Source organism: Bubalus bubalis, chromosome 2, assembly GCF_019923935.1.
Source record: "Bubalus bubalis isolate 160015118507 breed Murrah chromosome 2, NDDB_SH_1, whole genome shotgun sequence".
Taxonomy (NCBI): domain Eukaryota; kingdom Metazoa; phylum Chordata; class Mammalia; order Artiodactyla; family Bovidae; genus Bubalus; species Bubalus bubalis.
Window position 1 is genome coordinate 131,081,423 of NC_059158.1, and position 72,089 is coordinate 131,153,511.

Below are 72,089 nucleotides of genomic sequence, written 5' to 3' on the forward strand. Positions count from 1 at the left end.
TGGAGAATCCCAGGGACAGAGGAGCCTGGTGGGCTGCGGTCTATGGGGTCACACAGAGTCGGACACAACTGAAGTGACTTAGCACACTTAGCACACCCATCACTTCATGGGAAATAGATGGCAAAACAGTGGAAACAGTGTCAGACTTTATTTTTTGGGGCTCCAAAATCACTGCAGATGGTGATTGCAGCCATGAAATTAAAAGACGCTTACTCCTTGGAAGGAAAGTTATGACCAACCTAGATAGCATATTCAAAAGCAGAGACATTACTTTGCCAACAAAGGTCTGTCTAGTCAAGGCTATGGTTTTTCCAGTGGTCATGTATGTATGGTTGTGAGAGTTGGACTGTGAAGAAGGCTGAGCGCCGAAGAATTGATGCTTTTGAACTGTGGTGTTGGAGAAGACTCTTGAGAGTCCCTTGGATGGCATGGAGATCCAACTAGTCCATTCTAAAGGAGATCAGCCCTGGGATTTCTTTGGAAGGAATGATGCTAAAGCTGAAACTCCAGTACTTTGGCCACCTCATGCGAAGAGTTGACTCATTGGAAAAGTCTCTGATGCTGGGAGGGATTGGGGGCAGGAGAAGGGGACGACAGAGGATGAGATGGCTGGATGGCATCACTGACTCGATGGACATGAGTCTGAGTGAACTCCGGGAGTTGGTGATGGACAGGGAGGCCTGGCGTGCTGTGATTCATGGGGTCGCAAAGAGTCAGACATGACTGAGCGACTGAACTGAACTGACTGAACTGAACACAGGCAATGCTATTATCCAACATGAACCTACATGTATTACAAAATAAAATATTAAACCTTTACAGTAATCACTGCCAGCTTTTATTAAATGCCTTTTTTGTCCCACTGTCATTATGTAGACATTGCCTCTTTAAAACTCTGGAATGTAATTGTTCTTGTATACATTTTACAGATAGGGAAACTGAGACTAAAATTTTCCACACCTGGCCAAAGACATTCTGTGAAGAGTTCACTTCTCGTCAGCATAAGACATGTTGAGTGTGGAATTTTGATTAAAGCTCTATAACCAATGAGCAACCCACTCCAGTACTCTTGCCTAGAAAATCCCATGGACAGAGGAACCTGGTGGGCTGCAGTCCATGGGGTTGCGAAGAGTCTGACGTGACTGAGCGACCTCACTTTCACTTTTCACTTTCCTGCATTGGAGAAGGAAATGGCAACCCACTCCAGTGTTCTTGCCTGGAGAATCCCAGGGACGGGGGAGCCTGGTGGGCTGCCATCTATGGCGTCGCACAGAGTGGGACATGACTGAAGCAACTTAGTAGCAGCTATAAACATTATCTAAATAAAGAGAATTAGAAATACTTTCCACTGTGTCAAACAGGCAGCTCTAGTAAAGACACCAGAAGTGGTTTAGGCTGGGAGAAACGGGGCAGAGCATCTGCATTGCACACCTCCAGGGGGCAGTCTTGAGTTGTGTTCAATCTGGATGGTAATCCCAACTGCACACACATTGCACGGACTGCTGGAAAGGTGCCCTGAGATTGCAGCAGAGATGAGGACTGTCAGATAAACAGCAGTGAAAACCCCACAGAAAAGACAGGAGAAGGCCAGGGTGTTTCCTTGGACAGGGATTTAAAATAAAGGTGACGTGTTCTTAAGCTCCCTACCTTTCTCTCTGAGAGGTGAAGAGAATATAATGCTATATATCATACAACATTCTTTTTGGTTGAGATGGGTAGAGTTCATTTAACCAGTGTCAAAATCCCTGTCGAGTTTTTAATTGCCTAATAAAGTGAATTCTCCAAACACTCCACTCTGTCTGAAAGCCTCAGACAAAGGTGATTCAAACAAGTCACAGGGTCTTTACCCAGCACCCTTTTTTCTAAGAATCTTTCCCAAACATAAGCCCACGGATTGGGGCAGTTGCCCTAAGGCAGGAGGAGGCCAGCAACTCTCCCCAGGCCACAAAGGCTCCGTGGCTCTGAGAGGCCTCATAGGATCCGCCAAGACTCCAAGGTAAGTCTGGCTCTATTTGGTCACCGTCCCGAACTGGGAAGCCCATCTTGTCACTCCTGGGCGCTTTTCAGCCCACACACAGGGTAATTCTCAAACACAACCTCTATCTCTTAGCTGAAGATAGAAACAGAAACTAGTTAGAAAAATGTGATTCTCACACAGGAAAGTCAGAGCACAGAAGAGTTCAGAAGTGGGCGGTGTATGTGTTTAAAAAAAAAAAAAAATGGGTGGGAACCCCATCAGCCAAGTCTGCAGAAAAAACTAAATGAAGTCTGCCTATCTCTGGCCGGAGCCCCTCCCCTCGGTCCGCGCCGAGGAGTGTGACACAGGTGCCGCTTCCTCCGGCTGCTGAGGGTCAGGAGCGGCCGATCGCGACCCTTGCCACGGTCCCCCTGGCCGTGCCCCGCACCGGTCAGCGATGAGCACTACGCTGCCGCTGACCACGACCCAGCAAGGTGAGTACCCGCCGGGGGAGGGGCGAGGGGGGGACGGGTACCGAGGGGGCGGGGGGGGGGCGAGCCCGAACTGTGGCCAAGGAACCCAGGGACTCTGGCTGCCGCCCGGCCTCCTGGTGGGCGAGGGACCCACACGACCGCGTCACCGAACATCGCGGGAACTCGGGCGTCGCAGCGCCCTGGGCATCGCGGGGTCGTTGTCCCCCGAGCCTGGTGCGCGGGCTCAGCGCGCCCCGGGCCTAGAGAGGCCACCTTCGTCCCCGCGGCCACCCGCTGGCTTTCTGTTTCTTTGTGTGGTGGTGGGGAAGTGCCTGTGGCCAGAACTTTTCCCCTGAGAGAATGAAGAGGGAGAGACAGATCGGTAAGCAGCGCAGAATGAAGAGGGAGAGACAGATCGGTAAGCAGCGCAGAGAGAAAGCACAAGTTGTTTTTGGGACTGCGCTGGCAGGAAGGTGGAGGCGAGTTCTGAGAAACTCGGAGTTAACTCTGCTAACTCCCGACTCCTCTCTTCTCCCAGGCGGGCGGGAACCAGCCACACGCAGATGTTGCAGGGATCGGCTCGGCTCGCCTTGACCGTTTGGGCGGTTGCAATTCTTTAGAGCCTGTTTTCTTTCTTTTTAAAACCGGCACATGTTTTCTTAAGGACAGGAAATCCCGCAGGGATTCTTTGTGATTTTCAAAAGCAATGTTCTGAAATGTTACTGGGCCTCCCCCAACATCACCCCCTCCCCCGCCATTGGGCTTTTGCAATAAACATTAAATTTTCATTTAAAAAACAAACAAGCAAACAGACCAAAAAAAAAAAAAAAAAACCAGCGTTGATCACTCCTCCCTACCCTGGCTAGGTCTGATTCTTAGAAACTGTCAGAGAGGAGACTGAGTCTATAAAGTAATACATTTAGTAGTTAACAGGGTCATGATTATGGGTACTGGAGACACACTCCATTTGTTTGTCTTTTTGAAAAAAAATGGTTGTGTGGCCTTAGGCAGCAAACTTGAGCCTGGGCGAGAGCCACTGGGTCTGTCTTTGTGCACCATGCGCCTCTCTGTGTACATGGCCATGTGTGTGCCCATGAGGTGCTCCGAGTTCCTCCCTGCTGGCTTTTGGACCATGTGTGCAACTTATTACAGGAACCTGAGGCCAACCAACCTCCCTTAGCTGCAGTTTCATCATCCTTTGTGGGAATAATAGGATAGTATGCCTGTTTGGATTGTGAGATTTGACACACGTCAGTGGCTCAGCATAGAGATGAACACATGTTAAGCGCTTAATAAATGTCCAGCATCTGTATCATACTGAGGATCCATGAGCTCCTGTGAGTTAGTGTTTACCTTTGTGTATGTGTCTGTGAGTGTGAGTCAGACACTAGTGAGTGTGTGTTTGTGTGAATCAGATACTATTTAGTGTGTATGTGTGTCTCGGGGCCAGTGTTGAGGGGACAGGGCACTGTGATTTTTCCAATTCAGGTACCAAGGAAGTGCGGGCCTACAATCCTTCCAGTCTGGAGAAGATGGGCATGCTCAGGGAGCCTTGCCCTCCCCCAACCCATCCACTCACCCTGCCCCTCTACAGTGGTTCTCCAGGATTCAGGTTTCAGACCTTGACCCTTGACCAATGACTGCAAACACTTCTCTTCCAGAACTGATGGAGATGCAGCCCTTACTTGCATACCATTCCAGATTACCCTTAGGATTTACTTTCTGGCAGGATCTCTGCCGTGGGAGAACCATGGAGCTCTATTTCTCACCACCGCTGCTAACTCAGGCAGGATGTGTCTATATCCTTCCTGTCTCAGTTTACATCACTACCCCACCCCCAGAGCCAGATATTACAACCGAGAGGACCTGCTGCTCCCTCCCAGCCAGGCCCCCCCTACCCAACTGGGTGCATAAACCCAAAGGCCACAATTATTGCGGAGGAGTTATGTGCAGAAATCAATCGCCTTGCCCTTGATGGAGAGGATCAGGCTCAGTGAGGAGATGGCCAGGTCTGGCAGCTTTATATAGAATGCGCTACCTCTGGCAAAAGCAGGGAGGATTGTGTTCAGTGCCAAATGACATTCCATCAGAGCTGTTGCTCAACCCCTCCAGATATCCGTGGCTTTTGGAGTCACATGGCTTTGGCACAGCCAGCAACTGGACCTTCCAAGGGTGCCAAGAGTTGGCCAGTTATTTCTGGGGACTTGCAGTGCCTCCAGGGAAATAGGAATGTGGGGTAAGAGGTGTCCTGTGCTTGCAGTGGGAGCTCACCAGCCCATCTACCATGGGGAGAGAGAGGCCCTTCACCAGCAAGGAGAAGCTGGCAACTCAAGTCAGTTTGCCTCTTTGAGTGGCAGGTATATAGTCCATCAAATACCCTTCTGAGACCCCAACCTAAACACCTTCCAAAGGGTGAGCAAACACAACACCTAAGCACAAGCCCTTAGGCACTCTTAAGCACAAGCTACAAACAAAACAAGAAAATTTAAACAATGTTTGAAGAGTTTATAATAGAAAAGGATAGTTTCTTCCCACCTCCAGGGCAGGGACTTTATAGATTTATGAGAAACTTTCTAGAAGTATTGTATGTCTCTACAATTGCTTTTTCATTTACAAAATGAAACATGTATTCTACTTCATCTTTTTTTTTTTCTTCATAAGACCATATTTTGCAGAGTATACTTTATCACCATATACAGATCCATCCTTCTTGGGGCTGCATAGTATGAATATGAATGGGTTATTTAACCAATTCCTCCAAAAATGGACATTTGGGTTGTGTACAGTCTTGATTTCTTTTTTTAACCAGACACAGTGCTGCCATGACAACCCTTGTAAGTAGGGTTTCATTTGCATATGTTTATGTACATTTAGGATACTTTCCCTCAGAATTTAATTTGGACAAAAAGTATATACATGTGAAATATTTTTAGATACTGAAAAATGCCCTTCAAAAGGTCACATGAATTTCTAACACTTTCCGACAGCCAATGAAAATGGTGTTTCCCCACATCCTCACTCACACTGTGTGGTTTTTATCTTGGCCAATCTGATGTGTAACCCATGTTGTCACTTTTAAATGTGCCTCTGTAATTACACGTGCTTTTGCACTTCTGTAAGGTACTGTGTTTCTTTTGCTGAGAAGTACCTTGTATGGCCTTTGCCCACTTCCTAGCAGGTTCCCTACCCACAGTGAGGAAATATGCCCCAGAAGTTAAATGAAGTGCGCTGTCTCTCATGGTGAGTGAGAGGGTGGACCTGAGCCCCACAAGTGCTGTGCTGGGGAGTCAGACTTGATTGGATACCATCCCCAACACTTACTGACTTTGAGGAGATATAGGAGACCTCGGAGCTTCAGTTTTCTCATCTGTCACTGGGAATCACAACAGCTACTTCTTGGGAATCGTGTGATGAACGAGAGAATAAGGGCCTGGCGCTGTGCCCAGTGATGTGGTATTGGCAGATGTTGTTGTTAACAGAATTTAGCAAACCTGGCCTGCAGGTGCTAATCATCTCCAGTCTCCCTAGCAGAGAGCAGCTGAGTTTGCTTTTGATAATGTAACAGAAGCAATGTCAGTACCTATATGCCTAGGCCCATGGTCCAGCCTTGCCTGGGTCATTCCTCCACTGCCTGGCCTCACAGGCATATTCTTCCCTGCTTTGCAGATGAAACACTGGAGGCTGGAGAATGATGATCCTCAGGGCTTCCTGGTCCCCAGGGTACAGCCAGGCTGTGGACACAGGCTAGGAGACCCCATAGCCAACAGAGGCTAACCTGAGTGCAGCATTAGGTGCATGGGGGCCTGCTGCCCATGTGTGCCAGGCAGGGCCTTTTGCCTCCCACAGGCAATGAGAACCGTGCCCAGGAAACCAGGGCTGTGCCTTTGCACAGATGCTTAAAACCTGCCAACCACACCATAGCTTTTCATCCAGGCCTGTGGTCCAACCTCAGTCCACCACTGCTTACCATCACCCCTTCTGTGTGGTCAGGCCTGACCCACACTGGGCCAGCTGCTGCCCTCCACAGCCAGCGTGGGACATTCCCTAGTGTCCTTCCTCCTGCCTGGACCGCCCTGTCCCTCCAGCTACACCCTTACACCTGCCTGCTTCAGGCCTCCAGGCTCTCTGGGTACTGCCCCCGATACACACACCTATACCTGCTGGTCAGTTAAGGCCTCCCTGGGAACCTCCTGACATTAGAAAACCACTCACTGGGGCCCTGAGGACACTTTGCAGCCTGAGGAATTTCTGGGTCTGTCACATTTCCAGGAATTCTGACTTCTAAGAAGCTCTGTGACCCCAACTGCCCCCTACCACTTGGTGCCTAGCTCAGGAAAGTGCTCAGCCAGCAACTCAGACACGAACAGGTGACTACACAGACCACCCAGGGGCCAACACGCCTGGGCCCATGTCCATTCAAAGGTCCAAAAACACCTTTTAAAATCATCTGCTCAATAGGTCCTAATCTAAAACTTGGGCATCAGTAAATAATACATTGCAGCGGACAGAAAGTCAAACCCAAACCAATTCTAAGAACATGCTAATGGGCCCCGGGCATCACCACAAAACTCTTCTACTCTGCATTCACTGATTGGTATTTCATTTTCGCTTCCTCTGCTCCCCCACCTGCCCTCCCCATCTTTGCTCAGGGTTTCCTTCAGAGCATTACATAATCTGAACTTCTGTGGAAACACCACTTCCTGCCCTTAGTCGTTATAAACTTTAATTTGGGTACATCCTTCCAGAACAAATGTTAGTGTGCAAAATCTTAGCCGAGGGCAGATATTGTCAAGTGTCGGTTCTTTCTCTCAGGCCAGCGGGAGCATGAGCTCAAGACGCTGGGCTCCTTCACAGCTGAACCTTGCACAACTCCCCTCACCCTCTCTCCGGCCACTGGAGAGCCTGTGTGCTGGTTCCCTGTGGTCAAAGACAGCCACTGGCCTGTCTCGCCTTGTGATCTGTATCAGAGCATCACTGGCTGCCCACCTTCCTGCTCTGAAGTCCTGCCCATCCTCTTGGCCCAACATCTTTTCCAGCTCTCATTCATGACTCTTTAGGATTGATAAATTGCTCAAGACTCAAGTGTGGAGAAGGAAATGGCAACCTACTCCAATATTCTTGCCTGGAGAATCCCACGGACAGAGGAGCCTGACAGGCTACAGTCCATGGGGTCACAAGAGTCAGACATGACCTAGCAGCTAAACCAGTGTGGATAACTCTGTGAGTTAAAAACCCTAAGGGTAGAGGCCCAGTCATTGAGAGCCCCACCCCACCCCCGCACACACAATATGGTGAGATCCACTATCTGGAGTTTGACCAGGTGACCGCAGTAAATATCAGAGAAAAGTCATCTTGAGTTTCCAGCAGGAAGGAGGGGATAAGTGCACTTGTTCTTAACAAGGTCTGGCCTCAGGGAAACTTAACCAGAGCCTGATCTGATGTGATACTGTCAGAGTCTAACTTACCTGTTGCTGCTGCTAAGTCGCTTCAGTCGTGTCCGACTCTGTGCGACCCCATAGACGGCAGCCCACCAGGCTCCTCCATCCCTGAGGTTCTCCAGGCAAGAACACTGGAGTGGGTTGCCATTTCCTTCTCCAATGCATGAAAGTGAAAAGTGAAAGTGAAGTCCCTCAGTCGTGTCCAACTCCTAGTGACCCCATGGAGTGCAGCCTACCAGGCTCCTCCGCCCATGGGATTTTTCAGGCAAGAGTACTGGAGTGGGGTGCCATTGCCTTCTCCCTAACTGACCTAGAGGAAGGGAAATTCCCACCTCCAGCCCATGCTAGCCTTCCGTGCCCACCTGCAAGGAGAGAAAAACACTGAGGGACACTTGTGAAATTCACAGTCCAGAGAGACAGGCTCACTAAAGGATAGACCTCATTAGACCATAGGGTGCTCCCCTTTCCCTACCCTTCACCACCCCATCCCAATAGGTCATTTTACCCAATATATCACATCTGGCTGCCAAGAAAAATTACAAGACATACAAGAAGACAAAACACACAATTTGAAGATACAGAGCCAGCACCAGAACCAGACGTGAGAGATGTGGGAATTACCACACTGGAAATTTAAAATGACTGTGATGAGTAACTCTGTATGACACTTTTATTATAGTCTGTCTTGTATCTGCCACACCTCCCTTCTCTTATTGCCAAAGCATTGTGGCTGGTATACTCTCTGCTGCTCAGTGGACGCACCTGTGACCCTTGCTGGGTCCCTGAGGAAAGGAGCCTTGAATTGGAGGCCTTTGGGAGGAACATCAGAGAAGGCAATGGAACCCCACTCCAGTACTTTTGCCTAGACAATCCCATGGACAGAGGAGCCTGGTGGGCTGCAGTCCATGGGGTTGAGAAGAGTCGGACATGATTGAGCGACTTCACTTTCACTTTTCACTTTCATGCATTGGAGAAGGAAATGGCAACCCACTCCAGTGTTCTTGCCTCGAGAATCCCAGGGACGGGGAAGCCTGGTGGGCTGCTGTCTATGGGGTCACACAGAGTCGGACACGACTGAAGCGACTTAGCAGCAGCAGCAGCAGGGAGGAACATGCTCTGGACAAGGATGCCCCATCATCTCACTGCACACATAATGTAGGTATTTTATCTCCACTGTAATGGACTGACTGGCACGTCACTTGCAGGGAGCACAGGCTGGGACCCCCACCCCCCTTCTCCTTCATACAATGCACACTTTTATGAGAGTTCAAGTATGCACCTACCAGCTGACCCTGGGCCCCGGCACATCCCCCTTGAACCCTGGAATGGAGAGTCTTCTTGTTTTATTTGTAGCTGTGGATACGTATTTCAGCCATGTCTTACAGTGAAGGGGATTGTGGTTTGCCAGATCAAAACTAGATAAATCGTCCTGCTTATCTGCCTTTTGTGCTGGGTTCCTATCTGTGACCTCTGTGTTCACTGGACACCAAAGTCTCCGGCTGTGGAAAGTCCTTTCTCTTGGGATGCTCACCATACACACAGCCTTTAGCAAGTAGGGAGTTCAAGCTCAGGTCCCTCTATTATACCTTGTGAAGCCATTTAGTGCAAATACACTTGGCTTCAATTGTCTAGTGACAAGGAGGTTAGAAGACCAGCTTTAGAGTTCAGGCTTTGGGTTTGAATGTGGATCGGCTCTGACTTGACCGTGGCCTTGAACATAGTGCTGGCCCCTTTGTTCTCAGCTCGTGGGTAAAAGTCCTGATATAAAGCCTGGTCTGCATTTATCACTGTCCCTGCCTGAGTGCTTTATGGTGTCCTCAGTGAGTTCTGGCTCACTCTCCACTGTATGGCTCCTCTCCCTGTTTGCTCATTGGCCACTGAAAATAATACCAAAGACAGGAGGCAAAGTCTACCCTGGTCCTAGGGCTCCAGATGAAGCCCTCGGACCTAGCACAGAAGTCAATTTTGCAATAGCTCTGAGATACTGTGCCCTTCTGTGCTAGGACAGCTTCCTCCAAGGGGTCTGTTCTTTCAGTATTTATCACAGAGTGGGTGAGGTAGGGCAGACAGCATGTGTTCTCTCCCACCAGCTGTGTGACTTTGAACCAACCTTTTACCCTCTGCAGCTTAGTCTTCTTAGCTAGCATCTGAGGAGAACAACCCTTGCTCCCTCAGCTTCACTGCCTGCTTAACAATAAGAGTCTTGGCTGTCTTGAGGAAGAGTAGGCTCCTTAAAATCATACATGAACGAATGGATAGAGGGATGGATGGAAGAGATGGGTGGGTGTATGGAGGGAGAGGGATGGATGGATGGGTGGGTGGAGGGATGGGGAGATGTGAAGGGCCAACCAGTGTAAACAAGTCTGATCTGCACAGAGAGTGCTGTTGGTCCCATATTCACTTGCATCTTCCCTGTCCTGTGTTAGCCCTGCCCCTCACTGGCCCACAATGGCCTCTAGCTCAGCCCGATGCCTTGCCCCTCCCAGCCCTCCTTGTGCACCCCAACCTGCGTGCACATGGGGCTCCTTCCCTCCCACCTTGGGCGGGTGCAGAGCTGGTGTCCCCTCTCTCCTGGGTGGGCCCCCTTCTCACCACTTCCGGCCTCCAACCCACACTTGAACTCCTGCGAGGAAGCTGGGCCCCTGGGAGTGACTTGTCATTTGAATAACTTTCCTTCAGCTTCTGCCAAAGTTCTCAATTTAGTGAATTCAGTTCTGCTTTGGCTGAAAATCCCGAGTTGTCTTTTTTTTTTTTTTTAATTTGTACAATTTCTTTTTTCCCTCTTTTCCACAAATTCTATAAACTGTCCTGACCAACTGTCTCCCTGAGTCAGAGCATAAAAAATTGGCTGCACTCTGCTTAAGTTATCTCATTTCACCCTCTAGCAGCCCTACGGTGATTATTTTATCTCCATTTTGCATGTGATGATATAGAAACTCAAGAGGCAACGTGAGTTGCCGAGAGCCACCAACCACTCGCTCATGCACAGCAGGTGTTTCTACGAGGGACTCAGCCAGGGCTGCCTCACACATTAGGCACAGCACTTTGAGCTTTTAGAGAACCACAGAAAAAGGTGTTTCTTTTGCAATCAAAAGGGGAAAATGAACTTTTAAGACTAAACCTTGTATTTGTCTTTATATCAATGTCCCTCTAAAATATGATTGTTAATATGGAGGGTGGGGAGAAAGGACCCAGGAAGACAGAGCACCTAGGCCCACACAGGCCACCTGGTTCAGCCCATCCAGGCCCCAGGGCCTGGCGCCCACTGGTCCCTGCCCAGTGCCCACAGCCCTGACCCTCCTCTGCAGGGCTTCCATGTCAAATCCTCCCACTCTCCCACTCTCCAGCAGTCCTGCCCACCCCAACAAAGGCAGAGCTCCTGGGCTGCTGCCGTGGCTCCCCCATGCCTGCTCTTTGCCTCTACCCTGGGAGATTGCCAGAATCAAAAGCAAATGCTTGAGGATACCCAGAATACTCCATTTAAAAAAAAAAAAAAAACTTTGACGGCGCAAAAAAATTTATTTCCTCAATCACGGATCGAACCCGTGCCCCCTGCAGTGAAAACCCGGCGTCTTAACCACTGGACTGTCAGGGAAGTCCTATCTCTGTATCTCCATCTCTGTATTTCTCTTATCCTCTTGCCTTTTTCAGCCATGAAATTAGGCTGTTGTTCTTCATGTCAAAGTTTAAAAGTTTTGTCCTGTTTCACTGTGAAAAGAAGCAATTCGTGGTCATTGTAAAATTATACATAAAAAATCAAGAAGGGTGTGGGAAGAGTCTCTCTAAGCAGAGGTGACTTTCAGATACCTATGGGATAGCCAGGTGACAGGAGGAAGGCAGTTCATAAAGAGACCGGGCAGAGATACAGATGGAGGACCTCAGTGTAAGGAGTCCACCCAGTGAGGGGCCAAGGGGTGCAGCCACGAAAAGCCTGCTGGACCCATACTGATCACTGTGGATGGTGGATCTCAGCACAGGTGCAGAGGCAGGGTGGGGAGTGCAGTTGGTCACGCCCAGGGGGGATACACAGTGTACCCTGTTCAACCGGAAGATGTTACCCAGATGTTGTTTTTCAGTTGCTCAGTCGTGTCCGACTCTTTGTGACCCCATAGACTACAGCATGTCAGGCTTCCCTGTCCTTCACCATCTCCCCAGATGTAGATTTTATTAATTCCAGCTTAGAAACATGGAAACTGAGGTTCAAACAGGGCCTCACTGGGAATCACTGGAGCTGTCTGGCCGCCAGCCTGGTGTATCCATCTGCCTCCGGGATGTGGCAGATGGCATTCTGGGAGGGGCTGCCCATGACCCTGGCAGTCCAGTGGTCTGCTCGTCTCCATATGTCCCTGAGTTTACTCTCCTGCCTTGGAAGGAAAGGCCTTTCTTTATCCACCCCACATGGGGCCAGTTGTGCTGGTTTTGCCCTCCTCAGTGAGCCCCCACCTGGCAGCCGAGCAGCTGCTGATGAAATGTTCCTTGTGCCCTGTGAGGGCTGGGCTGTGATGGTTGTACCAGCTGAGGCCAACCCACACACAGGTCCTACTCTTCCTCAGGGAGGCAGTGGGCAGCTGCCTCTCAGGGTCACTGCAAGGGCACCCAGAGAGAATAATGCCCCCACCAATTCCTGGCCAATTCCTGGAATGCCTCCACCACAGACCCACCCCTGCGTTGGCAGAGTTGTCTTTTGTTGAAATATCACCAGCCGTGGGACCATTCCAGCACTACATATTCTTCTTTGCTGCTACTGCTCTAGGTACTCTCAAATCTATTTCCTTTCTTCATTCAGGAGTCACTACTTTTTGTTTATCCATTCTGTATATAGAAGCCTACATATGCTTACCTCAACTTCCCACTCCTGAACTATTGATATTGAACTATATTCAATATCTTATGGTAAACTAGAATGAAAAAGAATATTTTAAAAGGGATGCATATATAACTTTGCTATACCAGCTGTAATTAACACAACATTTTAATCAACTATACTTCAATTTAAAAAAATAAAGAAAAAAAAGGAGGCACTACTTGCCTTCCCTGGTAGGTGAATAAAGTGAAGCTCAGAAATGTTAGGAGGGTTACACAAGCAGATGTAGTATGTGGAGCAAGGTGGTGTGTGTGTGTGTGTGTGTGTGTGTGTGTGTGTGTGTGTCTCTGATTCCCTTGGGAATACACTGTTTTTGCCACAGAAATTCACTCATCAGGTTCTTAAGTGGGGACAGGATGATGTAATGACTTTGAGGAGCTGATGCTGGGACTATAGAGTCACCAAAAGGAATGAAGGCCATCCATCCCTGAATCTCCAAAAGCAATGGCTTCCCACCTAGGGTCCCCAACCCCCCAAAATACACACATTAAAAAATAATGTCACAGCTACAAATCTCCATTGCAATTATTTTCAGGAGAAATGACATTTCTACAAAATAAATGGTGAGATGAAGTCTGGAAATATGAAAGAGATAAAAAGCCCATCTGTGTAGTGGAGCTGGGTGGCCTGGCAACTCCACTCCAGGACCCCCTTGTGATTGTCACTCTCAAGTCATGGCTGGACACCAGGGGCTTCAGTAACCCAGTTTTCAGTCTCCTGGCTGCTGCATCAGAATGGCCACCTGAGGTCTCATTACTATTTGTCGTCATTGATGAAGTTTGGGGGCTTTTGGAGGGTCCTTCCATATTAGACATTTTCATCACATAAAATACTCTCACTGTGGTTAAATTGAGGAGGGCATGGCAACTCACTCCAGTAAACTTGCCTGGAGAATCCCATGGACAGAGGAGCCTGGCAGGCTGCAGTCTGGGGTCACAAAGAATCGGACACGACTGAAGCGACTTGGCATGCATGAACATACATGGTTAAATTATTTGCCTACAGCCAGACTGCAGCATACACCCAGCTGTCCATCACTTTGCCAATTAATCCACAAGAAAGGTTCTTCGAGTCTCTGTGAAGAAATCTTAAAAGTTAGAAACTATTGGGTCGGCCAAAAATTTCATTCAGGTTTTTAAACCCAAATGAACTTTTTGGCCAATGCAATAGATAGATGATTCCATTAGGGAAGCAATTTATCCACAAATGTTTACTAACGACCATGTAAGCCCCTGGTTCATCAACAGAAACTCGAAGACTTCTGTGTATCCACCCTGCCCTAGGGATGCAGGAGGAGATAAAAAAAAGTCTAGACAAGATCCCTGTCCTCAGAGCATTGTTGGACTTCTTGGTGCAGCAGAACACACATCATGACAGGAATAAAAAGCATCCAAACCCCTTACTGAGAAATTTCTTAGCAACTGAATTCAGGTTCCAGATTGAATTGCCTGTGTCTTCTTCTGATTCTTCATAGCTAAATAGATATCTAGCAATTTAAAGACCAACTTAACTTCTCAAATATAAATTGCTATCTAAAATTAGTTAACATTGATAGCTAATATTAAATTATGATGTATTTCTCCTTAACTTGGCTTAGGTTTATCTTGTTGGATTAAGCCTTTGTCCTTGAAGAACTTGTCAACGCACAGCCTAAAAGTTGAGAATTATGTTTTATTTGGTGGATAAATCTGAGGACTTAAACCCAAGATGCAACCTCTTAGATAGCTCTGAAAGACTGCTCCAAAGAGGCAAAGGAAAAGCCAGGATATATAGAAGTTTTTGCAACGAAAGACCAAGTAGTTGGAACATCAAATAATCAAAAGATTACTGTTTGTCAAAGAAAACTAGACATCTTAAGTTAATGAATTCAGTACTTTTCTGTGTCTGGGAAGATGCAATAATCTAGGTTCACTGAATTAATTTCTTTGATATGCACCTTAGCTATGTGGGGCCAGTAGCCTGTGCTTTCTCATCTGGGTCTCAGAGGGGTGGCTGCAGAGCAGAGAGCTGAATGGCAGATATCCTGCTTCCATCCTAAGTTCCCTCGGGGCTTACTATCTGAGTGACTCTGATGAGATGGCTTGATGGCTGCAACATCCTTTGCTTACTGATGTGGCAGGCAATATTTTAGTTCACAGACCAATGTTCATTGTTGAGAATATTCTAACTCAGGGAATGACTGAAGTTAAGTTGAAAGAATGTTAAAATACAGAAAATAGTGCAAGTGTGTGGGGTACCTGCTGTGAGCGTGGATGATCTGATGTGTCACACGAGCTGAGCAAATGTTGGTTCAAAGTATTCTTTTCTTGTCACCGTCCTTCTCTGTGAGATGGGTCTGTGGATGGTGCCTCCTTCCTCTGGATGAAGGACAGGCTGGGAGCAGCAGGGCTGTGATTTGAACCCAGGTGCTCCAACCCCAAGGCCATCTTTTCAGCCCTGCTCAGTATCACCATTTGTATGTGTAGACACTGGAGAGTTTCAAAAGAGAACAAAATTCTCTTTCACAGGAGTGAAAGAAGGTTGGTTCCAATGGGCTTTTTAACTACGCTTATTTATATCAGGCATTGGTCGCTACTCCTAGGTCATTTCCTATTTAAGATTCTTGGAGCTTCTGAAAAGATCTTCTGGAACATGCTATTTTTAAAGAACTCATTCGAGTGAAATGACATTTGTCACTCACTGAAAAGGCACATAATGCTACAGAAAGTCAGAATACAGCTTTGAAGACATTGCAGTCAAAGACATGAAATCTATGGTTTTCCTCCAAAGTTCAGACACCCTGTGAGACTGTGTTTCTGGGCTGTTTATTTCCTTAGGCTTTAGTCTCTGGCCAACTTTTCACTGTCCTCTGTTCCTTTGGTAAAAGCCACAGGGTCACACCGCCCAGAGGCACAATTATCTGGGTTCCTGCCCTCATTGCCCTGGGGCTCTAGAAACAGAGGCCTGACTGTCTACGCAGATAAACGCAGATAAAAGGTTGACCGCTCACTGCCCTGCTTTCTGCCTGGGGTCTCCAAGGTTCTCCTTTGAGCTCCCTTGAGTGGGGCCCTCCTCTAAGAAGAAATGAACAGAGGACGGTCATTCTCCTCTGCCTTGGTTCCTGACATCTCCTGAGCCAACCAGCTCCACTCAGGAAGCCTTGTACAAATGCTTCCCAGACCTCCTCAGGCCTCCCTGGAGCAAGCCCTTGGTGTAGCCAGGCTGTGACCACTTGAATAAGCAATTTGTTCTGGTCTGGAAACTGACATCTCAGGACTCAAGATTCCCGGGAAGGTCCCTCTGTGATGAGGCCTCTCTAATCAGTGCAATTGGCCAGGGGAGCTGCACAGACTCCAGTCAGAGAGGGCAGGCCATAGCCTTCACTGCAGAGATGGCCTTGAACCTGTGCAAGGTTTAAATCAGAGGTGGGACCTGCCACTCTCATACCATGTCATCAGCCCGTTTTAACCCCACCAATAACCAGTGTAGGTGAACTTGAGTTGGTGACTCACCCTCTCTGGCCTCCAGGGCCCCGGTGCCTGCATCCTGTCATACTCATGGAGTGTTCAGGGCACAGTGAGCCATGGGTGCAGCCAAACTCTGCAATCTGTGCAAAGTGGCCACAGCAGTGGATGGTGTCCTGTGTTCTTATAGCTGATGATCTTTCAGCTTGCACCTCTCACTGCCCTGCTTTCTGCCTGGGGCCTCTCTATGGTTCTCCTTGCTCCTTTGAGCAGGGCCCTCCCCAAGAAAAAATGAGCAGAGGGTGGCCATTTGAAAGGCTGCAAACATGTCAGACCTGGGTTCAAGATGCAGCTTAGCCACTCAAGGCTCCATCCTCTTGGGCACCTTAAATGAGATGTAGGAAAGGCCCAGGCCTACCACTGAGCTACCACAATGCAAATATTAGCATGAGGGGGAAGAGAGAGGCTCAGTGACACAGAGACTTAAGCCAAGGGTTTGCAGACTAAGGCCCATAGGATGCCTCTTTTTACAAATAAAGTTTTATTGGAATGGGCTTCTTTGGTAGCTCAGCTGGTAAAGAATCTGCCTGCAATGCAGGAGACCCCGTTTCAATTCCTGGATTGGGAAGATCCCCTGGAGAAGGGAAAGGCTACCCACTCTAGTATTCTGTCCTGGAGAATTCCATGGACTGTATAGTTCATGGGTCACAAAGAGTTGGACACAACTGAGCGACTTTCACTTTCACTTTATTGGAATACAGCTGCACCCATTCGTTTGTATAAACAAACTTCCTTCAAGGGACAACAGCAGAGTTGTAGCAGAGACCACATGGTGTACAGACTATTTAGTGTGTGGCCCTTCGTCAAAAAAAGTTTCCCAATTGCTGTCTTAAACCAACAAGAGCATCTCCAGTGGCTCGAATTCTAACCCTGGAGCCCACCTGGCCCCACTGCACTTCTCTCTGGGGGAAGCCGTAGCCTCATGGATGGATGAAAAGCCACAGAAGAAAGACGGGCAGCCGAGGCTAGGGACCAGGTAGCAGCCAGGGAGGCCCATCAGGCCAGGCCTGGATTACTGGGTGAAGATTGAATGACTCATTCCCGTGACCTGATCCACCCAAGCTGCCAAGGGAAGCTTGTCCATCTTGTGGCTTTTACCTTCTTTTGCCTTCTTGTCACCTGTCCACCCCTGCCCCCATAAACATAGGCAGCTGGGGCTCTCCTATTGCCTTGCACAAAATCCTCACCCCAATTGGGCAGGTATAGGAAAAAGAGCGAAACATCAGACAAGCTGTGCCTGAACCAGCCAGCTCTCCCATCTCGTTCAGAAAACAGGGCTTCTCAGAAGGGCCCAAGCAGGCATTGGGCTAGGAGCATTGTCCTGAACCTGGTTTTGTTTTTCTTTTTTTAACTTTTTATTTTATATTGGCATATGGTTAATTAGCAATGATATGTTAGTTTCAGGTGTACAGCAGAGTGATTCAGTTATACACCTATCTGTTCTTTTTCAAATTCTTTTCCCATTTAGGTTGTTACATAATATTGACCAGAGTTCCTGTGCTATATAGTAGGTCCCTGTTGGTTGTCCATTTTAAATGAAACAATGTGTACATGTCAATTCCACACTTCTAGTCTATCCCTCCTGCTAACCCTTCCCCTCTGATAACCATAAGTTGGTTCTCAAAGTCTGTGAGTCTGTTTCTGCTTTGTAAATAAGTTCCTTTGTATCATTTTTTTTTAATTCCACATTTAAGCAATATCATATGCTAGTTCTCTTTCTCTTACTTCAGTATGGCGCTCTCTAGATCCATCCATGTTGCTACAAATGGCATCATTTCATTCTTTTAATGGCTGATTAATATTCCATTGTACATAAGTACCACATTTTCTTTACCCAACTTAGTGACATCTTTCTCCATCTCAGGAGGTTATTATCCCTCTTTTCAGATTGGATATGTTGACTCAGAGGAAAAAGTATGTCCACATTTCACCAGTTATGAGATAGTGGACCCTGAGATCAACAACAGATTCCCTGAGTCTACGCTCCTACTCTGCCTCTGCCACCGGCATCAGCAAGCTTTTTAGCCCAGCCCATGAGTGTGTTTTGAGCACCCACTGTGTGTCAGGCCCTGGGGATTTGACAGTGCACAAACCAACAGTCATCCAAAAAGAGAGCTTACATTTCAGTGGTGATGGACACAAGACCCGCAGGTAGAGTACTCAATAAGTCAGACGACGCTAAGTGTGGGGAGGAAGATCAAGCCAGAAAAGGAGAGAGGCCCAAGGGATAAGAGGTGGTGCCATTCTAAAGAGAGTGGGCAGAGAATCTTCACTGGGGAAGTTGATATTTGAGAAAGACCTAAAGGAAGCCAGGGAGCCAAACATGGGATTGAATATCTGAGAGGAGACACAAGAGGCAGAGCACAGCACATGCAGAGGTCCTGCAGTAGGACCAGGCTTGGCCTGATCGAGGAACCGATAGGAGGCAGTGCAGCGGGGAGAGGAGTGGGAAGCCGTGACTAGATGAAGTCAGACAGGTAAGGCAGCAGAGGGCCAATGGGACTGTCTCCCAGCACCCGTTGTAGCAGCTGGAATTCTACCACCTTCCTGAATTTTCCCTGCCAGAAGTTTTCTCATCCCGAGTGAGGAGCCCCTCAGCATCTCTGCTAAGGCTCTAGCAAGGTTCTGAGTCAGCCGTTACACGTACTGGGGGCTGAGAAGGAGAGAAGAGGATGGCAGAGAACTCCTAAGTGATGCCTGAGATGCAGTGGTGACGGAGGCCTTCACCAGGCACCCCATTTGTGTTTATGTGTGTGTGCTCAGTCATGTCTGATTCTTTTGAGACCCCACGGACTATACCCCACCAGGTTCCTCTGTCCATGGGATTTCCCAGGCAAGAGTACTGGAGTTGGTTGCCATTTGTTCTCAGATGTCCTGGAAGATGCCTTAGTTGCAGGCCCACATGTATGCGTGAGCGCATGCACACACACACACACACACACACACACACACATATGCACAGAGGTTGGCTTTCAGAGCCTCTCTGAAATTACTAGTTGCATCTTCTGGGTGGAGTTTTTCTTCAGGGCCATGCTGAGCTCTACAGGAAATGAATATGGGTATGAGGTTCCTGGCACCTGCCCTCACAGGCACTCAGGACTCTCGGGGACCAGCTAGGAGTGTTACAATGTGGGACAGAACCCCATGCAGGGCCAGAGAGGGGGACATTGCCATCTCCCTCCCAGCTCTGGGTCCACGTAAGCCCTGGGGGAAGAGTCCAGCAGAAGGCACAGAGCAGTCCCCAGGGCTGCAGGGTCTGGCCCAGCAGGGGTGGAGAAGAGAATCAGGAAAGGATGTGGACAAGGGTGCTCTCAGGCCCAAGACTCCTGGGGTCCAAGCTGCCACCTGCCTGGAAAAGGTGGTCCCCACAACACCCTCAGCCTAACCCAGAAGCTTCACACAGAAGACACAACCATCAATTCCAGCGAGGCTTCTGAAACCTGACCTCTGCCTGTGTGCACATGTGTGCTTGAGTCCCTGGTGTAGTGAAAGAGCAGCCTAGAAACACAGGCTCCATCTCGCTGATATCAGAAGGGTGATGAGACCAGTGTGGGCACCTGCAGCTCAGCTTAGAAGCCAGGATTCTACCACTTGAGTCTCTCTGCACCCCCATGTGAGAGGCACAAATTAATGCAACTGCTCACGGAGGCAAGTCCCACTAGCAGCCAGGTTCATTAGGCGGGGACAGAGGTTGAGGTTTCATCTGCTTTTTGTTTACACACTGTTGTGTTTAATCTGCTAAGCTGCCCCGGAAACCATCCGGTTAAGTGATGGGGGCCAATTAAATATGGCTCAGGAGCTCATCCTGGCTGCCTTCTGCCCTCAGATAATATCATCCCTGCACGCAAATCCAGGTGCTCTTCAAGTGACTGGCTTCTCATCTCCACGGGGACAGGCATGCTAGGCTTCGGGTCACCTGAGCACCCTTTGTACTTGGAACCTCTCGCATATACCAATGCATGGACATGTTTCTCATCTTGCCTGGTCCTCCCTGCAGCCTGGGACAGGCCAGAGGGTGTGAAGGGAGGGTCAGCCTCCCCTGAGATCTCTCTAAGCCAAGGGGCCAGGCAGGCTGTCCATGTGCCCACCAGGGAGGGGAGTGCTCTTAGACACCACTTAAATGAAGGGTCTGGGGTCCTCACAAAACTCAGTACCCTGAGTGTTCCTGGAAAAGGGACAAATGACTGTACCAAGGCCACACCAATAGCAAATAGAAGAGCCAACCCCACAGTCCAGCTGCCACTCAATTCCATAATGTCTGCACACCACAGGCTCACCTACTGGCAGGCGGTATCCTCCTCCACGCTGCTGAGTGCTTTTTGTGCTATGAACCTAGGGGACATTTTTCACTCAGCCATTAACAGTATAAAATAATACCATTTGCAGCAACATGGATGGACCGAGAGATTATCACACTAACTGAAGTAAGACAAAGACAATTACCATATGATATTGCTTATATGTGGAATCTAAAAAAAAAGATATAAATGAATTTATTTACAAAACAAAAATAGACCCACAGACAGAAAACAAACATATGGTTACCAAATGGGAAAAGAAGGAGGGATAAATTAGAAGTTGGGGATTAATATAAGATTAATATATACACACTGCTTACGTGTATGCTAAGTCACTTCAGTCATGTCTGATTCTTTGCGACTGTTCCCCACAGGCTCCTCTGTCCATGGAATTCTCCAGGCACAAATACTGGAGTGGGCTGCCATGCCCTCCTCCAGGGGATCTTCCCAAACCACGGAACGAACTGATGTGTCTTATGTCGCCTGCATTGGCAGGCAAGTTCTTTACCGCTAGTGCCACCTAGGAAGCTCGTATATGCGTGTGTGTGTGTGTGTGTGTGTGTACACACATACACACATTTATATATGTAACTGAATCACTGTTCATATACCTGAAACTAACACAGCATTGTAAATCAACTAGTCCTCAATAAAAAATTAAAATCTAAGAGGATGAATGCTTCACGCTTGAACCTGGTTTGCATCCCCAACACTTGGAGAAGGAAATGGCAACCCACTCCCGTATTCTTGCCTGGAGAATCCCATGGACAGAGGAGCCTAGCAGGTTACAGTCCATGGGGTCACAAGGGTTGGACATGACTTAGTGACTAAGCCACCAAACCACCACCACTGAGACACACACACACACACACACACACCACAGGAGACATCGCCGGCAGCACTATCAGGGAGCCATCCTCTTTGCTTTCAGCTTAGGTCCCGCTGGCTTCTGAGTGGGGTTGCCTGTGCCTGTGAATCTGCCTTGCACCAGCATCTGGCGTATAGCCTGACTGTGTCTGCATGCAAAGGCGTTCTATTTCCCCCGGGTTTTTTTTCTTCCCTTCCTTTATTCACGCGAATCTGCCTTGCACCAGCATCAGGCATACAGCCTGACTGTGTCTGCATGCAAAGGCGTTCTATTTCTCCCGGGTTTTTTTTCTTCCCTTCCTTTATTCACGCTGATGGAAATGGCTCCTTCACCCAGGTCTGCCTCTGATAAGCTCCAGACGGTTTCAAGAAAGCAGAGCGGAGCCTCTTATCAGACAGCAGCAGTGGATCTGGTGCCAGCACTGGGCGGGCCTGGTGCTGATAAAATGGGCCAGGGCCCAGCTCACCAGCTGCTTTCTCAACCTGCCCTCAGGGCCTGCCTGACCCATCAGAAGTGGGGGTTGCCAGACCCAGGAAGCTTCTTTACTTTCTTAGGCACTAGAGCTGACTCCCGGTGACCACAGGCAACAGGACCTGATAGGAAGCCACTGGGGACAGAGGTTTGGCCATGAGGCTGATGGGACAAAGGACCCCAGGAGGCTCTGACAGGACAGTGGGAGCTGGCTCCTCCCAGGGGCATATCGGGATCAAGTATGTGGTTTGAGCCCTTCCCTGCTAGGCCCTACTGTTCCTAGTCCTGGATAAGACACCCCAAGGCTGGGGAAGGGGAGGTGTTAAGGCGTTTGGTCTAATGTGGCGTGATCACATTTGAAGTAGGTTTGCCAGACCCAAAAGCTCAGGCTGTCTGCCCCATTCCTGGGAGCTCTGGTTTGAAGGAGATCAAAGAGCTCATCCCCCGACCCCACCGCCCCACACACACCCCATTTGAAGACAGAAATTCTACTTTCAAACATTAACGTCTTTTCCTTTAAGCTTGGGTCAATGTTAAATTTCCTGTCCTTGAGGTAGGACAGACTGGGCTAGCTGACTGTTTTGTGAAAAGTGGCTTGGCCATATGGAATCTAGAAGAATAGTACCGATGAACCTATTTGCAGGGAAGGAATGGAGACACAGACATAGAATGTCAAGAATGGACTTGACACAGCGGGGAAGAGAGAGAGTGGGACGAATTGGGAGGGTAGCATTGACATACACTATCATGTGTAAAACAGACAGCTCGTGGGAAGCTGCTGTATAACAGAGCTCTGTATAAGCTCCAGAGCCCAGCCTGGAGCTCTGTGATGACCTAGAGGGGTGGCATGGGAATGGGGAGGGAGGCTCACGTGGGAGGGCATACATATATATAATTATGACTGGTTTGCATTGTTATATGACAGAAGTCAACACAACATTGTAAAGCAAATATCCTCCAACTAAAAAAAAATTTCTTTAAGAAAAATACCTTTCCTGTAATAAGCAATAAAAATTGATTATAATATATGTAAAAAGAAAAGTGGCTTGGCCTTTCTGACCTTATTTGTCCCATTTTTAAAATGGGTTGGTCATCCCTATGTCCAGTGCCCTGCTGGGAGCACCCAGGATTTCACAGGTGGAGGGCATTTTGCCTCCACTGGTCACCAGGGTTCCACCACCAGGCTTTGCCCTACACTGGGAGACAGGGCCAGGGCCTGGCAGCAAGGTCAACAGTAGAGCCTCAGTCTGGGTTTGAATCCTGGCTCTATCCTTGGACACTGTCTCTAAGCTCCAGTCTTTTTATATTTAAAGCAGGGATGGAAACGCCAGTCTGGCAAGGTTGTTTGAGGGAGTCCAGTTCATGAGAGCTACTCGTGATTTGTGGCTGTCCCATGAGAAAGGTTTTGAATGAGAAGCATCTTGAGTGTGAGATAATGTGTGAATCCCCAGCACAGAGCAGACTCATAAAAAGCAGTAGCAGGAGCCCAGCTGATCTGCTGGCTGCCCTCTGCTCCAGGTGCTTAGGTACATGGATACGTATGAGGTTGAAGATCCCTCCAAGACAAGCAGAGACAGCAGGCTTCCATGCAGGCAGGTCCTACAGGGTCACTTGGCATCCTGGGCCAGTGACTGGATGTGCAGCCACCGAAGAGGCCTGCAGGGTGGGTGCAGAGGGGTACAGCCTGTTCTCAGATGACCTGCAAGAATGCTGTCAAAGCAAACCTCATGGGGATTTCACTGGTGGCCCAATGGTTAAGAATCCACCTTGTAACGCAGGGGACATGGATTCAGTCCCTAGTCGATGAGCTAAAATTCCACATGTCTCAGAGCAACTAAGCCTGTGTGCCACAGCTACTGAGCCCACACACTCTGGAGCCTGGGGGTCACAGCTTGAGAGTCCATATGCCACAACTAAGACCTGATACAGCCAAATAAATAATACATTTTTTAAAAGGGTTGACAGCACAGCCAGGAGGAGCAGCAGCTCCTGACTCTTAGTCCCTAAAACAGGACCACACAGGTGGTCTGCCCTGAGATGGACACCAAGCTGGAGAACTGAGACTAGAGGAACTAGAGGAACCTGATATATCAAGAAACCATCTTTCCCAGACTGAGGCTGACAACTACTCAAGGCCAGAGAAAAGGCAGACTGAGGGGCAGAGCAATAGGACCAGCCAGGGTGGCTGCTCTCATGAGCTGTGTCTACGGAAGAAACAGCAGGATTCCTCAAATCTCTCCCCTGGAATCAGTCAAAGCCTCATGTGTAATCCTGAGAGCCAGAGGACCAGCATGTATAAATGTTCTCTGTAGTGATAAAGGCAAGAGAGATGGTCTTCACACCTAGCAGCTAGTAGATGCTTGATAGAGTGTGTTTTGCGATCACTGCCAACTCCTGCTTTTGTAACTACATATCTGGATAAATTTCCTGCTGTGTTTCACTGCACTGCTGGGAGGAGCTTTCACTCAGTAAGCTTTTGATGATCACATAGATGGTCACCTACCATGTGTAGGTCACCTGGCAAAATATCAGACACCAAAAGGAAGATGCCAGAGCCCTCACTGTGCCCCAGAGTTCTTTGATGCGTTTGATGAGTCTGTCCATAGAAACAGAAGGTCACTTCCTTCCAGAAGGTCAGAACAGATGCCCTCTACAGGTGGCACTGGACCAGTGTGGATTGATGTGTGGACATTCACCAGATAAGCCGGGTGGAGTGGACATTCCAGGCAGAGGGTACAGCAAGAGCCAGAACCTGGGGGTGCAAAATATAATTGGAGTTCATGTGACCTACAAGGGGCTGACATGGGACAGGAACGATGTGAATGTGTGAGATGACAATGCGGGAATTTGGACTGGCTTGTGGCTGTCACTCTGAGTTTAGGCCTGGGAGCTCCCAGTGGTCTCCTCTGGGTGGATCCCTATTAGGGAACTCACAGTGCATCTGTTAAGTTGACAAAAGAACTGAACAGTCGGTGGAGCTGGCATGCATTATTTGGGACATACTAAAAATTGTGTTGCTATTTATCTAGAAGTCGAATTTAACTAGCATCCTGCATTTTATAAGAACATGAGTGTTTTTCAAAGGCTCTCATGAGATGCTACTGTCCAGTCAGAGTTGAGGACCATGAGCCAGAGGCTCCTGCTGCTGTGAGCAAGCCCACTGTCTCAAGCCCCAGGCCAGGTCCCTAACTGCAAAAACTCTGAGTATATGAAGCATTCCCACTCTTAAAAACATTTTTAGGGAAGCTTTTGAGATTTCCTTCTTATTCATCCTTTCCATCTAGTTCATGGATGCCTCCCACAGCAAGTCAAAAACCTATTTTTATATAAATTTGAAAATCTGAAGCCAATTAATTTTTAATATTTTAAGTGATGCAATTGTGGAAGTGATTCAATGACTGGATATACTTAAATACAAAACAATAAATCCTTATTCATAAGGCTTATACCACTCCCAACACACATGTCTTCTTAACTACTAACCACACTCCTTCCAGAACCTCAAACTCTCTAACCTTCAAGACTCCCAGCACTGTCAAGTGTGCCTTCCTGGAGCCCCCACCTCACACCTATGCCTCCTTCCCCACGTCTATCACTCTCAGTCCGGTTGGTCTCTTATTGTGTCATGCTGATCCTTTCTTGGTAGCTCCAAAGGGCTCTTCTAAACTGAGAAGAGAGAAGACTTTCCTCTCCACTCCTGTACTACAAACTTTCTAGAGATTTTCTATAATCGCTCATCTGCTCATTGCCTACAGGAGAAGACTCAGTTTATCTAACCTCACCTTTAAGAGTCTTCATTACTCATTACTCACCAAGCAGATGGTGATAAAGTTTATTAATGATATCAAATGGGATAGTGATGGTGGAAGATGTAATAAGACAAGGAAAAGGAAGAGAGGAAAATAAACTAAAAACATGTACTGAATTTAGTCATTGATATTTTTCCCTTTCTTTTCCTATTCCAAATAGGAGGTATAAAATTAAACATTGCATTTGTTTTAATGTAAAGTCATTCATACTAAAAAGGATAAAAGTATTCAAATCTACATTGTCTTAGACCATCTGGCTTATCTGGCAGTCCCTCCCTAATCCTGATTACTGGAATAGATCCAACCCTGTAGATAGCTAATGTCTTTTTTGCTAACTCTATTTTTGCTCTCTCTACTTGGTTTGCTTAAGGAATCAGTACACCTGTCCAAAGAATAGTAAACTGTGTTTATACTTTCCCTTAACCCCCTAATATGTGTTAGATTTCAAACCCAATTTTGAGGTGCTGGGATCCCTGATGAGGCTATATGGACAATCCTTTCTGTTTATATTAGCTGCATTAAAATAATAGGAGACTGAAATTCACCCTTCCAGTTGGTCATTAGACATTAACCAGTTGTGGGACTTTAAATAAACCACCTACAAAATTCTGAAGTGAAACAAAGTTTAAGTTTGTTGGCTTTATTTGATTAGGTTTCCAGGGCATTTATCACTTTCTGTGAAAGAAACATTTAATTTAGATGGCAGTTGATTTGTGTCATGGGATTTCAACTGACAGGAGGAAGAGTTATGTGTGTGTTTATGACTTCTTTGCTTTTAAAAGATTAATGTGAGTGAAACATAAATCACAAGACCTTTAAGGGAGAGAGATGCTGGAAAGACAGAGCAGGAGTGTGTCAGGGTGATGGATTGTAAAGTGTCTTCATCAGGGAGGAAACCAGAGGGAGGGTGGAACACAGGGGTGGTGGGGTGGGAGCAGTGAAGAAAAATGGCTTTTCCTTCCCAAGCACAAAGACTGTGCAGGGGCTTGAACTAGAGCCAGGCAACTTCTTAGCTACATTGCCTGATGCAAACTGAAGAGATGAGCTGATGACTTCCTGAAGCCCCTTTCCTGCCCTGATAGCCAGAGGACAAAAAGAGTACTAACAGCACAGTGGACGTGCTCAGGAAGCCCAAGTATTCCAGGAGACAAACAAACACTCCCTGCCCCCCAAGTCACAAGAACTGGTCCCCTGTTCTGCTCCCAGAGGCACCCTACATCCAGAAGCCAAGTATGTGTGTGTGTGTGAGAGAGAGAGAGAGAGACAGGAGAAGGAGCTATTCTCAAAAAGGTGGGAATGATAGGAAGAGCTGCCATATGTTGGATACAAACCTCCTGGGAACCATACAGGTGCATCCTTCTCTACAGATCAGTGAGTTGAGGGTTGGAGATGGTCAAAGTGGAGGAGCCAGGATTCATGACTGTCTATTGCAATCCACCCTCCCTTCACATACAAGGTGCTCCCTTGAAACACTTTCAGACAGTTTTTGTAAAGAGCAGTTTTCTGATGTGCATTCTCCTTTCTCTTTACCACCACTTCGAGCAACACATTCCCAGTATTTAGATCAGAATGCACCCTCTCTTTCCTAGCACACTTTTCAAACACTATTCCAGTAGGAAAAAAAATCTACAGTGTTATTACTCACAGTATCAGCTAACATGTATTGTGCCCAGACTCATCTGTGAGTGTGTGCAGATACCATTATATGCATCATCTCATGTCATCCTCACAAATACCCTCAGACCCCATTGCACATGTAGCAATAATGAGCCCAGCATGCCTCCACCCAGGGTAAGGAGAAGGCAGAGTCCCTTGATTCAGCCCCCTCCCTAGCTTGGGAGGAAGAGAATTCCAGGGAGTGGAGGGGGAACATGCTTTCCTTCCTCAAGGATCATTCCCTCCATCTTCACCTTTTGAGTTCATGAACTGAAAGTCCTGTATCTCTGGTTCACTCTGGATCCCCTTAGTACATCCTGGAGGAAGTACTAGTGTCTGTCTGTAGAATGCAAGCACCCCACTCCTTCATCTGACAGGCTCTCCCTGAGGCTTTGACCAGATCCCAGGGCAGCACACCCTACCACCTCTTGCCACCATCTTTTTCACTTTCCAGGCCTGACATGGGTCTCTGTGGATCCTGCCTGTCAAAGCTCACAAAGGGAAGAGAAAAGCATTTTCTGTCTCCTGTTCTCCAACTTATGGAACCCAATAACAAAGCGTAGCTAACTACATCATCATCATTTACACATGCAGTCTGATCGAGGACATTTAGCCATGTAATTAGGTACCTAATTGTGCTGAAAATGCAATTATATGATTTCTTAAGTGAATTAAGTCCTTGGAGAAGTGGTAAGGATTAGCACACGTGATCTAGCTGGAGAGCAGAGACCATGAAAGGCATGTCAGCATGACTATGGCACGCACAGAGGCCAAGTGGCCAGTACTTGAACCACGTGGGTGACCACGTGAACATATGCACATATGTACACATGCACAGGCATACATGTATGCACTGCACACACACACAAGATGTCAGCTTCACCTTTACAATGATCTACTACAAACCAGGAACTTAATAAATGAGAGCCATTAATATCGCTGGGAGCTTTGTGTACCTCTGTGAAGTGACGTCTGTTTAATGGCTCACTTGGAGACTCTCGGAGAGATTATTTATTTAACATGTGAGAGGCGGGTGTGTAGAAAAAAATAATGATAAAAGAGTCAGTTGGGACATGTCAGAGGATATTTTATGCAACATCACTTATTCATCCAACAACCCAACATTGTGTCAGATAGTGAGGGGTCAAATACAATCCTCCCTTTTTATAGCTCAAAAATGAGTGTAGAGATGGATGACCACAAAGCATTTTAGTGATGATTTGAACAAGTTGTTCAGCAAACTACAGCCTTCAGACTAAACCCAGCCTGTGGCCTGTTTAGCTAAGAAGGGTTTACACGTTTTTAAAGGATTGTTTGAAAAAACAGGAAAACCGATAAAACAAAGAAGAATATGCAACAGAGACCATATATGGGCTGCACAGCCTAAAATATTTATGAGAAAGGTTGCAGCCCCTGCAGGAATAAAGGAAGCAGCAGATGAGCCCTATGCAGAAATCAGGGAAGGTTTCTCAGAGGAGGTGACATGACCTGAACCTCATAGCTAAGCAGGAGTACTACAGCATCTCCATCCCCAGGAACTTCCTTCCAGCCAACCAGTCCACCACACACAAGAAACCATAAAGGATAAATTCAGAGGATTTGTCCCTGAAAGGAGGCCTGGGAGAGTCCAGAGGTTCTGAAATGTCAGGCAGTGGGGTGTGGACCCGTCCCACTGTACAACAAAAGGACCGGATGTGCCTGGCTGATCCCTGACACCGAGACAATGGGGAGGGACAGACCACTCAGCTTCTCATGCCCCTGTGGTCTTGATGCCAGGGAGGTTAGCCCTTGAATCACCAGTAGGTCCAAACTGGGGACTGAACGATGTGGCAGAGAAAAGCAGCTGCAGGGAAAGAAGGCACACAGATGCCTGGACGCCCAGGCCTTCCAGTTATCCCTGCCCCCAGATCCCTTCATCTCCCTGACAGCTCAGAACACAGGGACCACAGGCTGCACCACCCAGCCTCCTACCCCAACCCGGCTGAATACGCCTCCCCTCCCTTGCAGCAGACACCTGGCTTTACAACTGGGCACAGTGTGGAAACAGGAGACGCTGTTGTTCCTTCCTTCCTGAACACACACATCATGCTCTCCTCCTCCAAGCAGACATCTGCTGTCTCTCTCAGAATCTCAGCTGTCTCACCAGCATCATTCTGTGAGCTGTCCACACACACACACACACACACACACCCCATTAACCTCAATTCCTGCCTTTTGGCATCAGCTCCTGCAGTCATAACCAGAATAAAACATTCACAGGGCACTTCCAAAGTCTTCATTTCAAGCGGCCTGATCTCCAGCAGCTCAGGCCTCTGCTGATTCCACATCTTCACTCCAGCAATTCCTCAGACAAGTGGGCATCTTGAATCTAGTACCTGACCACTTCCCCTGTCCATCACCTTCCATCTACTCACTTCCCTGCTGAGCATCTTAGGCCCCATAGCCCATCATCAGACCTCCTAGAAAATACGTTCTGAACCCATCACCTCTCATCTCTCCCACTGAAGTTCAAGCCAGCATCCTCGGTTCTCTGAACTGTACCATGGCCCCTGCCTGGTCCCCTTCCTCTGAACAGTGGCCAGAGCGATCCTGACAGCATGACAATCAGTTCACATCACTCTTCTGCTCCAAATCCTTCTATGGCCCCTGTATACCTCAGAGTAAGAACTGAAGCTCGTTCAGGGCTCTCTAGCCCCTCCATTATCCTCTGCTGTTATTTCTCTGACTGCATCTCCTACAGCTCATCCCAGGCTCACTCCACTCCAGCCACATTGGCCTTCTGGCCTGTCCTTAAATATACTGGAGCTGCTCCCACCCCAGGGCCTTTGCACCTGCTGTTCCTGCTGTCTGAGATACTCTTCTCCAGATCTCCACTGGATATCTTTTCCCATACTCCCTTCAGGTCGTAATCAAATGCCTCTCTCCCTGGCCACACTTACTCAAATTTGTAACTCCTACTCATGGTCCTTGTCCTTTTTTTTTTTTTTTTTTTGTCTTCACACTGTCTAGTATACTCCATAGCTTGTGTTTTTCTCCTTTGTATTATTTGTATCCTTTCCCTTGAATGTAAACTCCAGAAAGAGAATTTCAGCTGTTTTTCTTTTTTTTTTTTTTTTGCTGCTGTGTCCCCAGATGAATTTTGTTGAATGAACATGTGAACTCTCTTAACCTTTTCTCCTTTTCTCCTACTGGCCCATGTTTAGATCAGTAAATATAGCTCTTCCCCCTCCTGTGCAGCTGAACTCAAGCCAGGCTAAGAGCACCCCCTATTCACACACACACACATCCTCAGATTGACTGGTCCCCCCTACTCAGTGCTGTGATCCCCAATCCAAATTCTCTGTTCAACAAGCCCCCACCTCTCTCTGTCCATTTCCTCCCTCCTCTTGTTTTCCCTCCAAGCGCCAATTATGAGGGAGGCTTATCTCACTGGAAAAGAAACCTCTGAAACATCAAAAGAAGGTATAGAAATCCTTTTGAGGAGTTTTGCTATAAGGGGCAGCAGAGAAAGGGCCCAGGAGTGGGAGGGAGACAAGGTGTGAAGAAGGGAGCTTTATCTTTTCTTCAGTTTGCAGAACAGTGTGCTGTCAGGGGTGACCTGCTGGCAGGGGCCAATTTGATGATGCAGGTGAGAGAGGGGAGAGTGGTGACGTTTATCGTGTGTGGGGATGTGGAGTCTCATACACACACAGGCCCTGGGGAGCGCAGGGCAGCCATAGACTGAGCAGGAGGAAAGTCATAACAGGGCTGCCCAGCCACTGCAGGGGAGCTGGCCCAGTCTCCCAGATATGGCTCGCCCCCCACCCCCGGGCTTCTCTTGGCTTGCTGCCTGCTTCGTCCTGGGCTCCAGTGCTTCCGCATGAGTCCAAGGCCCAGGGCTCAGCTCTGGTTCCTCTCCTTCATCTACACTTGCTGGGATGTGGCCCCAGCCCATGTCTGTGAGCACCGTCACGATGCTGGAGCAACCCCCTACCTCCAGCTACACCTTCAGCCCTCACCTTTCCCCGAGCTCCAGACTCCTCTCTCTGATGGCCTGTCCTGCACCTGTGCTTGACATCTAATACATCCCTGAGCTTAACATATCCTCAACCAGCACTGATTTCTGGCCCCCTCCCTGCCCCACACCACATGCCCCTTATAGTAAACTCCATTCTCCCTGCTCAGGCCGAAACTCTCTTTTCTTTTTTCTTTCTTTGCACACTCCACATCTAATCCATCAGCAAGTTCTATTTGCCCCACATTCCAGATATAGCCCAAATGTCCCTATCCCTCATCACCTGTGGCACCACGGTTCTTATCCAGGTGCTTGCCTAAACCATGGCCGCAGCCTCTCCCATCTTTACTCAGGGTCTGTCCTCAGCACAGCAGTCAAAGTGATGGTTCTCTCTCATACACAGTTCATATGGCTCCTGCTGGACCCCTGTCCCGGCCTCCCATCCCTCACCGAGTGCTGCAGGGTCCAACCTGTCCTGTTATCACTGCACCTCCTAGCACTCTGCCCCTCACTCACTCTGCAGTGGCCATATGGTCCCTGGCTCACCTGGGAACACATCACCTGGCGAATGTCTCTTTGGGACATTCCTCATTCCAATGCCTAGGACTCACAGGCTCCAGTATTTCAGCCTGCATTAGTCCTTTGTGGCTACTATAATGAATGCCACAGTTGTTGTTGTTCAGTTGCTATCTGGGCTAAAGCAACAGACATGTATTTCTGACAGTTCTGGGCACTGAGAAGTAAGTTCAAGATCAAAGTGCCAGCAGGTTTGATGTCTGGTGGGGGCCACCTCCTGGTTCATAGCCAGGCATTTTCTCTCTGTGTCCTCATGTGGCAGAAGGACTGAGGGAGCCCTCTGGGGTCTTTTTTATAATGGCACTAATCCCATTCACGAGGACTCCACCTTCATGACCTAGTCACCTTCCAATGGCCTCCTAATTCCACCACACTGGAGGTTAGGTTTCAACATATGAAATTGGGTAGGGGTGGGGAGGGTGGCAATGGCACCCCCCTCCAGTACTCCTGCCTGGAAAATCCCATGGACAGAGGAGCCTGATAGGCTGCAGTCCATGGGGTCGCTGAGGGTCAGACATGACTAAGCGACTTCACTTTCATGCATTGGAGAAGGAAATGGCAACCCACTCCAGTGTTCTTGCCTGGAGAATCCCAGGGACGGGGGAGCCTGGTGGGCTGCCATCTATGGGGTCACACAGAGTCGGACATGACTGAAGTGACCTAGCAGCAGTAGCAGCAGCAGAGGAGGGTGGGGGGCGGAGGGGACAAAAGCATTTAGTCTAGCACAGCCCAAAAGTTGCCTCCTCTGGGTGACCTCCCTGATCACCTCCTCAGTTATCCTTTTTCCCTTTCCCCCTTTTTTGTGTCTTTAGGATTTATCACCTCCCTGGCTGTAAATCATGAATCCCTATTTTTAACTCCCTATTGTCTCTCCCTACCCTAGAATGGAAAACCCCAAGGGAGGGTCTTAGCGCAGCAGTTCACTGTTAGACCTTCAGCCTCTAATAAAGGGAATGTGATGGGCCCTCAGTGAACCTTCTCTGAAGGGATGGTTCTGGCGGAAGCTTTGGAATCAGACCCCATTCCCACCCCCCATGTTGCTGTTGTGTGACCTCAGGCGGGTTGTAGTTTGCCCCACTGAAAAGTGATGGGCATTATTGCATCCAATTCAGTGGTTCTCCTGAGAAATTGCACTAATATACGAACTTATAAAGTGAGCCCCTAAGTGGTGGTGATTATATCATTATGCATATCTAGAAAGGAAGGCTTTCGAGTGGGAAGAGAGACAATAGTCACTGGGGGAAGTGGAGCTAGAGTATAGCGGGAACCTGAAGGAACTTTTTAGCCAACCAAGTACTTTGCCTTTGCTGCTGGTGGTGGTGATGTCGGGGTAGGAGAGAGGCATTCTGAGTGCCACTGGGGCAGGGGGAGAGCTAGGGCCTAGCTGGGCTGGGGTCTTGGCCCTGCTGCTGTCTAGCTGCGAGGCCTTGGGTAAGATCCAGGAGCTCCCTGGGCTCACTCTCCACATTTCTAAAGTAAGGATGCCCACACCTGTCTCATGCCATTGTTTCTACAGGGACAGAGAAGACAGCAGTGATGGAGACTCCCCTTTGGTTCCCAGGTGAGTGCTCCCTCTACATCTGGGTCTTTAGGTCCTCACACCCCCAAGGTGGTCCATGGATGCCCCTGATCCTCCCCATGGGGCCACACTGTCTTCAGAAAGGGGGAGGAAAGGAGAAGTGAGGATACAAAAGTTCTTCCACCTACTGCCTGACTTTCCTGTGATAAGAAAGTCTATGACCAAATCTAACTCACAGGCCAGGCAGACACATAACAGCAGCAACCTCAGGGTGTGAATGGGAGAACAAACACTGGCCACACAGAGCCATGGGGTGGAGGTGGAGGGCAGGGGGGCTTGGTTCTGCTTTTGTCGGATCTGCGGGAGGAGACATTCTCTTCAGATAAATCTTCAGAGCGGCCAGATGTTTCTCCCCCACCCCCTAGCAAGGAGAGGCTTTATAACCCTGGCCTCTGCTCTTTTCTAAGCTGGAGAGGTCAGGTCCTTGGTCACCACATTGGTCACCCAGCCTGAAATCAGGGCTGGGAGGAGCATCGCTGGCTCATTCCCTGGGCCTCCACAGTTCAGCTGCTCCTTACAGAGCTGTCTTCCCCATCATAACTTGATCTACTCACTATCCACGCACTTGGCCCTGGCTGGGGCATAACCGTCACCAACAGTGAAGGCTGGGGACCGTGCTTTAGAGAAGCACTTGCATCAGCCCAGGGAGATCATTGATAGAGCTGCAGGTCCCAGGTGCATGCATGAACATATATGTGGATAAGGTTGTGTGTGAAATCTATATATTAGGAGAAAAAGATACCCCCATAACCTACCCCCTAACCTATAACTACCCAAAAGCTACCATCTCAAGAAAGTGTATTTCCTTTCTTTCCTTTTACTGACTCTTTTCTAGAATGTTTAACATAGTTTATATTTAGAGTCCTGTTCCTTTCCATTAAATCATACTATGAGCTTTTCCCCCTGTCACTAAGAATTCCCATGTGTCCCTCAGTAAGTGAGGCAGAACTGTCTGTCCTGTGGATGTATCATAATTTTCAGAACTAATTTCTTGACACAAAACATTTAGCTAGTCCTCTCTTATTTTCCATCTTAAACCCAATGGCAATACACTTTGCCAAACATGAATTTTTGTTGCTGTTTCAGGTGATTTCTCCAGGATCAATGACTAGAAATGGAGTTTGATATTTGGGATGATATATTTGCCAAAGAATGTGTGAGAGAAGGAAAGGTGCCCATTTTTGAGAATCCCACATTTTTTGAGCAATCTAGACAGCATATATTTTAGACAATAGCATGTAAATACATGAAATATCATGAAAATTTTTGTAGTGCTTTATGTTTTATAAAGTACATTCTTAATTTTATCTTCACAACAAGTTTAAAATAGTGCATTATTCTATATACTGGTATCTAGAACAAAAGTAGTTCAGCCCCTGGTTTTCTGAGTTGGCAACCCACTTCTTCCATTGCGTGAAGTTGTTCTGTTCTTGAAAAGAAGCAGATACAGTTTCAAGTGGTTAAGAACTCAAGCCTCAGCAGGAGATCAAGCGCTGCCATGTGAATCTGGTCTTCTTAGTCTCTCTCAGCCATAGTTAAAAGAGGCTGATGGAGCAAGGGTGGGGATGGTGTGTTTGGAGTTACAGCGGAAGTTGTGAAGGGAAGACCATCTGGTTAAGAGCCGTCGTCATGGAGGCAGCAAAGAAAACATAACCATCCCTCTCTGTCCTCCAAAACTGCAGTTTCCTGCTGCCATCTCCCAACTTAAATGGAAAGCAGCTGCCTGGAAGCTCAGGAGATGCAGAGTAGGGTCAGCCTCCCCAGGGTAAAGAGGAAGACAAAGGAAGGGATCAACAGCCAGTGAAGAGATTCACAGGGCAAGTTCCCAAACAAAGGAACTTCAGTCCTCTGGGGCTTTGGAGCCCAGCATGGCGGCACATGGAGGCATTCTGCTTCACCAACCTGGAAGCTCTCTGAAATCTCTCCTTTTAAGATTTTTATGGAGACTTCATTGCACAGGCATGATTCATTAAATCCTGAGGCACTGTGAGAACCCCACTTTGACTGAATCTGTGTCAACACTGTGGGCAAGGATAATAAGTGATACTCAAATAGCTAGTCTAACTCATAAGAAGTCTATGGATGGTGACTACAGAGTAGCACCATTGCAACCGACACCAAGGAAATGGGTTGGAGAGGCTGCAGCACTCCCCAAGGTGGTCTAGGTGGTGAGTCAGGGCTCAAGTCACCCTGTGGGACCACCCTTCATGTTGTCCCCTGTCCACTCCATGCCAGGTCATCATGCTCAGCTCACAGGTACCCAGGGGGCTCCCATCTAGCAGGTGGGGCTTTCTTGTACCCTCATCATCCCCATGGCTAGATGTAGCTAGGGCTGGAAAAAGCAGGTCCAGAGCCTTTCAGGCTCCAGCTGGCTCTGGAGGAGTGGGGAGTTGGGAAGCCAGGCCATGCTAATTGAGACACACAGTCACTTTCTGGCTCTTCAGAGCATCTCCAAGAACCCACTTCCTTTGACATTTTGGTGCCCCTGACAACTTTCTCTGGAGAAGCCCTTGCCCGCTACATCATCGGGGCCCAGGTGTACTTAGCTGAATCAGCCTTGGCTCTCATTCCTTCCCTGGGTGTCACCACGCTCACTCAGGGCACACATGGGCATCCAGGGCCAGCTGAGGACCCTTCCAGAATTTCCAGAGAACAATGCTGCAGCCTCCTCCCTGGTCACTGGTCAGAGGGTATGTGTAGCGACCAGACCTCGGTACATTGTCCCCTGTCCCCTTGCCCAGACAGGCAGGGGAGCCAGCAGAGGTGACGAATGCTCAGACTGTGTCACTGTGCCAGGTCTCCAGCTCCATCAGCTGGTCCTGAAAGAAAGGGCGCTGAGGCTGTAGCCCAGGCAGCTGTGGCTGTAGCTGCTTGTTTGCACTGCTGAGAGGGCACCAGCCCCCCACCCCCAGTCCCCCTGTCAAAGGACTGTAACAGTGTTTGAACAGAGCCTTGTGCGCTGTCGGTAGCACTTACGGTCATGAGTTCAGTGGTTTGCAGAGGGAAGCCCCTGGACCAGAGCAGCATCCCCTGCACAGGTGAGAAATGCGGGCTTTCAGGTCCAACCCGGCCCTGCTGATCAGAATCTGGGTGGTGGGGGCAGTGACCCACAGAGCTGGGTGTGACAAATCCCGTGCCCCAGGCACTTCCCATGGACACTCAACTGTGAGAACCAGGGCCTCAGCTGTCAGTCTTTTAGGCTGGGGATTTACTATCTCTGTGTTACAGATAAGTAAAGGGGGCTATGAGACATGGAGTGGCTTGCCTACAAAATTCTTTCTTACACGATAGGTGTCATCATCCCTCAAGATGAGAAGGGTGGAGTACCATACCATTTGAGGAGACTAGTACGATTCCTAAGGGTATTTACTGCCTCCCCTCTTTAGGGCCTTGTTTCTTGTACTCAGTGGATGGTGAGTACATTTATCTGTTCCCTCTTTATCCACAACTCGGCAAATTCCTCCCAATTTCTGCTGGGCTCTGGAGCCTGATCCTGACCTTGATCAGAGCAGGGACCCTGTCTCTCTGTCAGACAGAATCCACCTTCTCTTCTTTCAACATGAAGATCACTGGGCTTGATGAAGGGACTTGTGCAAATCAGAACTTAAATAGTTTATACATACATACATATGTATATGTATGTATATGTGTGTATATATATGTATGTATATGTGTATGTATGTATATGTGTGTGTATGTGTGTATACATATATGTATGTATGTATGGTAGTGCTTTAGTCGCCAAGTTGCGTCGGACTCTTGTGACCCCGTGGACTGTAGTCCACTAGGCTCTTCTGTCCATGGGGTTTCCCAGGCAAGAATACTGAAGGGGGTTGCCATGCCCTTCTCCAGGGGATCTTCCCAACCCAGGGATGTAACCCGCAACTTTTGTGTCTCCTGCATTGGCAGGCAGATTCTTTACCACTAGCGCTACCTGGGAAGCCTATAGATATTATGAAAATGAAGTCATTCAGTCGTGTCCGACTCTTTGCGACCCAATAGACTGTAGCCTACCAGGCTCCTCTGTCCATGGGATTTTCCAGGCAATAGTACTGGAGTGGAATTCCATTTCCTTCTCCAGGGGATCTTCCCAACCCAGGGATGGAACCCAGGTCTCCCACATTGTAGACAGACGCTTTACCGTCTGAGCCACCAGGGAAGTCCTAACAATAAATAAATATTATAGTTGAGGACAAAAAAAAAGGACTTCCATGGTGGTCTGTTGGTTAAAAATCCAGATGCTACTGCAGTGGGGCTGGGGGTGGGTGGGGAATCCATCCTTGGCTGGGGAACTAAGATTCCATCATGCGGATGAGGTGCAGCCAATATATTGTGGTGTTGGAGAAGACTCTTGAGAGTCCCTTGGACTGCAAGGTGATCAAACCAGTCAATCCTAAAGGAAATCAATCCTAAATATTCATTGGAAGGACTGATGCTGATGCTGAAATACCAATACTTTGGCCACCTGCTGTGACGAGCCGACTCATTGGAAAAGACCCTGATACTGGGAAAGATTAAAGGCAGGAGGAGAAGGGAACGACAGAGAACGAGATGGTTGGATGGCATCACTGCCTCAATGGGCATGAGTTTGAGCAAACTCCAGAAGATGGTGAAGGACTGGGAAGCCTGATGTGTGGCAGTCTATGGGGTCGCAAAGAGTCAGACACAACTGAACAACAATATGCATATATTAATAATATGATGGTTGGTTCTCCTCTCTCCTTTTCCAGTGTGCCAAAGCCACACCAGCTGTTTCAACACCAGCTGCTCTGCTACAAAGAGCAAACCTTCTGAGCTCTTTTTGGTGGTCTTAGTGTTGTCTTATCTGAGATTCTAGACCAGACACTTCTCTGGCCCTGCCCCCGCCCAAGCAGCAGATGGAGACCAAGTTCCAGGCTCCTCCCCAGGACCACACACAGCAGCCAGACTGGGATCTTTTCCTCCCCTTCTTCCGGTCTCTTTTGAATTCCATTTTCTTAGAAATCCTCAGATCTTCAGGAGGAAGAAGGGTGTGGAGAGGAAACAGTGGTTCCTTGAGTGTGCCTTGAGGCTATTTACTGCCCCCTTAATAAACCCCAAACTCCACACAACCCAAAGCTGACAAGGCCCTCTCTCAGAGGAGCATCCATGTATGGACAGTGGTGACTTCTGTATTGGAATAAGACTGTATTAAAAAAAAAAAAAAAAACCTCAGGAATAATAGCAGGGAAATATAGCTGGAGGAAAGCAGATACTCTGGGCTGTGAGTTACAGCATCCTCAACTTTCAGTTCCCCTCCATTGAGCACATCCCTCAAATAGCAATGCCTGGATATGAAAACTCCCTGAGTAATGATCCAGAGGCACGAAGACCCCCTTTCCAGCCCCCTTATCTGCCCCCAGTCTGCATATAAACTGGACAAGTCCAGTTTATCAATGTCAGGAATGGCTCTCTTCTCCAGAGTAGGGAGCCCCCCTCTCTTCACCCCATCCCAAGTCCCAGTGCTTCACCCATGTGTAGTGATATGGCTGGTGTGTTGCAGCCTGCAAGGCTTCAGTACCCACCAGACACCTGTCCCTGTTTTTATACAGTATAAGCAGGCACTGGGGCAACAGGGAAAGCTGGATCACAGCCAGGAGGAGGCAAATAAGGCTGAATCTTTGGATGGGGTTTCAGAGCAGTGTGATGACATTGCACGGCGATTTGGCCGCCCTGGGATTGGGGAGATTATTTGTAAGGTGACACACTAGGGACTGCAGATGGTGACTGCAGATGGTGACTGCAGCCATGAAATTAAAAGACACTTGCTGCTTGGAAGAAAAGCTATGACCAATCTAGGCAGCATATTAAAAAGCAGAGACATTACTTTACCAACAAAGGTCTGTCTAGTCAAAGCTATGGTTTTTCCAGTAGTCATGTATGGATGTGAGAGTTGGACTATAAAGAAAACTGAGCACTGAAGAATTAATGCTTTTGAACTGTGGTGTTGGAGAAGACTCTTGAGAGTTCCTTGGACTGCAAGGAGATCCAATCAGTCCATCCTTAAGAAAATCAGTCCTGAATAGTCATTGGAAGGACTGATGCTGAAGCTGAAACTCCAATACTTGGCACTTGATGCGAAGAACCGACTCATTAGGAAAGACCCTGATGCTGGGAAAGACTGAAGGTGGGAGGAGAAAGGGATGATAGAGGATGAGATGGTTGGATGGCATCACCGACACGATGGACATGAGTCTGAGTAGGTTCCGGTAGTTGGTAATGGACAGGGAAGTCTGGTGTTCTGCAGTCCATGGGTCGCAAGGAGTTGGACACGACTGAGCGACTGAACTGACCTGAACACAAGGGACCATGAGGGCAATCATTTTGACCTTGAGACTAGCAGACACATTCTCACCAAGGCACATCAGATTCACATGGGCCTTACCTGCCCAGGTACTTTGTCCTTAGAATTTGATCTGGGAGCCTGCGTAAGTGGACACAGGATCTCTGCACAGATAGGAAGGGTGACCTGCTGACAGTTGCAGGCAGATAACTCCCCTCCTCCAACATACAACCAGCAGCCCCCGGGAGCCCAGACCCTGACCCACGATGACCAGGTATCCCAACAGGCAGACCCCCCTGGAGGTCCTCCTGTGTCACCTCCCATCACGACCTTTCCATTCGCATCCTTCTCTTACCACCGCTGCTGGCATTGCCCACTCAGCATCTCAGAAGGCCAGTCTTGGGGACCACCTCCTCTAGAAAGCCTTCATGAGAACCCAGAGAATTACCCTTTCAGAAGTTTCCCATAGACATCCTTGTCTCTACTGTAAGATCTGTTCCTTGAAGGCAGGGACCTTGCCCTAACTCTCTGCCACATTGCTGGGATGTAGTAGGTGCTAAAGAGAGTTTGCCAAAGGAAAGAACGAATAAACAAAATCCTGAGTTTCCTCACTGTCCTAGAACCTGGGCATCCTGGGGCTGAGTCTGATGGTTGAGTTCCCTCTAGAGCAGCCCCAGGCACATCTTTAATTTATTATTAATTTTTATTGGAGTATAATTGCTTTACAGTGTGGTATTAGTTTCAGGTATACAGCAAAGTGAATCAGTTATGCATATACAAATATTCACTCTTTTTCAGATTCTTTTCCCTTACAATCATTACAGAATGTTGAGTCAAGTTGCCTGTGCTATGCAGTAGATTCTTATCAGTTATCAGTTTTATATATAATAATGTGTGTGTGTCAATCCTAATTGGAGAAGGCAACGGCACCCCACTCCAGTCAATCCTAATCTCCCAATGTTTCCTTCTCCCCATTTCCCCTCCTCCATCTTCCCCCTTGGCAACCATAAGTTTTTTCTCTGCATCTGTGACTCTGTTTCTGAGGCACGTCTTTATTGTTCATATTGACACTCGAAGACACAGGGTCTAACTTTTACATAAATGTATCTGGTCTCAACCATGTCATAAGTATCTTGGGGACAGATCTCATCCTTTCCACATACCATGAAGCCTGGGGCTGGGCAAATACTGGTTTGCAAGAAACAGAAATTGTATAACAAGCTCTCCATTTCTTTCCTTGGAGTGCTTTAGCTTGAGGCTACACCCTTTCAGAGCAAGATTAACAACAGACCAAAGGAAAATAAATGTCTTTGACCTTTTTCTTACCCCAAAGGAAAGTCAGTTAGTAAACATTAGTTGTCAGCTAATTTCTACTTTACTTGCATCAGGCCTTTGAGGCCAGAATGTAGAAAAGGAAGGAGAAACTCCTGTGCAAGCAAAGGAGAATTATCTATAGCCACAAAGGTTCCTGTCCTTCCCCTGGACCCAAGTCAGACTCACGCAAAGCCATTTCCCCCTTCCCCTGGATTCGCTGGGTAAAGTGACTTTTCTGACCCAATACCATCAAGCAACAGATGTGGCTGCCACTGCATTGCTGACATCCATACCGTTGTCATGGCTTGAATTCACCCAAGACTTCGTGACACACCGAGTTTCCCTTCAGGATTCTAAGACTAAAATAATCTTCCTTTTCCCAGAGTCCTCTGCCCTGTGTGCAAATTCTTTTCTTGGCTGGACCAGGTGGGCAATGGGAAACAGGAATGGGGTGCTTCTTCCAGGACCTCTGAAGCAGGAGGAAAAATCATTAGAAGTGGGTGGGGAGGTAGGAAGACCAAGCCTTGCAGGAAAAAGAACTTCCCAGCACAGCTTTATCGGAAAATACAAGAAAAGTGAGGCCCTTGCTGGTGACAAGAGGGTCAACTTGTGTCTCTGGGGCCAGTGCCTAAGCACTGCGACATCTGAGAAACACTACTAGACCCCTGAGAATCCAGCTGCTGCTTAAGGCTGTGTCCTGTTAGTTGTGTCCAAGCTGCCAGGCGGAACGGAGAATGTCGCCTACGTGGAGGAGCAGCACCTCTGCACCCTGCTGCCTCCCAGGGCAGCTGCTTTCGACCAGGGGACAGGCGACTGACCACCCTGCAGACCTGGGAAGTCAGCAGGGAGTTGGCTGCAGCCAAATTACATATGGTGCAGGAGCAAGGCCATTTCCGACTTCAGCAGCTGGTGCTGAGGAGAGAGAACACATTTTAGAGCTGTGGCATCCCAGGTTACAACACAGGCGCTGCTTCTTCCATCTGTGAGACTTTGACCTCTTACTTGAGCTCTCTGGGCATGCATTTTATTATCTGTAATCCACAAAAAGGGGCAAAGGCTTCCCTTTTGCTGGCTTGCTGTTCAGAGCTAAGAGGCAACTTCACCCAGCGCCTTCTGCCTACTAAGACCTCCTCCCCCTGTTCCCCACCCCCACCCCAAGGCTGAACCCCCAGGACCTGTGTCAGCACTTCTCTAGTCCTAGAATATTGTGCCCACCCCTGAAAATTCCCAAGATTCACGAGAGCATCAGCCTCCCCTGGTACCTGCCCCCATACCCCACCTCCATGGGAGGTGGTGACATCCCCACATGAGAGCTAGAACAGGAGCAGCCCTTCCCTTCCTCTCTGGATCCACAGCTACAGGAAACACCTGATGTCCCCACCCTTGACCTGGCCCCCCTCTGGCAAGTTCTGCAGCTGGGACCACACAGAGGTTTCAGAAGCCCAGAGGTATCAGACTGCTTGGCCATTCCTCAGCCATCACCCACCCACAAGAGCTTTCACAGGTATGATGCAAGTGAAGTAGAAATCAGCCGTACTTTGTTCTTCTGTCAGCTTCTCGCTTGATCTCTTGATCACGCTGCCCTTGAACCCGACACTATAGGAAAAAGGGTTTAGTTTATTCTTTTCTGTCATTGTTGTTTAGTCGCTAAGTCGTGTCTAACTGTTTGTGACTCCGTGTACTGCAGCACTCCAGGCTTCCCTGTCCTTCACTATCTCTCGAAGTTTGCTCAAATTCATGTTCATTGGGTCAGTAATGCCATCCAACCATCTCATCCTCAGTCACTCCCTTCTCCTCCTCCCCTCAGTTGTTTCCAGCATCTGGGTCTTTTCCAGTGAGTCAGCTCTTTGATTTAGGTGGCCAAAGTACTGGAGCTTCAGCTTCAGCATAAGTCCATCCAATGAACATTCAGGGTTGATGTCCTTTGGAATTGATTGATTTGATCTCCTTTAGGATTGGTTGGCTTGATCTCACTTCAAGGGACTCTCAAGAATCTTCTCCAGTACCACAATTCAAAAGCATCAATTCTTTGGCACTCAGCCTTCTTTATGGTCTAGCTCTCACATCCATACATGACTACTGGAAAAACCATAGCTTTGACTACATGCACCTTTTGTTGGCAAAGTGATTATCTCTGCTTTTTAATACGTTGTCTAGGTTTGTCATAGCTTTCATTCCAAGGAGCAAACATCTTTTAATTCCATGGCTGTAGTCACCATCTGCAGTGATTTTCAAGTCCAAGAAAATAAAATCTGTCACTCTTTCCACTTTTTCCCCATCTATTTGCCATGAAGTGATGGGACCAGATGCCATGATCTTAGTTTTTTATATGTTGAATTTTAAGCCAGCTTTTTCACTCTCCTCTTTCACCCTCATCAAGAGACTCTTTAGTTGTCTAAATCACAGTCTGTAAACATCATGGTGAATGATACCCTCAATAAGAAACCCACTTTACACTGTGACTCAGATCGATATGCTCACGGTGTGTGTGTGCACAAGAAATCAGAGCTCCCTAAACAGTATCCCAGCTGAAGGTGATGGACCCAGAGTAATATCAATAATAAGACTCAGAATCAAGCCAGTGGCTACAACTGATAAATACCTATTCTGAGCTAGGTACCACATATGTGTGTTAGTTGGTCAGTCGTCTGACTCTTTGCAACCCCATGGACTGTGGCCCCCAGGCTCCTCTGTTCTTGGAATTTCCCAGGCATGAATACTGAGGGGGTTGCCATTTCCTTCTCCAGGGGATCTTCCCAGCTCAGAGATTGAATCCACATCTCCTGCACTGGCAGGAGTATTCTTTACTGCTTAGCCACCAGGGAAGCCCCTCATCTCTGGTGAGGGTGTTGCAATCTCAAGGAGAGCTAGGAAGGAAAAACACAGGGTACTTTGGGTCTCTACAGAAAGGGGGGAGTCCACTCATACTTGTCCAGTCTCAGGACTAGACTGTTGTGTGCTTCCGATCTCAGACCCACACCTGACCATAAATAACATTTTGCTTTGTCATAAACACCCGACCCTGCTACCTTAAGTTACCCATCAACCCCCACCCCAGATCCTGAGCTCACAGTGATCCTAATTCCAAGCTCATATGTACCCTTGAACCTCAGCAATGTGTGACCTTTCATTCCAGGCTCTTAATCCAGTTGCATACTAACCTGTCAACTTCCTGCACAGGGTCTGAGCTTATTCCAACTAGCCTTCTGCAGATATCCCATGTCCTTGCTGCCAGCTGAAACAGCACAGGGTGGTGTAGCCAGTGAGGACTCTCACTGAAGCATCTCCAGAGGCAAGAGATCAAAGCCCAGGTTTTAGGACCCTTGGTGCCATGGATGGCAAACAGTAATTTGAGGAGAAAACTGAGAACTAGAGAGAAGTGAGCACTGTTATAGGGGCTAAGCTCTTGGCCTGGAATGCTTATACTCTTGTCTGTGCAGCAAACTCCTATTCATCCTTCTTAAGCCCATCTTGATAAACCCTCTCTGGAAAGCCTTCTCTTACACCAGCAGTTCTCAACCCTGAATGTGCATCAGAATCACCTGGGCCCCAACTCCAGCATTTCTGGTACAAAAATGTAGAGCCCAGGAATGTGCATTTCTAACAGGCTCCCAGGAAATCCTGTTGTTCAAGGGACCACACTTTGAGAACCACCATCTTACACCATCCCCACCTTCCCAGACATGCCCAAGCATCCTCCTCTATGCCTGTTCTGACCTATGTGGCAGGTCTGGCCAGGCTGAAGTGTCACTACCATGGAGTCAGTCACATGGTGTGACTTGAACAAATTAATATCTGGTTTCTACACATAAGCCAAGAAATTCACCCTCAAGTGATCCAAGCCCTTACCTCTGGTCCTCACCCAGCTCACCTAGGCTCATCACTGGGCAGGACCTGCAGGGTTAAGTGTGCCGACATGAGGCTGCTCAGGCACACACAGGAGAGACTCCAACCCAGGGAAATCAGTTACACTTTTCTGGAGCTTAGCTTCCAAATCTGTGATAAGGGAATAAAAGTAACTAGTACTGAATGGGATTGCCGCTGGGACTATTTGAATTAAAATACCTTAAGTGTTAAGAATGGTACCTGGCAAATGGCAAGCAATTGCCAATTGTTTTTAAAAGAGAAATAAGAGTCCTTTCTAATACTGGCTGCATTGGACAAACTTGACTTAAGAAAGGCTTGCCTTCACCCGGGAAATTCCTCACAGCAATCTTGGGTATTTGAGCTTCTATACCCATCCATGCTGACTTAAGGAAGGTTCTGTCCTTTCTTACTTAACTCTGAGGGGCTTGGTAATCTAGAAAGCTCTAGAATGCTGGCCTCTGAATGCATTCATTTGTATGCATGCTTTTATCCTAGGAATCATGCATTCAGCAAATGTTTATTAAGTGCCTACTACGAACTAGACATGGAACAACAGACTGGTTCCAAATAGGAAAAGGAGTACATCAAGGCTGTATATTGTCACCCTGCTTCTTTAACTTATATGCAGAGTATATCATGAGAAACGCTGGACTGGAAGAAGCACAAGCTGGAATCAAGACTGCTGGGAGAAATATCAATAACCTCAGATATGCAGATGACACCACCCTTATGGCAGAAAGTGAAGAGGAACTCAAAAGCCTCTTGATGAAAATGAAAATGGAGAGTCAAAAAGTTGGCTTAAAGCTCAAGATTCAGAAAATGAAGATTATGGCATCCGGTCCCATCACTTCATGGGAAATGGATGGGGAAGTAATGGAAACAGTGTCAGGCTTTATTTTTGGGGGCTCCAAAATCACTGCAGATGGTGACTGCAGCCATGAAATTAAAAGACGCTTACTCCTTGGAAGGAAAGTTATGACCAACCTAGACAGCATATTGAAAAGCAGAGACATTACTTTGCCAACAAAGGTCCATCTAGTCAAGGCTATGGTTTTTCCTGTGGTCATGGATGGATGTGAGAGTTGGACTGTGAAGAAGGCTGAGTGCCGAAGAATTGATGCCTTTGAACTGTGGTGTTGGAGAAGACTCTTGAGAGTCCCTTGGACTGCAAGGAGATCCAACCAGTCCATTCTGAAGGAGATCAGCCCTGGGATTTCTTTGGAAGGAATGATGCTGAAGCTGAAGCTCCAGTACTTTGGCTACCTCATGCGAAGAGTTGACTCATTGGAAAAGACTCTGATGCTGGGAGGGATTGGGGGCTGGAGGAGAAGGGGATGACAGAGGATGAGATGGCTGGATGGCATCACTGACTCGATGGACGTGAGTCTGGATGAACTCCAGGAGCTGGTGATGGACAGGGAGGCCTGGCGTGCTGCGAATCATGGGGTCGCAAAGAGTCGGACACGACTGAGCAACTGAACTGAACTGAATTGATGTGCTAGATACTAAGTCCCAAGCTGCATTTGATCACCCTGGATTGAGATGTCCAGCATCCACTTGACCTTCCCTTGTCTGTGCCTCCCTCCCCCGCCCTGACACCTGCTCTGTCTTTTTGCTGACTTGAGGCTTTTTTGTCTCCTCTTCCCCATCTCCAGGCTCTATGCTGGCCCCAGAGCCCTCAGCCTGACCCTCCCTCCTCCAAGGGCCTCAAACCTGGAACCCCCACTTCCTCCCACCACCAGCCAGCTTCTTATCAGAAAGAGGCATCTGGCAGCTTCGCTGGGGAGAATGACCTCATCACACTATAATTAGTGACTCTCTGAATGGAAATGACTATTATGAAGCATCCTTCTCTGTTTTAATAGGAGGCACCCTTGTAATGGGAAAATGGGATTTCCATGTGAACACTGAAGTTTCCATGCTCTAATAAATCCTTCCTCTCACCCATCTCCCAGAGGGGAGGTTCCTGCTCTCCTGCACATCCTAGCCTTCTGTCTAGATCACTGAGCTTTGGAAAAACACACTCAGTAACTTAGATAGTCCCACAGAGTGCCTCTCCCATAGAAGAAGAATGCAGAGGCCTGTGTAGGGTCTCAGACAGGGATCTCTGGGAGGGGCATCTTCAAGAGAGATGAGACACAGGGCCCCTCAGAGAAGGCAGACTAAGTCCCAGCTTCAAGCCTGAACACTGACAAGCTATGTGATGGTGGGCACATCACTCTCTGAGCCTCAGTGGCCCACCTGTGAAATGGGCTAATAAAAGCGGTGGTGCTGTCGCTCAGTGGTGTCCTACGCTTTGCAACCCCATGACTGTAGCCCACCAGGCTCCTTATCCATGGCATTCTCCAGGCAAGAATACTGGACTGGGTTGCCATTTCCTCCTGCAGGGGATCTCCCGACCCAGGGATCAAATCTCCTGTTCATCTCCTGTTCATCTCCTGCATTAGCAGGCAGACTCTTTCCCACTGCACCACTTGGGAAGCCCCCAGTATATCATGCACCTGGTATACTAGATGGACAGCAGCTAAACCAACAACTGACATATGCAGACACCCCACACATGGTCTGTATTTACCATCATCACAAGAAAAGCTAAGGCCTGAAGGGGCAGGTGATGCTGCACTAAACACAACTGGACCTGTCATCACACCCTGCACAGGTGTCTGGTGAGCAGGTACAGGCAGGGCTCTGGGTCAGAGGGGCGATAGGGATGCAGCAGGGGTCCCGCACGTCCTGGAGATGCCATAATGGTGTCTGACAGCCCTAGGGTTCACACAGTGCTCTCCAGCAATGGTCAGCAGCCAAGCAGAGCCTGGGCCCTGCTCTGGGCTCCCGGCCAGAGGCCTGTCCATGTACCATGCACCTGTGCACCCTGGGCCACTGCACCTGCGAGCAGAGGGTACAAGCTCGTTGGAGACACTGCAGGGTGTGGGTAGCCATCCTTTCTCATCTCGGGCTCTTCTGTTCTGTCTACAGAGCACGACCCTGGGATGGCCTCGAGTGAGATCAACGTCGCTGTCATTGCAGGTATGCGGTCCTGGGGCCCTGCAAGTAGGCAGGAGAGTTAGAGGAAAGACTCACAGGAGGGCCTGCCATGGCCTCAACTTCCTTCCCTCAAAGGTGGTTACAAGGTGGGCCAGGGACTCGGTCTCTGTAAGAATGTCCAACACAGCATCCTGGTGGACGAGGGGCCAAGACAGCCGAATCAGGGCCTGTCAGGCCCTAGATCCACAGGGTTGGAGTCTGGAGGGACAGCCACTCCAGTGAGGAATGTGCAGGGCTGGGTGGGCTTGAGGGGCTGACCAAGGCTCCTGACTTCTTCCCCAGCTCCCTCCAGCCACACTCTTCCTTGTGATGTCTTACACTCCTGTCCCTCCATTCTAAGCCTGCCCCAGCCTTGCTTTGAACCCCATACTGGCCCTTGTTGGTCATGGCTATGACCCCAAACTGTTTCAGGACCCACTAAGTCTGTGAGATACAGCTTTTGGTGTCCTGAGATTCACACATCTCCCATAGTTCATTCATAGCTCAGGGAACTTCATGATTAAATATAAATAGATAAAAGCAGACAATCACGCTGGTGTTGTCCTACTCACTGGACAGCTGAACCTTCTTTTTTTTAGATAATATCATTCACATCATGCAGACAGGAATGCCTAACGGCAGCGGGAAGTTGAGGAAATTGTACCACAAAGCTGAGACTGGCTTCAGCTATAGCCTCTATGTATTCTCCACCAGCCCCTCCCTCAGTAAACCTACCTTCTAAGTCAAGGCAGAGAGTTTCTTCTGCACTTTAAAGCAAACATCTGAGCTTGAACCCCTTCCCAAGCTCTGAGAGTGCCACCCATTAATCCTACCCTAACTGTTCCTTCCTTCCCACTCATCCTCTCTCTCCAAGACCCTGAGTGGCCTGGTCCTTCTGACCAGCCCAGGCACTGCACCACCAGACCCCTGCCGCAGAACCTGCCTCCCAGGAGCACAGGGGAACTGGACTGGGATGAGGAGCACAGACCACATTTCACCCAACCTGCCCCCAACCCTGTGGACAGCCCTCGCCTCCTCTCCTTCCTCCTACCCAGAGGACAGCCAGTTCAACTGGTCTTCCCAACACCATGCACTTCGAGTCCCATGCCCGGTTGGGACTGTCCAGCTTTTAAAACTGAGAAAGCTCAGATTGGTAAAGTATAAGAGAAATACTGAGGGATGGAGTGATGCACTCTGCAGGGGAAGGATAATCTTAGAGGAAGTGGTAGAGACTCGATTCAGAGGGGAGCATCCAAGTTTACCAGGAAGATAAGAAGGGAAAATATTTTCAGCAGACAGAACATTTGCAAAGACATGGGAAAACGGTCAAACAAAAAGTGTTTGGAGAATTACAAATCAGCCAGATGGACTCCGGTAAGAAGAGTTTGAAAATGATTGCAAGTTCTTAATACCAAAGTGTCACAGAGTTTTAGAGGGGGCCATTCATCTGAGGTACTAGTGGTAAAGAACCCACCTGCCAATGCAGGAGATAGACGCAGGTTCAATCCCTGAGTCGGGAAGATCCTCTGGAGAAGGGCATGGCAACCCACTCCAGTATTATTGCCTGGAGAATCCCACGGACAGAGGAGCCTGGCAGGCTATGGTCCATTGAGTTACATAGAGTCAGACACGACTGAAGCGACAGCACGCATGCATTCATCTGAAGACTGAAGGAGAACTTTGATTAAACATGAATGCTTCTTGGAAGGGAAAGACATCAGGTTGTTAACTGGTGATTTCTGAGTAGAAGGATTAAGGACATTTTCATTTCCATTTATATTTCTCTATGTTTGCCAGGTTTTACAAAATGAGCGTGACTTTATAAAATAAATTTTTTCACTCTTTTAATATCTATATGTAAAACACCTAGTTCTTTGGAATTAAACTTATTTAAAATTAAAAGTTTCAAGTCCCATGAACGTCTCAGTTTTAGGCAAAAGCATGAGTTGAATTCTGTGGATGGTGCTTGGAGGTCTGCCTTCCTCGGTGGACCAAGAAGGCCTCAGAACAGGGTCAGTTCTGAGATGATTCCAGGCTCAGTCTGAGGGTGCTGAGTGGAGGGAGTGGGGAAGTCAGGGGTCACTTAGACGGGCACGGGGACGGGCAAGTGCACTGGGCAGGGCAACAGTAAGGCAGGAAGGAGTCAGCCTGTCTAGGCTTGGTGTTTGTCCAGCAGCCTGTCTGTCCTGGCACACCCCCGTGGGCATGCCTGCCCTGCCCTCACCCCAGTCCAGCCCCTGCCCCCCACACTGAGTTGTGTGCTTCCCTTCCTACAGGCGTGATCGCTGCTATGGCCTTCGTGCTGGTCGGCCTCCTCCTGCTCATGCTGCACTACATGTACCGGCACAAGGGCACATACCACACCAACGAGGCCAAGGGCACGGAGTTCGCCGAGAGCGCGGACGTGGCCCTGCAGGACGACCCGTCCCTCCAGGACAACGGTGGCAGCAGCAAAAAGGAGTACTTTATCTGAAGGACTTTACCAGGACTCAGCTCCCCCCATGCCTCCCCGTCCAGGAAAGAGAGCCCCACCACCTGCCCCATCACCTGCAGCACTGGGCAGCCCTCGAGCGCCCCCTACACCCCAAGACACGCACCTCACCTGGGACACTGGGTGCCACCCGGCGTAGGGGCGAGGATCGAAGGAGGAATCCAGCTGGAGAGTCCTCTCCCAGGACCCAGGGGTGCTCAGCCGGGCGGAGGAGGTCTGAGTCCTCCTGGGCTGTACAGGTTACCACCTGCGTTGGGGTCCTCGCTGGGTGTGAGTGGGGTGGTGGCCTGGGGGAGCAAGGAGTGAGTTGTCATCATGCTGACTGGGGACAATAGTATCAAACGTCAGCCCTTGACATTTGGGGGGAACAGCAGGTGCCAGAGCTCCAAGGCACCTTTGTCTCCCGTAGATGCAGCTCTGAATGATTGGAAATAAATTTGAAATGTAACAGAGCATTCAGAGTCAAATGACATGACTGTGATTGTTGTATTCTCTGATGAACTCCATGAGCTGATGCTGGGACACAGCTCTGGGCTCCACCGGGCAGGTGTCAGAGAACACAGTCTATAGAGGTGGCTTCTGGGCCTCATGAGGGAGGGAGGGACCAGTGACCAGCAGGCATCTTCCCCACATGAGCACAGCTTCAGGAAACAAATATAGGAGTGCAGTGTCCCTCTAGAAATACCCATGGCACTGGCTGAAGTGTTGGTTCCCAAATTCCTAGTATTACAAAGAATGGACCTACTAAAAATATGAGTGAACCTCATCAGAAAAGCATTCCCAAGCCCAGTTCCAACATGTGTGGGAAAGGCTTCCCCACAGCAACAGGCAACTCAACTCAATTCTGACACTGTCTACCCAGAGATGGAATCAGACTTCACAGGTAAAGGACTCAGTCCTACAGGATCACCCTCATCTCAGATGTCATCTGTGCTTCCCTCCAGCCAGCTACAAACTGGAGGTGCCAACCACTCCCTCCCTGGGTTCCATGAATGTGCTAGAAGGGCTCACAGAACTTGGGAAAATCAGTTTACCCATGATTTACTCAGATTACTGATTTATTATAAAAGGTTACTGAACCCACACTGCAAACTATTATATAGGATGGATAAGTAACAAGATCCTCATTATAGCACAGGAAACTATATTCACTATCCTATGATAAACCATAATGGAAAAGAATATGAAAAAGAATGTATATATATATAAAACTGAATCATTTTACTGTACAGCAGAAATTAACAAAACATTGTAAATCAACTAAACTTCAATTTTAAAAAGTCCATCGACCATAGATTTTAAAAAATCCATCAGTGGTGACTGACCATCAACCTCGAGACCCGTTCGCATTCCAGAAATCAAGGGGGTGATACTAAAAGTTACAAACCTCTAATTGTATGGTTGGTTCCCCTGGCAACCAGCCTACAACCTTAGGGCCTGCCAAAAGTCACCTTATTCAACCAACAAAAGACACCTTTATCACTCTCAACACTTAAGAAATTCTGAGGGTTTGGGGAACTCTAAGCCAGGAACAGTGGACAAAGACCAAAATATATGAGAAATACATTTTGGTTATCTGAATGACCAAATATATATTTATTATAAATCACAGTATCACATCATCCTTCCCATGATAACAATTGATGATGATGGCTTCCAGTGGCTGAAGTGCAGGTGGCAGAGCCCCCGTTCCCTGGGTTTGGGACCTGGCTCCTCTGTTCCTGGTCCTGGGTTCTTGAGCAACTCACTTGACCTCCCTGGTGGACTCTCGGGGTCAATGGCAGGAACAAATGTGTTGGGTGCTCAAAACTAATTTTATATAATGGATGTGTATCAGTCAATGAAAGTTCCTCAGTGCATCACTTCTCAACGTTTCCTCATGAGCATTGTTGTTATTCAGTCGCTCAGTCATTTCTGACTCTTAGCGACCCCACAGACTGTGGCACACCAGGCTTCCCTGTCTTTCACCATCTCCTGGAGCTTGCTCAAACTCATGTCATCGAGTCAGTGATGCCATCCAACCATCTCGTCCTCTGTTGTCCCCTTCTCCTCACGCCCTTAATCTTTTCCAGCATTAGGGTCTTTTCTACTGAGTAGCCTCTTCACATCTGGTGACCAAAGTATTGGAGCTTCAGCTTCAGCATCAGTCCTTCCAATGAATATTCAGGATTGATTTCCTTTAGGATTGACTGGTTGGATCTCCTTGCAGTCCAAGGGACTCAAGAGTCTTCTCCAACACCATGGTTCAAAAGCATCAATTCTTTGATACTCAGCTTTCTTTATGGTCCAACTCTCACATCCATACATGACTACTGTAAATACCATAACTTTGACTAGATGGACATTTTTTTGCAAAGTAATGCTCTGCTTTTTAATATGCTGTCTAGGTTGGTCATAAGTTTTCTTCCAAGGAGCAAGCATCTTCTAATTTCATGGCTGCAGTTGCCATCTGCAGTGATTTTGGAGCCCAAGAAGGTAAAGTCTGTCACTGTTTCCACTGTTTCCCCATCTATTTGCCATAAAGTGATGGGACCGGATGCTATGATCTTAGTTTTATGAGTGTTGAGTTTTAAGCCAGCTTTTTCACTCGCCCCTTTCACCTTCATCAAGAGGCTGTTTAGTTCCTCTTCACTTTCTGCCATAAGGGTGATGTCATCTGTGTATCTGAGGTCATTGATATTTCTCCCAGCAATCTGATTCCAGCTTGTGCTTCATCCAGCCTGGCATTTCGCATGATGTACTCTGCATATAAGTTAAATAAGCAGGGTGACAATATACAGCCTTGATGTACTCCTTTCCCAATTTTGAATCAGTCAGTTGTCCCATGTCTGGTTCTAATTATTGCTTCTTGACCTGCATACAGATTTCTCAGGAGACAGGTAAAGGTGGTCTGGTATTCCCATCTCTAAGAATTTTCCATAGTTTTGTGATCCACACAGTCAAAGGCTTTAGGGTAGTCAATGAAGCAGAAGTAGATGTGACTCCTCAGGAGTAACCATGAGTTAAAGTGAACTTACTAACCATCCTCTTGCATGAGGGTCTTTCTAAGAGTTCCAGCAGCTTAGCAATCACTAATTTAGAGACTAGAAGCTCCAAGATAAAAGATTGCAGCCTAGGCAACCAGGAACTCCCCAGAGCTCAAGTTTCTTAAGGCTGAGTCATCTGTACAGGGAGTCAGCAAAAAGATCTTGCAGGATTCTCCCTAGGGAAATAATGGGATCCAAGCTCAGGCAGGAATGGCCACCAGCTAAGGAAGCTGGAAGTCACAACAGAAAGAAGCAGAGATGGGAGAGACTTGATCCGAAACTGAGGCCTTTCCCTGGGTGACCCAAGCTCACTGGCCCTCCACATTCTCTTCTGTATAATAAAGGGTTTGGCTGTATCCATGTCCCAAACACCACCTTGGCAAAGTGGCTATAAACAGCCCAAACCAAAAAGCTGTTCTGTGCACAGATAGGTTTGGAAAATGGTCTATTCAAAGAAAGCTAAACTAGTACAAGTCCTCTTGTCATCTCCAGTATTCCAGCCTATGCATGACAGGCAGGGAGAGTCAGGCAGCACTGCCCAAATGTACTTGGTCAGAAACCCCATTTCTTCCCAGAATACCTCTTGCAAACTGTGGGCCAAGAATTCCTTAGAACACTTTTAGGAAACACTAAATGACTTCTTATATCCCTTCCTGTTGTGTCATCACTTTAGGATTTTGAGAATATGTGGGCACATGGCCTCATCTTTAAGGAATGTGAACACAGATCACCATTCAGTGGGCCCAGAAAAAGTACCCAGAGCCCACACATACAAGTGATGCCAAAAACCTGGCCTCTGCGCACCAGTGCCAGATTGAATCTCAGAGACAAAATTTGGGTGAAGTAGAAAAGGCAATGGCACCCCACTCCAGTACTCTTGCCTGGCAAATCCCATGGATGGAGGAGCCTGGTGGGCTGCAATCCATGGGATCGCAAAGAGTCAGACACGACTGAGTGACTTCACTTTCAGTTTTCATGTTCTTACATTGGAGAAGGAAATGGCAACCTACTCCAGTGTTCTTGCCTGGAGAATCCCAGGGATGGGGGAGCCTGATGGGCTGCCGTCTATGGGGTCGCACAGAGTTGGACACCACTGAAGCAACTTAGCAGCAGCAGCAGCAGCAGCAAAAGAGAATAGTTGTATTGTTTTGTCAGGCAAAGGGGGACACAGCAGACTCGTGCCCTTGAAAACTGTGTGTCCCAATCCAGAGGGATTTAGTGAGGAGTTTTATAGAAATGATTCAAGACAGTACTTGCTGATAAAGGTCAGAGTGTGTGCAGGGCCTGCACTCCTTAATCTGGCCTCAGGTGATGTCTTGATGAGCTTCTATGGTTCTCTCGGTTATCAAACTGTGACATACACTCTAGAATGAAGAAGCTTCATCAAGTAGTTCACCTTCCATTTGTTGAGGGTCTTAGTTCTATATAAGAACTCAAAAATATAGTTGTGTGTATCCCTTGAGGTGCACCAGGACCCTGACCCAAGGCTGCACTATTGTCTCTTGGCTGCTCTTTCTTTGTCGCCACATCTCTTCCCTCCCCTGATCAGTAACTGTTTGAACCTGCTTTTTGGAACTCAGGGAATGTTCATGGAGCCTGGAGTGTGTTCCCTATAAACAAGAAATGGGGGACACATAAAGGCATCTGTGCTCAGGAACCCCACAGGGTCCTGCTCAGTTTCAGAAGTGCCTTCCTTTAAAAAGGCTCCAGGGAAAAAATGAGCCCTTGGGTCTCCATGAGGGCTGGTGCCTGTGGAAGAAGAATGCTCATCACCCCTCATTCCACAGCCCCAGGAAGCGTATACTGACTGCAACTTCATGAACTGGCCCATCGGACCTGGGTTCCTGTCCCCTCACTTGCTCAATCTCCTCCCCTCAGCCTCATTCTCCTGGCCTACCTAGTGTCCTGGAAAACTTTATGGAAGCACATCTTGCTCCCCAGCCCAATGGTCTCAGAACTTAATGAAGCTTAGGTTCTTAATGTCTCATCACAGAAAGAATTCAGTGAGAGACAAAGTGATAGGCAAGAAGTGGATTTATTTAGAGAAATACACATCCCATAGACAGAATATGGTCCATCTCAAATGGTGAGAGCAGCCTTGAGAGAAATACACTCCACAGAGTATGGGCCACCTTAAAAGGTGTGTGTGTGCTAAGTTCCTTCAGCATTTCTGACTTTTTGTGACTCAATGGACTCAGGTGGTCCATAGCCCACCAGGCTCCTCTGTCTATGGTATTCTCCAGGCAAGAATACTGGATTGGGTTGTCATGCCCTCTTCCAGGGGATCCTCCCAACCCAGAGGTCAAACCCATGTCTCTTATGTCTCCTGAATTGGCAGGCAGTTTCTCTACCACTAGCCCCATCTGGGAAGCCCCTCCTTAGAAGGTGAGAGGCCCATAAATAGAGTAGTTAGTTTTTTATGGGCTGGGTAATTTCATAGGTTAATGAATAGGAGGATTATTCCAACTGTTTTGGGAAAGAGGCAAAGATTTCCAGGAATTGGGCCAACACCCACCTTTTGGCCTTCTATGGTCAGTCTCAGACCTGTCATGGTGCCTGTGGCTATGTCATTTAGCTAATGTATTACAATGAGCATATAATGAGGTTCACAGTCAACTAGAAGTCAAATCTGCCACCACATGGGAGCTACCTGGCTCTAACCAGTTTATGTCGTATCCTTAAGGGTTATGTCATTCTTTTAGAGATTGTTCTCCGTCCTCCTATGTAAGTGACATGGAAGCTGCAAGGCTGGGTTAGCCAAGGAGGCTCTGTGTAGATGCCATCTGGGAGGGAGCAGTCACAGGTTGACTGCAGAGGTGAAGCAACCACACAAGGACAGAGCAATTTAGGGAGAGAAAGGGCACATGCACGGGCAGGTGGCATCCAATACACATGGGTGTGCAAATGAATAGTGTTCCCACTGGGCAGGGAGCATGCTTGCTTTATCTTTGATTCCTCCTCCTATGAGGGACTGGAGCATCCTTGCACTGGGCCTGCAATAGATGTTACCATGGCAAATAAGAGAAAGTATGCACACCCCAAGTCTCCAAGGGCTGTTCAGTCAGAAGGAGGAAGAGAGGGGTGTTGGAAGGGTGGAGGGGAGAGCTAGAAGAAGAGCTAGGGTTCATACTCCATGTGAACCCTAGCTTCATTGTACACAGTCCTCCTTCATCCTCACAATAACACCACGGGAGGATGGCCTCATCCTCTCTCTCCACCTGTGGAAACTGAGGAAGGGCTTGCTGCAGCTCACACAGCTTCTAACAGCCAAGGAACCATCTGAATACAGGCCTGTCTCACCAGCAGGCTGGGGAAGGGAGGTCCTGCCCTCCACAGGCTGAGGCAAATCAGCAGGTGCTCTTCCTGGGAGCAAAGCAGGAAGCAGCAGGACTCAGGAATGCCAGGGAGTTGGGGCACTCAGGCCAGCTCTCTGCCACCCAACGGGCATGGCCAGCCATGGCCTGGGCTCCTGTGTCAACATCTTCATTCTTCTTGAGGACTGGCTGAGGCCAGAAGCAGCTCTGAGCCACGGGAGCTGGTCCTGGGCAGGATAATTAACAAGATAGAGACAGTCAGTGTTTTCAGGCCCATCACACCTCACGTACACCTCAAACACCCCAGAAGCTTGAACCCAAGTCACTCTTATCAAGAGGAAAATGATCAGCTAGATGACATCATGTTATTCATACCCTCCCTGCTTGGATGATTTGTGCTTTTAAAAAGTATTCAATTCTGAAATAAGCATATTTAATGATAACATTTCAGACCCAGAGACAGATGGATCATATGTGTATGTGTAAGTCTGAGAGTATAGCTACAACCTACAAGCATGCATGAGGTACCTATCAAAGTGCGGGGGTGACATAGCTGGATATAATAGGTCCTGCCTCAAGGGGTACATGGCTTGGTGGAGGAGGTAGGCACCTAAGTGTACATGGAAAAGTGTTAGTGATGCTGTAAGAGAAGTGATACAGATAGTGTGGGCACCAGGTAGGGAGGGGTCAGTTCCACCTGGGGGATAGCATGGCTTCAAAGGGGAAGTGGGGCTTAGGTCAACCATAGAGCAGATCAAGAATGGATCAGCAAGGGCCTTCAGACCCAGGCTAAGCAATCTGGCCTTTGTCCCATGGGCAATAGAGAACCATGAAGGAATAGGTCAGTCTCCATCATAGCGATGTGGCAATGAGCAGACTCAACAGGACACAAGTACAGTGCACTGTGGAAATGTACAAGGGTTCTAAGCTCATGTCAAGGTCTGGACATGGCCCAGGGGCCGAGACATTCCACACCCTGAGCGCACCCATCGTGCCAGCTACACTGGTGTTTAGTCTAGATTTCACATGACTCAACCCATCCTGCCGGTGGGAAATGGATCTCATCCGCTCCCTAGAAGAAAGGGCAGTAGGTCAAGGCTTGGAGCCAACTGTGTAAATATTAGAGCAGAACTTCTTCTGCAATGGGAGGAACTGATGTTTTATCTTGTTTATGTTCCTTTGGAGGAGAGGCTGCTCGATTCTTTGCCTTCTTGCTGCGTATATTTTATCATCATGGCAACAGGGGTGATTTAAAGGGCCAACAAGATTTTAACTGGCCTAGGGCCACAGTGAAACTACAGGCAATTCAATGTTTGCTGTGTTATAGCTCCACACATTGCAGAGAGAGTATGGTTCTGGAATCAGACAGAGTTGAACAAAAATCTCCCCTGTGACATGAACTAGCTCTGTGACCCAGGAAGAGTTACTTAACTTCTCTGTTTTTGTTCAACGAATTAAATGAAGATAAAGACAGTTGAATTTTATGGTGTTTTGAATATTAAATTCAATAAGGAGATAAACTTCTCGGCAACCATGAAGGCACTGAAATTTTATCTGCTTTCTCGTTAAGAGGCAGCCTATAACAACTCAGCAGGTGCAGACAGAAGGCATAGGAGTCCTTGGTCAGAGACAGAGAGCTTCATCACTTAGAACACAGCTAGGACATGAACATCCATTCTCTTTGTCCCCAAGTCCTGACTGGCGATGTGGGTAGTCCCAAACACCTGTGTGTCCACACGAGTGAGTTAAGTTCTGAAAGTAAATGCTGGGCTAAATCCCTTAAAATGGACAGTATGCATACCCACCCTCTACTCTGGAGGGAGGCACCATCTCCATCCTCTGAGGCTGTTTGCTCTATAAACGTCCTTGCAAAGATTGTCCAGAACAAATGGCAGCCTGTGCCTCACTCACAAGATGTGACAAATGAGAGAGGCCCACTAAGAACTATCTCCTAGTTAGGTAGGCACTGCCTAACCCTGTGCCTGGGACAGAGGGTTTCAGTAAATGCTATCTGTTGAGTAAACGTGCATATCCACAACCCCCTAACAATGAGCTAAATAACTAGACCTTCACCTGTGTTGTTGTTGTTCAGTCACCAAGTTGTGTCCAACTCTTTGCAACCCCATGGACTGCAGCATGCCAGGTTTCACTGTCCTTTACCATCTCCCGGAGTTTGCCCAAGTTCATGTCCATTGAGTCAGTGATGCGTTCCAACCATTTCATCCTCTGCCATACTCTTTTCCTTCTGCCTTCAAGCTTTCCTAGCATCAGGGTTTTTCCCAATGAGTTGGCTGTTTGCATCAGGTGGCCAAAGTATTGGAGCTTCAGACCTCCCCCTTCTCACCAGCAAATCAGAAAGCAGCTTCCACTTCTTCTTTTTGACTGTGTTGCATGGCTGGTAGGATCCTAGTTCCCTGATCAGGGAATCTAGCCAGTGAAAGCACAAAGTCCCAACCACTGGACAGACAGGGAATTCTCAGACAGCATCTTCTGCTTCTTGAGACACTTAAGGGAGTTTAAGGTAGAAGACTTTTCTGCCCCTCTTTGTATGGAGGTGTATATGAGGGAGATGTATATGAGGGAGGTAGCTGCAGGTGTGGTATATTTGCTGCTTTGCTATCACAGAGGAGACACTGTGGGGAGTCTCAAGTTCATGGGTGAATTCATAAATCCAGAGCCTTGGCGATGAGATTGAATGGAATTTGCCAGCCTCTATTTCTGAGGTTGTCCTGTGATGAAAGTGACTCTCTTGCCAACATGATAAATCTCCAAGGACAAGGTATGCAGACCTCCCAGTCTCTAACCTCAAACCAAACACTTTCGCCAACTCTTATCTTTCAACTAAATTGACTTCTTTTTCTAAGTCATAAAAGACTTAGGGAAGAGCTCTACATTCACCTTCTCAAGACAAAGTACCCTGTGGGCCCCTTCAATGGCTAAGAGGCAAACACACTTCCATCCTGGGAAGGGTCATTTAGTCCACAGCCGTTGTTCATCAGATATTGTCTTCTAAGGGTGACAGGTGGAGATGTTAGAACAAAATGATGATGAGCATCCAGGCCCCAGCATCCAGGCAGTGAAACACCTTCAATAATTCACAGATGTCCACTGAGTTTATACTAGGTGGCAGGTACAATGCCAGAGACTTAGAGGTGATCAAATTCCTGCCCTTGCTCCAAAGGACACCCAGCACCACAGGAAATGTGTCAAATTGGCTCATGTTATGAAGTGCACACAGTGGAAGGCTGTCAAAAGGAAGAAACTCACAAACATAGAAAACAAATTTATGGTTACCAAAGGGGAAAGGGGGGTGGGATAAATTAACATAAACTAGTATTACTATATATAAAATAGGTAAGCAATAAGGACCTATTGTGTAGCACAGGGAACTATGTTCAACATATGATAATAAGCTATGAAGGAAAAGAATCTGAAAAATTGGTATGTATGTAACTGAATCACTGCTGTATACCTGAAACTAACAAAACATTGTAAGCCAACTATACTTTAGTTATTAAAAAGAGGTGTGTGGGAGGTCAGGGGAGGATTCTTGAAGGAAGAATCCTGAACCTGGTTCGGAAGGAGTCAGCCAGATGCAGGCATGAGAAAAGCAGAGAAATAGAGGTTCCAGATACTTCAAATGTACTGTCCCATTTGGGGAGCATGAGATGTGTGGAAGTGACCAAGGATGAGGCTGGACTGCCAGGTAATGAGGGGCCTGGCTTGTCATACCCTGGAGCCTGGATGTTGTCCCAAAGGTGGTGGCAAGCCCTTGGAGGGGCTTATGGGAGGAAATAGGGTGCAGATATGGTCAGGTTTACTTTGGTGGCCAATGCTGAAGATGAATTAGAGGTGTATTCTGGGGAGAAAGATGACCTAGAAACTGTCGGGGCTTGAATAGGGAGAAGCACCTTACAACAAGTCCCTTGGGTTGGAAGCAAAATCCTGTTCAGACACAACTAGACTCCACCTGGCTCTGCATTGCTTGAGGGATTTCACGTGCCCAGAACGCTATGGCAGCGGGAGCAAAGTTCAAAATAGGTGTGTTGGGTTTGTGGATGAAGATTCTTCCCCCACCTTTGTCACTAAAATCTGCACAGAATGAATCAACGTCTTCAGGTTCCTAGAGACATATTTGCAGCTCCTCTGGGACAAAAGATATCGGGCTAGAACCAGAAGGAAAATAAAAACAAAGAGTTTGGAAGAGATACCTCTTAAAGCCTGTCTATATGGCATTGGTGATACCCAAGGAAAGCATTCTACCTAGACTTTCAACCCCAAGGAAGTCAGAAATGCCATAATTCCAGTTTTGTTCTTTAGGAAGATATATTGCAAATCTCTCTGCCACACACACCCTTCCAGGTGTGGGGGAAATAGTGAGGCTGTATACATGCCTCTTCTCTGTCCAGAGGACTCAGGGCACCAGAGCCTGGAGGCAGGAGCCAGGATTGGAGTGCTAAGGCATATTTGTGTGGTAGAGGGCAGGGTGGAGACAGGAGGGCAGAGAAGGGAGATGTTTCTCATTTCATTAATTTGCAAAGGCTCAGCTCTGACACCCGTCTCAGGTCAGAACACCATCTTGCTCACATAGGACTAGGATACAAAAAAAAGACTGTGCTGGATGTTGAGTAAAACGACCGGACATGGTCCAGATAAGGTCAAAGAAACCAATAGGGATACTTCTGTCTAATCTTCTAATTTCTCAGGTAGAAGAAGAAATGGGATCTTAGAAACCCCCGAGGGGCCAGGCTCCACCTAGGTTATAAATACCAACATCGGGGCAGTACTGGGCATTTGGGAAAGTCCTACCCCATACTTGTCCCTGGCATGCATTGCCATTTAAAGATGGCACTCTCTTACAAAAGCCTGGCTGGATTTCCCCACACCTAGAGACACCGTCTGACAATGGAAGGGACCCATTGGGTCTTTCAGCTGATTGTCACTAAGTGAAAAAGACAAGTTGGTTCCTGGGAGATGACACTGAGCAGTCATGAGGCTCCCCTCTTGGAGTCTGTATCTCCTCATGAGTAGAAAAGGGATGAAGCATCTTACTGGCCCTTTTTCACAGAACTGTTAGAATGAATTAGAGCATCTCTGGGACACAGAGATGCTCAGGATGAAAAGAAGACCTCTGCTATGGTCTTATCACCCCTTTCAACACCCTGTTGAAATGTACCATCACAAAGATTTCTTTGGTTGCTTTTATGGAGGGATTTTCCCCCACAGACATGTTTAATTAAAAACAAAACAAAACAAAGCAAAAAAAACAGCCAAGCTGAGCTGGAATTCTTGGCAGCTAATGGTATCTACCCCCCAGGGAAGGAGAAGTAAGCTCTCTGACTTGTTTATTCCACCAACCATTAATCCACTTGCCATTAAAAAAATGATTCTAGGAGGAAAAAAATGTGCAATCGCTTTGCTAATCAAAGATATAACACACACACACATACACTTACATATATATGTGTGTATATATATATATGTATCACATTTTATCTTATTAATTAAAGCAGAGATTATTTAAAAGAAACTTGTCCAAAGTCATTAAGCTTCCAACGGGCACATGCTGGTGAATGCAGACCTGCGCATCACTTTTCTGGCAGTGCATTTGGCAGTATACCAAGAATCTTGTAAACGTTCACATTCTTTGTCCCAGAAACTCTACTTCTAAAGGCCTGTTCTGAGAAAATATCCTGAAATACAGATCAAGATTTCAGTTTAAAAAGATCTGTAATAGCTCTATTTACAGTAAGGAAAATAGAGAACAGTTTAAGAGTTTCTCATTAGGGGAATGTTAAGAGAATTATGATGCAGACTTGCAATTAAATATTCTGCAGCAATAAAATGATGTTGCAGAAAAATTTTTTTTTCTACTTTTTTTTTTTAATTTTACATAATTGTATTAGTTTTGCCAAATATCAAAATGAATCCGCCACAGGTATACATGTGTTCCCCATCCTGAACCCTCCTCCCTCCCCATACCATCCCTCTGGGTCGTCCCAGTGCACCAGCCCCAAACATCCAGTATCGTGCATCGAACCTGGACTGGCAACTCGTTTCATACATGATATTTTACATGTTTCAATGAAAATCTTTAAAGTTAGGGAAATGCTCATGATGCAATGTTATATGGAGAAACATTAAAATAAACAATATATACCCAGGACAAATGCAGGCACACTAGAAAGCCAGAGAAAATATGGGGAAGCTCATCTGCACACTATTAATAACAGTAACTGCTCAGAGTTAAGATCACTGAAGGAAATTTCCAAAGGACTCAAGGAAGCTCTTCTGAGATGCCTCCCACTGTGGAGGGCGGATCTTCAGTGTGTCTTCTTCCCTGTTTGCCCTCAGGGTGGGCCCCTAACCCTGCTGTCTACCTCCTGTCAGAGTCCACATGCAGCATGGCAAGGCCCGCACAGTCCCTGGGAGTCTGCATACCAGGCATCTCACTTCATCCTTATGCTCCAAGGACCTCAGCTCCTGGAGCAGAGCTTCTTCACAGACAGAATAGGTAGGAGCCTCTGTTTTCTGATATTTCCCTCCTATCATGTACTTTTCCAAATTGTCTACCCAAAATATATAATCAGGGTTGAAAAGTAGTATAAATTAACTAAGCTTTAGCCAAGAAGTCACATTGTCATAAAGACAGAGTATTTCACAGCCCACCCTGCCCACTGAGCCCTGCCTGTGTAAATTCCCCTAGTGAAGACTGTCTGCCCAGGACCAATCTTTAGAACCAAACAAAGAAACACTACATGAGTATCACTCAAACTATAATCAAGGTGACTCAAAAGTGATTTGGACTACGCCAAGCAGCACTGCTTGAAAACCATACCACCCATTGTTGCACGCTCCCTGGATGCGTGCTGGTAAGATGGAGACAACCAGGGGCCCCATCTGCTAGAAGGCATGAGAGATCGCACAGCTCAGCTTCTCACTGAACAGGTTGGGGATACAAAGATAGACAGGGCAATAGCTTGTCTGATACAATATAATGCACTGAATATGGGCAATGGCTATTTCTAAGTTTATGATTACTTACTACTTACCAGGTATCTACCACTTATTCACTCATTGAATGCTCACAATGATCCTTTGACTTAGGTGTTACTATTTTCTCTCCATTTTACAGATGAGGAAACTGAGACAGAGACACAAGAGGAAGATCACCCAGACTGCATAATGTAATGTGGTGGAGTCAATATTGGAACTCAGGCCTCAGTCCATGCACTTAGTCATTACACAGTTTTTTAGAAACTGATGACTCTGATGTGGAAGAGCTCCAGCGGGTTTCTGGAAACCTAGGGTGTGTGGGCTTGCAGGAGGATTGCTCTAAGAGTACCCAAAGACACCTCCTATCTGGCATGAGATAAGTGAGCTTATCTTCAACCCAGACCATCCACATAAGTATCCCTATCTGCTGAGCTGGTATTTATTCCAACTGATGTTAAGTGCCTTTCCAAGCAAGTGCATTCTCAGAGATACCCTCTAAGGTATCTTTTCCTCTAGAATTTCTGTGCTTCATCAGGGGTATTTGCATGGGAGGAAGCAAATGGAGGTGAGAAAGGTACTGCCTTTCAGAAACATCCTACCTAGATTCAGACACTCAGTTCTCAGAAAAGCGGGAAATCCTGAGAGATGGTGTTGCCCATGAGACAATTCAGAAAGCTTTGTTCATTGGCTTTGGCAAAGCAGAACCTGTGGGGCTCTGAGAAGGCAGAGTGCCACCCGCACAGCATGGTATGAGCAAGAAATTTCCAGAAGAGATGAATGGAGCAGACATAAATGGGTCTGATATTCCCAGAGTCCTGGAAAATGTGAGAAGAAAACTCACTAATAGCCTTGAAGGCCATATTAAGAAGGATGGTTTCCACTCTACCACCAATGGGACTCCCTTAAGAATTCTGAGCAGGAAGTGGCTTAATCCAATTTGGGGAAATGGACTAGATGAAAGAATCCCTCTCCCCAGGCCAAAGTGATAGAAATTCCCACCAGTTAATAAATTCTCTAATTGAGAAGAATATACTATCTATGGAAAAGGAGTTAACACTGTGCAAATACCTTCCCTGGGTATATCACTTTATCTCCTTGAGTAATTTGTTAACTGCTGCTGCTGCTGCTAAGTCACTTCAGTCGTGTCCGACTCTGTGCGACCCCATAGACAGCAGCCCACCAGGCTCCCCCATCCCTGGGATTCTCCAGGCAAGAGCACTGGAGTGGGTTGCCATTTCCTTCTCCAATGTATGAAAGTGAAAAGTGAAAGTGAGTCACTCAGTCGTGTCCGACTCCTAGCAACCCCATGGACTGCAGCCTACCAGGCTCCTCCATCCATGGGATTCTCACCAACTAATATTTGAACACGCACCAACACAAAACACTTACATACATGAGCTTGCATCCCTATGTACACAGTATAGGAAAGGGTCATTTATTTTATTTTAATACCATTTTCATATAGTTTTAGATAATTTCAGAAGTAATGACTCCAATTGAGATGGTACAATTTCCCTTTTTAGATGCCTAACTTATTCTGAACATGCGGTAATAAGAGATAAAGCACAAAAGGAAGAAAGCAGCCTCAAAAGCAAGAACAACATTTCTGTGGCATCAGAAAAGAATCAGAGATCCAGAGAGACACTAGCCTATTTGCTAGGAAATAGCTTTGGCTGGGTAAGAGAAAGTAAAAGTATTCACCTGGGCAGGCAGACCCAGAGTTCAGAAAACAAGACTTTTAGAGAACACTGGCCTTTTCAGAACCAATAAGGATGAGCAAAATTAAGTTCACACTTTGACACATCCTAACAAAACCACAGAAAAGGCAGAGAAAAGAGAGATTGCTTCCAAAGGAATGACAACTGGGCTAGTGGTTGACTTCTTAACAGCAGCAAAGGAAGTTAGAAGGCAATGGATTATCTACAACATGCTGAGCAAAAATTATCCAGGAAGTGACAGAAACAAAAAGATTTAAAGAGAAGTTAAGAGACAGATGATAAGTGGAGGATTGAGTAAGGAGATCCAGCATATATGTAATCAGGTTTCTAAAAGGGTAGAAGAGAAATGGAAAGAGGCAATTGGTAGATGAGAATTTTCCAGAATTCATAAAAGACACTAATCTTCAGAGCACGGGAATATCACAGATCCCCAAGGAGGATAAATACAAAGAACCCACACCTAGACACATCATAGATTGCCAACAGTGAAGACAAATAGAATATATTAGAAGTAATGAGAGAAAAAGCATGAATTATATTTAAAAGTATGAACAATTATTTTGGCAGATAACTTATCAACATAAAAAAAAGAAGGAAACCATTTGAAAAATGAAATAATATTTTCAATGAGAAAGAGAAAACTGTCAACCTGAAATTGTATAATTATCAAAACTATCGTTCAAGAACATAAGGAAAAAAAGACATTTTCAGACAAAAAGGAAATGCTTATTAAATGAAATTCTAAAATTCTAAATACTTCAAGTGGAGGAAGGAATCCCACATGGAAAGTGTAAGATGCAACATGAAATGAGTAAGCAAAAAAGGTGGTAAATATGTAAGTAAATCTAAACAAAAGCTAAATTGATAAAACAATAATAATAATGTCTTGTGAGCTTAGAAACATAGTACAACTGAAATAATCAACATCAACACCACATTTATAAAGGAGAGCTAAAATTAAAATATTCTTGGGTTTTGTATTGTTTAGGAAAATGACAATAATATTAATTAAATTTTGACTTTGATAAGATAAACACATATAAAATAAAAAAGGTATAAATTATACACTAGAGGTAAAAATGAAATGAGAGAAGTATTCAATCAATTCAAAAGAAAGCAATAAAAATAAACAGGGAAAATTAGAAAGTACAAAATAGGTTATTAGAAATTGATTCAGTTATGTCAGAAATACAATAAATGTAAATTTATTATATTCTCCATTTAAAAGAAAAGACTGTCAAAATAGAAAAGTAAAATGTTTTTTATAAGATGTTGTTTACAAGAAACAAGTCTAAAACATTGACACAGAAAGGATAAAAGTAAAATAGAAAAAAAAGTATGCAAATATTGATTTCCCCCAAAAACTACATTAGCACTTATAGGTGTGAATGCATCTAAAAATATAGTCTCAAAATATGTAAATCAAAAATAGAGATTTTTGGAGAAAATAGACAAATACAGGAAAAATAGACACATCCAGGGTTATTTTAGGAAATATTGACACAATTGTTTTGGGATTAGCAAGATCAAATAACTGTAATAATAAACTAGAAACAAAAAGATTTGAAAAGCACACTGATCTTGATATAACAGAGATTAGATAGAAGACAAATAGATACATAAAGAGACAGATAGATAGATGTAATTAGGTAGGTAGGTAGAGGGAGATGATAGATGACAAGATGAACAGATAATTAAAATAACATTCAACAGTTGAGAAATACATATTTTCTTTAAGTGCACATGGTATATTTACAAAAATCATCCACATATTAAGACAAAAAAAGAGAGAGAGAAGTCTCAACTACTTTTAAATGATTAGTATCCTGGTATCTTACAAACTATATTCTCTGACCAAAATGTAGTTAAGTTGGAAATCAAGAACAAGCATGTAAATTCAACAACATACTTCTGAATAACACCTGTCAAAGAAGAAATCATAATAGATATTCAGTTCAGTTCAGTTAAGTCGCTCAGCCGTGTCTGACTCTTTGCAACCCCATGAATTATACATAATAGATATTAGAGAACATTAAGCCTGAAAGATAATGAAAAACTGCATATCAAAAAGTAATGCAATGCTAATTTGATATATAGCTAAAATACTAAATATTAATATTAGGAACAACAAAGTATAATTTAATGAACCAAGCTAAGCACTTCCAAGAACAATAAAATATACTCAAAGAAAGTGGAAAGGAGAGTATACTAAAAACAAAAGCAAAAATTAATGAAAAATAAGCACATACAATAGAGAGTATAATAATGTCAAAGACTTTTTTTTTTTAAAAAGGTAAATTTTAAAGCTTTAGGTAAAAATAATAAAAAAACATGAGAAAAAACATTAATAAATAATTTAGGAGTAAAATAGAAAACATAACTTTAAATGCGGCAGATATTAAAAAAGCAATACAAGGATATTATGAGGAACATTATACCAATAAGGTTGAAAACTTATATGCAAAATCATAAAAATATAATTTACCAATATTGAGGAAAAAGGGAAAACAAAATTCTTAGTTGTCCTATAACTATTAAAGAAATCAGAAACAGTTAAACCTTCCCACAGAGAGACTACCAGAGCTATACCAAGTATCCAAGGGATCCTAATTTTATTGACTCTTCCAAAGAAAATGAGCCTCTTCATAAAGTAGGTTCATTATATGAAGCTGGTATAACTGAATGCTAGAATCCAACCACAACAGTATAAGAAAATAAAATTACAGACAATCTGTTTTTCATGAATGTAGATGTAAGAAATTCCTAAAAACTTATTAGCAAACAGAATGCATCAAAGCATATGAAAATTATCTATCATGGCCACATTGAGTTTATTCGAAGAGTGAGGTTCATGTAACATTTTTAAAAAATCAATAAATGAAAGTCATCTGTTAACAGATCAAAGGGAAAATGTCACAGGCTTATCTATAAGATGCAGAAAAGCATTTGATGAAATTTAGCATGTATTTATTATTAAAAAAAAAACCAAAACTCGTAGCAAGGTAGAAATAGAAGGAAAATTACACAACCTAATAATGTGAACTTCATATATAACAGTGTTTCCTTAAGATTAGGAATAGAGAAAGCCTTACTAGCATCACCTACATTGAACAGCATACTGAAGGCCCCAGCGGACATATAAAAGCAAGGTGGAAAATGCTATGAAGATTGAATAAGAAGAACCAAAACATTGTCTGTCATTTCTTACAGACAATATGTCCAATAATACAGAAAACACAAAGAATTTACAGGTGAATTATTGCATTAATAAAAGAGTTTAGCAAGATTACTGAATTCAAGGTCAGGGTCTAAAATTGCATTTCTTCATACTAACAACAAATGTTTTAGAAGGTTGCTTTTACAAGTATTATTGAAAATTGTCTTGAGAATGTGAAGTCCATGAGAATAAATCTAAGAGAGGATATAGATGACCTCTATGTATAAAATTAGAACTTAATCAAAAGACATTAAAGAACCTGGGTGATTTATGTCTTTGACACATTTCCATCAAAACACAGAAGCATTTGAGATGTGCATTTGTTTCGTTGTGTTCTGTTGTGGTTGTGTGACTTGATCTGTTTCTAATATTTGCACATACATAAAAAGAGCAAGAATAACCAAGATAGTCCTGAAGGAGTAAAATTAGGTGAGAAGACTTAGCTGAGCATATGATACTAGGAATTATTTTACATCTCCAGTAATTAGACCATGACATATTGGTGCAAGAGGTGGGAGAAATGACAAGTGAAAGGAGAGAGAACCAAGTAACAGACCCATACACACAAGAAACCTAATTTATGACAAAACTAACATTGCCTTTGTTTGAGAAAGGTTGGACTTTTGAGGAAATTTTAAAAATGCGTAGTTTTCATGCATCTTGATTTTTATTGGGACTTCTCAATCTTGGTCAGTGGTCTTGAGGTTTCTGAGCCCACAGGAGGGCCCCTGCCATCTGAGAGCAAAGGAAGGCACTGCTCTCCGTGGTAATGGGGAATCTGAGGGAACGACAAGGGTGGTTTTAAGAGCAGTGGAAACTGCAAACTGGCTGTGGCCACTGCCACAGGAGGGACTGTCAGCACTCTGGCAAAACAGCGTAGCTGGAAGGTGACCCCAGGAACCAAGGCCCCACAGGAGACAAGGAGGCAGCCCCTTCTCCCCCTCCTGCCTCACAGTCACCCTGGAGTACCCATAATGGACAGAGCCTAACAAGGAGCAGCTGGCAAAGCAGAGTCTCAGCCTCAGCATCACAAGATTACCACCCAGGTGACCCCATCCAGTGTTGAATTCTTCCCTAGATACTGGGGAACTTGGCTCCCAGCACTCACCACTTCCTTCAGGCTTTGTTTTCTTCAGGCAGGTGGAGGGCCCTGGGGCACCAACCTGCTGGGGGCACATTACCAGGACCCAGAGGTCTAGGTGAAGGGTGCAATCCTGACATGTGACCAAGAAACAGTGTCTAGTCCCATTTGATGTTGAGATTAGCCCCAGGAAATTGAATGAAAGCCTGGACTTTGCTCCATCAAAGGTGGACCAGAAACTGAGCAATCAAAAATACTCATCATTGTCATATACGGTTCCGTCAAGTCCTGTATAATTTGAAGCCCCTGCTGTCATCTTCCCAGGGTGCCACGGGAAAATTAACACAAGGACCAATAACACCACGATTGCTCCAAAGTAGCACTAAGTTAGCAAAGCAAGTAAAAATATCAATTACAATGGTGAGTGCTGCCACTTAGAGAACCCAGACCCCAGTTCTCTGGCATCGATCCTCCAGATTCGGGGATAGAAAAAACATGTCTGTAGAAGCCATAGTAGTAGGAATAACAAGAGGGGCAAACACAAGCTATTATTTAATGTGCTAAGTGTAGCCCTAGCTCCTCAATGAGTATTATCTCTCTAATTCTTACAATAGTCTGAGAGATAAATATAATTAGCCTCACTGGAGAAGTTAAAGCTTGGAGACTCAGGGAGTAAATAACAAAGTAAAGTGAAAGTCTGTCAGTTGTGTCTTTGCGACCCCATGGACTATATACAGTCCATGGAATTCTCCAGGCCAGAATACTGGAGTGGGTAGCCTTTCCCTTCTCCAGAGGATCTTCCCAACCCAGGGATCAAACCCAGGTCTCCTGCACTGCATGTGGATTCTTTACCAGCTGAGCCACAAGGGAAGCTAACAAAGGATAGTAAAGAAAAAGTCTTCTCAAGTGGCAAATCTAGTAAGTATAATTCCTGGCACTAGGAAAGGTTGTTTTCAGCAATTAGTTGATGGTCAAGGAAATGGCAGGACTGACTCTCCTAAGGAGTCTAGTTTGCCTGTAGCAGTATTGCAGCCAGCTTGACCGCTGTAACAACCTATCACAGACCAGGGACTCAGACAACATTTATTGCACACAGTTCTGAAGGCTGGGAAGTCTGAAATCTGGGTGCCAGCCCAGTTAAGACCTGCTTCCAGGATGGCAGACACCAGCATCCTGCTGTGTCCTCCCAGATGGAGGAACAGCAGGAGAGCTGGAGAGGGTGAGGGCATCCTATAAGGGTGCCCATCCTGTCATGAAGGCTCACCCTGATGGCCTTGAAGGAATGGTCAGAACGCGTCACCCCAAAGGATGCTCCCTTGGCAGATTGAATGTTTTGAGCTGAAGAGTAGCAAATGCAGCCATAGGCTTTCTCTGAATCCTTTTGATCTGTCCAAAAACCAAGCCTCCTCCAAAAGGAACACAGTTGTCACAGATCCCCTCCCTGGAAGTTTCATCAACTAGGGAGAGTTGACTTCTTACAGAGGAGGGAACCAAAAGTTACACCATACCAAGGCAGACTGTGACAAACCATCACACCTCCATCAGTGCTTCCAGGGCCTTGTTCTTCTCCCCTGAAAATCACTTGCTCTCCTCTCAGTGGCTTCCATCCTTCCTCCCCTTCCCCTATTAAAATAGTATATAAACTCTCAAACCACACTGCTCTTTTTGTTTTCCTGTGATGCTTGAAGCACATAGTATTAAAAATTAATAAGCTTGCATACCTTTTATGCCTGTTGTAAGTTTATTTTGTAGACCCAGCTCTCAAACCCAGGAGGATAGAAAAAAAATTCCTTCTTCCCCTATAGCCTCAGTTCAGTTCAGTTCAGTTCAGTCGCTCAGTCATGTCCAACTCTTTGCGACCCCATGAATCGCAGCACGCCAGTCCTCCCTGTCCATCAGCAACTCCCGGAGTTCACTCAGACTCACGTCCATCGAGTCACTCCCAATGACCCTCTTTCCAAATGCCACTACATGGGGTGTTACGGCTTCAACATATAAATTTTAATGGGATACAACATCCAAATCATGGCAGGCAGAGTCCCTCTCTTACTTACCTTCAGGGATTTGCCAGACCCTCCCACCCCGACACCTCTACCACACTCATGGTCTGTTTTATAAGTGAAATTTATGGAGGACTAGAGTAAAATTCTGTAGAGGACATGTATAGGTGGCACAGGTTCCATCCTTGTGGATGACACAAGAAAAAGTACTGAGAGGCACTTGACAAGCCTTCACCTCTGACCCCCCATAACAG

At 46.7% G+C, this 72,089-nt stretch overlaps 1 protein-coding gene across 2 annotated transcripts; it reads left to right on the forward strand.

The window, feature by feature from the left end:
* Positions 1 to 2,213: 2,213 nt before the first annotated feature.
* On the forward strand, positions 2,214 to 50,936 carry GYPC (glycophorin C (Gerbich blood group)). Of its 2 annotated transcripts, XM_025277598.3 has the most exons (4): positions 2,227 to 2,451; positions 33,424 to 33,468; positions 47,945 to 47,995; positions 50,269 to 50,936. In XM_025277598.3, exons 1-4 carry the CDS (start codon positions 2,415 to 2,417, stop codon positions 50,463 to 50,465), a joined length of 330 nt encoding a protein of 109 aa, XP_025133383.1. In that variant the 5' UTR covers positions 2,227 to 2,414; the 3' UTR covers positions 50,466 to 50,936. The 2 variants fall into 2 exon arrangements, with proteins under 2 accessions (XP_025133390.1, XP_025133383.1); XM_025277605.3 differs by lacking the exon at positions 33,424 to 33,468 and having other exon boundaries at positions 2,214 to 2,451.
* The last annotated feature ends 21,153 nt before the right edge of the window (positions 50,937 to 72,089 follow it).

Coding starts and splice junctions, on each gene's coding strand:
- GYPC (XM_025277598.3), top strand. CDS start 2,415: ATGAGCACTACGCTGCCGCTGACCACGACCCAGCAAG. Junction 2,452..33,423: donor GCTGACCACGACCCAGCAAG/GTGAGTACCCGC, acceptor TTGTTTCTACAG/GGACAGAGAAGACAGCAGTG. Junction 33,469..47,944: donor GACTCCCCTTTGGTTCCCAG/GTGAGTGCTCCC, acceptor TTCTGTCTACAG/AGCACGACCCTGGGATGGCC.